The 71,610-nt window shown below is 45.0% G+C and overlaps 1 protein-coding gene and 2 long non-coding RNA genes across 4 annotated transcripts; 1 reads left to right on the top strand and 2 right to left on the bottom strand.

The window, feature by feature from the left end:
- Positions 1-5,212: 5,212 nt before the first annotated feature.
- On the bottom strand, positions 5,213-10,515 carry LOC125394531 (uncharacterized). Its single transcript, XR_007230251.3, has 3 exons — positions 10,260-10,515; positions 9,880-9,973; positions 5,213-5,794 (listed from the first exon to the last, which is right to left on the bottom strand). It is a non-coding gene; the product is annotated as an uncharacterized LOC125394531 (long non-coding RNA).
- Positions 10,516-29,370: 18,855 nt separating this feature from the next.
- Positions 29,371-34,303, bottom strand: LOC146895895 (uncharacterized). 2 transcript variants are annotated; one of them, XR_015002368.2, is made up of 2 exons: positions 34,097-34,303; positions 29,371-31,190 (listed from the first exon to the last, which is right to left on the bottom strand). It is a non-coding gene; the product is annotated as an uncharacterized LOC146895895 (long non-coding RNA). The 2 variants fall into 2 exon arrangements; XR_015002365.2 differs by lacking the exon at positions 34,097-34,303 and adding an exon at positions 32,967-33,115.
- Cd24 (CD24 molecule) lies at positions 33,168-38,083 on the top strand. Its single transcript, XM_048425313.3, has 2 exons — positions 33,168-33,333; positions 36,436-38,083. The coding sequence occupies exons 1-2, from the start codon at positions 33,265-33,267 to the stop codon at positions 36,595-36,597; spliced, it is 231 nt and encodes a 76-aa protein (XP_048281270.1). The 5' UTR covers positions 33,168-33,264; the 3' UTR covers positions 36,598-38,083.
- The last annotated feature ends 33,527 nt before the right edge of the window (positions 38,084-71,610 follow it).

Genomic DNA, 71,610 nt, shown 5'->3' with positions numbered 1-71,610 from the left:
GCTGCAGTTGGTAGTTCTCCGCACACCGTGCTTTTAGCTGAAGGTCAGTCCGCTGTCAACATTTGTACTTGATCAAGGATCCCAACACTTTTACCATTCCCATGGGTCTGAAATGTTGGGGTCCTTGATGTGGCAATGCTTACGTCAACAATATACATTCACTGACGACTTCATCTGCTTCCCACAGAGTGTTGTGGTGTACACCTATAACCTGTGATCCCACAGCTTGGGAAGCAGAAGCAGGAGGATAGGAGGTTCAAGGTCATCCTAGTAAAAAGAGAGTTCCAGGCAGTCAGGCTACGTGAGACTCTCTTCTAAAAATGACTAAACAGGACAGGAGGTATGCTTTAGCAGTGAAGACCACATACTACTCTTGCAGAGGACTGGAGTTTGGCTCCCATCATACATGTAGGGCAGCTCACAACTGTAACTCCAGCTCCAAGGGATCCGACTGGCCTCTGCGGGCACTGCACACACACACACACACACACACACACACACACATGCACACACATACACCATACATACATCCTTAAGATATGGTGTGAAGCTGGGCAGTGGTGGCGCACGACTTTAATCCCAGCACTCAAAGGCAGAGTCAGGCAGATCTCTGTGAGTTCAAGGCCAACTTGGTCTACAAGAGCTAGTTCCAGGACAGGCCCCAAAGCTACAGAGAACCTTTGTCTCGAGAAACAAAACAAAACGACAGCAACAAAAAAGATATGGGGTGAGTGAGGACCTTGGCAGGTCGAGTGAGTGTTAGGAATATTTCTTAAATATTAGCTCCCTGCCGACGCAAAAATTCTCAATCAAGCCAAATTAAGAAATATCCAGGTTTAATGGGAGATCTGTGCTCTCGGGTAGCTCCGAGGGGAAACCGGGAAGCCGCAATAAACGTGACCCCCAGGAGGAAGAAAGGGAGACCACGTGTTCCTCTTTTTGGGGGGATCATTTAAATACCCTGGGGGGGGAGTAGTCCTGACCCCACCCCCAGGGAGGAGTCAGGGCCTGGCCTGCTGGGATTTGGAGTCCAGACCAGGCCTGGGGACTGGGATAGATGCAAGGGGCAAGGGCCTATGCTCCCAACTTGACAGTGAGGACTACAGCGGGTGACAGAATACGCCATGCAGCGAGAGCTTGAATATGGAGTTTCTCTGAGATAAAGGGAATGAGAAGGGAAGAGAACACGGGAGAGACAGAGAGAGAAAGGGAAGGAGGAGAGGAAGAGAGAAGCCAAACACTTGCCTTGGTGGGAACAGAGAGATCATGAGTGGGTGGAGCTTGTCTCTTAAGGTACCTTTGCACCTGTGTATAAATTAGGACTTACTTGCCATACACAGAGGGGGGACTGTGCCAGGTTCTCAAGGGGCACCAAGATACTAATATACATAGTTTTGGGCTTTTTACTTTTGATTTTGTGTGTGTGTGTGTGTGTGTGTGTGTGTGTTTTCAAAACAGCACTTCTTTGCATAGAATTGGCTGTCCTTAGACCAGGCTGGCATTTATCTCATAGAGATCTATCTGCTTCTACCTCACAAGTGCTGATATCAAAGGCTTGGGCCACCACTGCCTATTGTAGCCACACATTGGGGCAACAGCTGCTGGGGTCCAGCCTAGCCGGGTTTGTACTTCCAGGGTAGAGGCGTGTGGATTAGAAATGCTAGGTAGAATAAACAAAGAAACAAAAGAAATAGAGAGACATAGGATAGTACCGGGAGGGCAATCCAGTGAAGGCTGAATAAGCCTGTGTTTACTTCTTAGGACCTTAAAAAACCCGCAATCCAAAAAGGGGGAAGAAAGCAAAAGATTTTTTTTGTCCTGTTACAAGGAACAAAGTGATTACCATCTTAATACTTAAAACACCAAGTAACCACACCCTAGGTCAAGATACCCTGTTAGTAGCCACACCTTAAGTCAAGCCTCTTGTCAGAGCCCTGAAGGATGGAGAATAAGGCTTTAAACTCTGCTATCTTCAGTCAAGGTGGCGCTGACCCACTTCTGTGGACCCCCACAACCAGGCTATTTACATAGTTTTTAAATAAATCTTTTAAAATGAATAAATACCTTTCTGTGTCAATATCATTCCCTTGAACATGGTAAATGCTCCCAAGACCCACCAGACTTTATGCAAGAAATGTGTCAAGCGCCAGCCCTACGAAGTGGCACAGTACAGGACAAGGATTCTTTGTATGTCCAGGTAAAAAGGCCTTCTGACAGGAAACAGTCCTGTGCTGGGCAGACTAAGTCTGTTTTCCCAAAAAGGCTAAAAGTACAACAAAGGCTGTGTGGAGACTCGAGCCTGGTGAGCCCCGCTGCGGCTCAGAGAAGGCTGCCTAGCCAGACGTGAGAGCATTGAAGATGATTTTGTTATGAAGACAATAGTCATGAGCTTGTACTTAAAAAGAAATAAATAGACATGAAAATAAATACAAACAAATTGAAATTTCTTAGTATATGTCTTTCAGAAAGTTATTTTCCTTCTAATTCTATTCAAAATTCAAAATTATTACTGAGGATTGGGGATGTAGTAGAGTGCCTGTAATGGGTTAAGTAAAAGTATGTAATGGATTAAGTGAGAATGCTGTGGATCCCCGAGGGGCTCCGTGGCAGAAATGCTGCAGGTCCCCAAGTGGCAGCAGTGGGCAGCGGGTCCCGAGAGCAGCCAGTCCCAGGCAGGGATGACACAGTTCCCAAGTGGCTGCAGTAGGCCACAAGGGGTCCCACGAGAAGAGACAGACAGATGGGCAAGCTACGAGACCATGCTGCAGGTCTCCAAAGGTGGCTGGTCCCAGGCAGGGAGAGACAGAGACATGGATAGGCACACCATGCAGAGTGAGGTTGGATATTTATTTAGTGGGTTATGGAGGGGAAAGGGGGAAGGGAGAAAAGCAGAGAGAGAGAGAGAGAGAGAGAGAGAGAGAGAGAGAGAGAGAGAAACTGAAGGGGGAAGGGGAGAAGTGGGGAGAGACAGAAGCTGCCTCTTCAACAGGGAGATGGAAAAGAGAGACTCAGGCTGCAAGCAGGAAGGAAGATCTTCCTGCCTCAGTGGATGGGGAGGGGGAGGGGTGAGGCTTGTCTCTTAAAGGGACAGGACAGATCATTATAGTGCTTGCTTAGTGTGCAAGAGACCCTGTGTTCATACTCTAGGATCCCCCTCCCTGAGAAAGTCAAGTGTGGTGGTGCTTGCCTTTAGCTCCAGCACTGGGGAGGCAAGACAGTAGATGTCTGGGGATCAAGGCCAGGCTATATAGAGAGTTTCAGACTAAGACCCTGTCTAAAACTAAAAGAAAAATCTATTAAATTAGAAAGTAAAGCTGGGACATAGCCCAGTGACTAAGAACTTACTGTATTTGTGGTAGGCCCTGAGTTTGAACCCTGGGGGGTGTGATATGTATATAAATGTATGTGGTGTGTGTGTGTGTGCGTGTGTGTGTGTGTATGTGTGTGTGTGTGTGTGTGTGTGTGAGAGAGAGAGAGAGAGAGAGAGAGAGAGAGAGAGAGAATATCAATATTTTAGATTAAAAAAAATTTGTTGTTGTTTTTCAAGACAGGATTTCTCTGTGTATCTTTGGAGCCTGTACTATAACTTGCTCTGTAGACCTGGCATGTCTCAAACTCACAGAGATCAGCCTGCCTCTGCCTCCCAAGTGCTGGGATTAAAGGCATGCACCACAACTGCCTGGCTATATCAAAATTCTTTAAAAAATTCCCCTCCCTACTTATTGAGACAGAGTCTTGTTGAGAGCTTGACTGCTCTCAAATTTCTGGGCTCAAATGATCTTCCTTTTCAGCCTTCTTAGTGCTGGGGGACAATAGGCAGGTAGTGTGGTTTGGGTTATTTATTAACTTATTTTAGTGCATGTGTTTTTTTAAAAATACCTATTTATTTTTTTATTTATTATATATACAGTATTCTCAGTATTCTGTCTGCATGTATGCCTGCAGGCCAGAAGAGGGCACCAGATCTCACTACAGATGGCTGTGAGCCATTATGTGGTTGCTGGGAATTGAACTCAGGACGTTTGGAAGAGCAAGCAGTGCTCTTAACCACTGTGTGTCTTTCTGCATGTATGTCTTTGTCTAAATAGGGTGTCAGAGCCCCTGGAACTGCAGTTATAGATGGTTGTGAGTCACCATGTGGGTGCTGGGAATTGAACCCAGGTCCTCTGGAAGAGCAGCCAGTGCTCTTAAACACTGGGCCATCTCTCTAGCCCCAGTTTAGATTTTTAATGTGTCTCAAAGGCCTATTGTTGTGCCTGAGTCCAAAGACCGCCAAGAAGACCACCTGGAACCACACTTTCAGATGCAAAAGCAAGGTTTTGTTTATTAAGTATGCATGGGTCCTCTGCCTCACAGTCTGACACAGCAGAAGGACCCCATTTACTATTGTAAGGGGTTTATAGAGACAAAAACCGCAAAGCAATCACAAAGTTACAGTCTCAAAATACAAAATTACTTATCCTGTATCACCATTGGCTAAAGATGAGGTAAAGGTCAGCTGTTAGTTCCTGATAGGCTGTTAGTATCTAAGGGGGACAGCAACAGCCCCCCCCCCCCAGTTACATCCTCCAGACTTCTGCTGACCCTGTGCTAACCCCAGGGGCTGCTTAAAATATCACCCAGCTGATAGGGGAAGTTGGGTGGGAGAAATGGGCTGCAGGCAGTAACTTTATGTAATTTAGGTTTCTCCATTAGCTAATACTTCCCCTAAAGAGGGGTCCTTTGGCCTTCATCTTATCCTGGAGGCTGGGGTGGAGGTTGGTCTTCAGCTCCTCTGCAGCCTCCAGCTTATCCTGGGGGCTGGGGTTTAGTCCAAGGTCCCAAAAGAGCACAGCACAGAAATGGAATCTTTTCTGGCCTTTCATTCCCCACTAGGAGTTCTTTGTTTGTTTGTTTGTTTTTGTTTGTTTTGTGTTGTCCCCCTCCCCACAGGGTTTCTCTGTAGCTTTCGAGCCTGGTCCTGGAACTAGCTCTTGTAGATCAGGCTGGCCTCAAACTCACAGAGCTCCGCCTGCCTCTGCCTCCGGAGTGCTGGGATTAAAGGTGTGCGCCACCACCACTGGCTCCCCCTAGGAGTTCTAAGTGGACTTCAATACTGAACTCTAGTTCCTCAAGCTGATGAGAATAACTTGCAAATTCTATTTCATCTTCATTGGGAATGGAATAATAGGCAGAACAATATACATTAGCATTAGTATGCTTAACCAAAAGCTGAATGGTATTAAGCCTTTATTTTACAAAGTGTGCCAGTCTGTCGATTATACGTGGGCCAACAGTCAAAATAAGCAACAAAACCAATAAGGGTTCCATAATAGCAAAAATATGGGTAGTTAACCAAGGAGAGCCATTAAACCAGGATTCAAACCATCATTGTAAAAAGTCTAATTCTTTTTTCTGCTTCGTCGATCCTTCTCTAACTTTGGCCAAATTGCCTCTTACAGTTCCTGAATGGTTAGTGTAAAAACAGAATTTCTCTCCTAAAACTGTAGAGTCTTCCTATGTAAGAGTTTTCTTTTGATTTAGCATCTCAAAAAGGGATTATAGGACAATATATTCTTTTAACTGCTTCCAGCTTTGTCAAGAGCTAACAGGTGAAATGCTAGTCAGAAACAAAGAGGAAATTCAGGCAATGGGGTGTTTATCAGGAGCATCTGGTTTGTGAACTCTGTTGAAGAGCCAGGGAGCATTCACATTGGCTAGACTGGTCCATATCAGTTTTTAGCAAGTCCAGGGTCCATAGTCATTTGGTAGTCAGCAATTGATGCTTGGTTGTGTCTGTCAACCGAGGGGAAACCTGTTGAGACAAGTGTCAGACTGTGAGGCGGAGGACCCGTGCTAGCCCCTATTTAATACATGAAACCCTGCTTTTGCATTCGGAAGTGTGGCTCTGTGGTGGTCTTCTTGGGGGTCCTTGGGCTCAGGCACAACATTATGAATGAAAGGCTTGGTGGTATTGGAAGTTTGAGGAACCTTTGGAAGTTAAAGCCAGAGGCCATAGATATAGCTCAGTGATAAAACATATTCAGTCTGTACAAAGCCCTGGGTACACATATGCATACACACCTTTTTTTTTTTTTTTTTTCAAGACAGGGTTTCTCTGTGTTGCTTTGGAGCCTGTCCTGGAACTAGCTCTTATAGATCAGACTGGCCTCAAACTCACAGAGATCCATCTGCGTCTGCCTCCCGAGTGCTGGGATTAAAGGCGTGCGCCACCACTGCCAGGGCGATCAGCCAGCTTTTAAAGTTAAATTTCGAAGCAGGCCTGTAGTCCCAGCAATTGAGAGGTACAGGAAGGTCAGGAGGTTTTTTTTTCTTTGTTTTGTAAAGATTCATTTATTTATTATATATAGTGTTCTGCCTGCAGGCCAGAAGAGGGCACCAGATCTCATTACTGATAGCTGTGAGCCACCATGTGGTTGCTGGGAATTGAACTCAGGACCTTTGGAACAGCAAACAGTGCTCTTAATCGCTGAGCCAACTCTCCAGCCCCAAGGGACAGGAGTTTAAGGTCATCTTTTGGTACATATCAAGTTTGAGACCATCTTGGTTTATATAGGCCATGTCTCAAGAAAGAAATAAGGGCTGGTAAAATGTCTCAGTGAGTAAAGGTGCAAACCTGAAGACCTGAGCTCAATTCCCTGGGCCCCACCTAAAGGTGGACAGGGAAAACTGACCCCACGAAGTATTCTAGTCACCACACATAAAATAACCCCCACATAAAATAATAAATAAAATTTAAATTTTGAAAGAATCAGTTGTAGTTTGAAAATTTAATTAACACCCATCCCCTTTTGTTGGAAGGTGTCCTGTTCCATGATTTTTCTGCCTTATTTCCTTGAGACAAAGTCTCTGGACTGTGGAGCCTTGTCAACTGAGCCACAACCTTGGCCCCTAATTAGATATTAGTGCGCAGTTTCATGTAAGCAAAGTGACTTCATTCTGGCATTGGAAGCATATATTGCTTCCAGTGAGAAGAACTGGGATCAGGTTTCAGGAATGACACAATAGATTGGAAGACTGTCAGCAGCAAGGGGCAGGTGTGCAGACCGCCTCCCTGAGTCTCGACAACTTCCAGAGTCCTCCAGTAGAAACAAAGTGAAGGAAGAAAACAGTGAATGACTCAATGGGGAGCTGGAATCCCTAACAGGAGAAGCAGTCAACTTCATTTCCCTTTTCTCTCTGTCACCTTTAGCCTTGCCACAATCTCAAGCTATGTCCATCTTTGACTGTGGCATTGGTACAACAACTGTGCCAATCTCCCCAATATTTGTCGTCAGGGGCTATTATCTTAAGGGCATGGAGCAAGGGCTACGGAAAAAAGCTTCCCTGAGTAGTGTCAGTCACAAAATGGGGCCTCAGAACCCCCAAGACATGGTGTCAGGCTCGGGGCAGAGCCACACTTGCCTGAGACTGACGGCAGCCTGGATTGACCTATTGACATCTGGAAGTTGTCTTGTTACAAAGGTGTGACCTCAGAGCAGGTGAAATCTTTGCCTCAAGAGTATTTGTCAAGTCCGGTGGTGGTGTGGTGCTGCACACCTTTAATCCTAGCACTTGGGAGGCAGAGACAGGCGGATAGCTGTGAGTTCAAGGCCAGCCAGATCTACAGAGCTAGTTCCAGGATAGCCAAGAAGCCCTGTCTCCTGGTGGGTGGGGGATGGCCAAGAGGCAAAAGATTAGCAATTAGAGTCTCCCCCCGCCAATTACCTACTTGTCACAGAACACCATGTGAGCACCAGCATTTTTCCTTCCTAGCCTTCTTCCTCCTTGTGAGTACATATATATGTATGCATGTTTGTGGGTGTGGTACATGTGTGTGGTGGATGTACATGTGTGTACAGGTATATACACCTGTACATGTATGCAGTGGCCAGAGGAGGTCACTTCCTTCTTCCTCTGACATAGGGTCTCTCAATGAGCCTGGAGCTAAGTTGGAGGCCAACAAGTCCCTCCTGTACCCTCCTCACCCTCCTTGCCCCACCAGTACTGGGATTACAAGTGCACTTGATCACGCTTTGCTTTTGCTTTTTACATGGTTTCTGGAGATTTGAACTGAGGTCTTCATACATGTACAGCAAGTGCGCTCATCTGTTGAGCCAGCTTCCTAGCCTTTTTTCCAGTTTTTCGAGCCAGGGTCTCTCTCTATAACAACTCTGACTGTCCTGGAACTTGCTTCCTAGATCAGGCTGGCCTCCAACTCACAAAGATCCACCTGCTTCTGCCTCCCGAGTGCTGGGATTAAAGGCATGTGCCACCACCGCCCAGCATTCAGCTACCTTTTAAAAATTTTATTTTTAATTATGTATATATAAGTAGGTGGGTATGTGCACTTGAGTGCAAATTTCTTCAGAGGTCAAAGGAGCCATATCCCCCAAAGCTGGAGTTATAGTGAGCCATCCAATGTGGATTCTGTGAAGTGAGTTTTGTGTGCAGGCCAAAGTTATATTTTAGGTTTTAATCAATGTGCCTGTCCTGGCTGGTTTTGTGTGTCAACTTGACACAAGCTGAATCATCACAAAGGAAGGAAACTCAGTTGAAAAAAATTCCTTCTTGAGATCCAGTTTGTAAGGCATTTTCTCATTTAGTGATCAGTGTGGGAGGGCCCAGCCCATGGCAGGTGGTGCCATCCTTGGGCTGGTGGTCCTGGTTCCAAAATAAGGTGGGCTGAGCAAGCCATGAGAAGTAAACAGTAAGCAGCTCCTGTCCATGGCATCTGCATCAGTTCCAGCCTCCGGGATTCTGTCCTGTTTTGAATTTCTGTCCTGACTTTCTTCAGTGCTGTGGAATATTCCTTTACACTATGTGAATATATGTCACTGTGATTGGTTTACTAAACAAGCTGCCTGGCCAATAGCTGAACAGGATAAAGTTAAGTGGGAAAGTCAAACTAAGAATGATGGGGAGAAGGGCAGAGTCAAGGGAGCCTTCATCCAGTCACTGAGCAAGGAAGTGTAGAAAATGAGGTAACGAGCCATGAGCCATGTATCAAAACATAAATAGAAATATGGGTTAATTTTTTTCTTTTTTTTTGAGACAGAGTTTCTCTGTGACTTTGGAGAATGTCCTGGAACCAGCTCCTGTAGACCAGACTGGCCCCAAACTCACAGAGATCCGCCTGCCTATGGGTTAATTTAAATATGGGTTAATTTAAATGTAAGAGTTAGCTAGTAATACGCCTGAGCTATTTGACTGAGCATGTATAAATAATATTAAGTCTCTATGTGGTAATTTGGAAGCAGCTGCCAGGATGGGGAGTGGGTGGTCAGTACAGGAAAACTGCGTCCTACCCTTTAGTGATGAACAGCAATGCTGAAGTATACGCCCAATAATCCCTTTCCTCCCCAACTTGCTTTTTGGTCATGGTGTTTCATCAAAGCAGTAGAAACCCTAAGACAGTGCCTAACAAGTCCATAAAACAAAAATGTCTCTAACCTGTAAGCCTCTTGAAGTGCTTATGGAAGCCACATCTTTTCCCTCCCCTAAAAAAGCGTTTGACCCAGATACACTGGATGTGCGTAATCACATGTAGGAAGAAGGTACATAGGCAGGAAATACATCAGGATGTATGCTTGCCCCTGATTGGATGTAGGCGGGAGGCATGCAGGTAGGAAGTATATATGGATATAAGCCTGCCCCTGATTGGACCCGGTAGAAAAGGCATAGCCCAAGCCTCTGTAAAATTTGATTCTTATCATTTTTCTGGGAATCCCAGAAGGGACCTGACCAGAGTCCATCATCCTGGTCAGTATTTAATTAAAGCTTTCTTCAAATTTGACTCAAACATTATGCAGCTGGTTGTCTTAGGGTTTCTTTTGCTGTGAAGAGACACCACGACCACAGCAACTTTTATAAAGGAAAACATTCAATTGGCTGGCTTACAGTTTCAGAGGTTTAGTCCACTATCATCATGGCAGGACATGGTGGCGTGCAGGCAGACATGGTGCTGGAGTAGCTGAGAGTTCTACATCTTGGTCTACAAACAGCAGAAAGAGTATGCATGCTGAGCATAGTTTGAGCATATATGATACCTCGAAGACACCCTTCCTTCAACAACAAGGCCACACCTCCTCGTAGTGCTAGTCCCTATCAAATACACGAGTCCAAGGGGCCTTACCTATTCAAACCACCACTCTGGTCTTTCTCTTGTGATTTTCAGAATTAACATGCTGGTACTTTGGAAGTGTAGTACATGCTCTTAACTGCTGAGCCATCTCTCCAGGTCCCTAGAAATCTTTCTTATATATCCCAGGCTCACTTACCTAGGGATGGAGTCATCTACAGTGGGCTGTGAAGAGTTCAGGAATAGCATATGGAAATAAGGTGTCCGGTCCAGGAATGAAGAAATATAAAGTTGTAAGCCCAAACACATTTTGCGAGGAAAAAGAAAATAAAGCTGGCAACCATTAACCTTTTACAAACACTTTGTGCCTTAAGAGCAGACATCCTGGCAGCCACTGTGTACAGAGGTAAACTTTTAACAGTTGTCTCCTGCCTCCCAGCTTCCCAGCTAGGCAGGTACAGCGGACAAAGTTTAGCTCCTAACTAGTGCTCTATGGGTCCCTCTGTTTGTATTCCCTTAATTTTTAACTGTTCCCTTGTGTGACTCTACGCTCTGCCTTGCATTCTTTCAGGGACGGTGGAAAGTGACTGTGTCAGCCACAGGCTTTCGCAAACACTCCTAAAGTTTATATCCTAATGTCCTATAACCAAAAGCTGTAAAACTTAAAATGTAATGTGGCTTTAAGCCTGACTTCAAGGCTGTAAAAGCTCTTTTACCCACAGCTGGTGCTTTATTTTACTACAAGAGGAAGCCTCCCAACCAGCTCCCATTGTCACAGCTACAGAAGCCTGATCTTTGGCTGTGGTCACAGCCTTATGTGCCCACATGTTTTTTGTTTTTTGTTTTTTTCCCCCCAGAATAAAGTTTGCTTCTGGTTTAATAGACTTTGGTGGTCTTTCCCCCATCATTGCATGATGTCTGTACCCAACAGGATGGGCCCTCCTATTTCCTATATCAATTATCAATCAAGAAATTGCCCCCACAGATATGCCCACAGGCCAATCTGATGGAGATAATCCCTAATTGAGGTTCCCTGTTCCCATGTGATCAGTCATTACACATAATGGTTGGTGTCTTAGTTACTGTTCTATTGCTGTGAAGATCAAGGTAACGTTCTTTTATTATTATTATTATTATTATTATGTATTCAGTGTTCTGTCTGTATGTAGTCCTGCAGGCCAGGAGGGCACCAGATCTCATTACAGATGGTTGTGAGCCACCAAGTGGTTGCTGGGAATTAAACTCAGCACCTCTGGAAGAGAGCTATCCGTGCTCTTAACCACTGAGCCATCCCTCCAGCCCTGACCAAGGCAATTTGGTTGGGTACTTGCTTACAGTTTCAGAGGGTTAATCTGTGGTCATCATAGTGGGAAGCAAGACAGCAGGAAGGCAGGAGAAGTAGCTGAGAATTTACATCTTTTTTGTTGTTGTTGGTTAGTTGGTTGGTTTTGTTTTATTTTTGTTTTTCAAGACAGAGTTTTTCTGTGTAGCCCTGGCTGTCCTAGAGCTCAGAGATTTGCCTGCTTCTGCTTCTGGAGTTCTGGGATTGCCACGACTGCTGGGTAGGTGCTTACCTCTTATAAAAATTGGAGGTGGAGAAACTGGGCTTCCTATGGGCATTTGACACCTTCCAAGCCTTGTTGAACCCTGGAGTCCAATCACCAGGGTGGAGTTGCCCCGAGAGTCCACTCACACCTCAGTTGATGCAATAGTAAGAGGAATTTTTATTCTGACTCCAGAGGTCCTTCAGCAGGTGAAGGACCTCGAAGAATTATTACAGACTTCTTTTAAAGAGAAAAACCACAGAACTAACAAAAAAAGGGAGTGCAGAATCCAAAGGAAGTGCAGTTGTTTGTCGACTCTTGTGACTAGCTCAATGGTCAGCTAACTATGATGGGTCGTTGCTATGGCGATTGCTGGGTTGGTTGAACAAGGAAAAACATCTGCAGGTCATTTTACCCCAGTTCCAGGGCCTAAGTCTATTGAGGAAAAACTACAAAAGGGATAGAAGATTCGGGGAGAAAGTACCCAAAGCTTCTAGTGCATGCATGGGTGATTATCAGGTTTCTGGTTCCTGGAAGCGGGGGGAGGGGGCAGTTTAGCTGACGTGTCCCAGCCAGAGTCTTTCAGCCTACCCTCTCCTCCAACAAGGTCACACCTTCTCCTACAAGACCACACTTATGACAATAAAGTCACACCTCGGGCTGGAGAGATGGCTCAGAGGTTAAGAGCACTGACTGTTCTTCCAGAGGTCCTGAGTTCAATCCCCAGCAGCCACATGGTGGCTCGCAGCCATCTATAATAAGATTTGGTGCCCTCTTATGGCATGCAAGCATACATGGAAGGAATGTTGTATACATAATAAATAAATTAATCTTTAAAAAAAATAAAGTCACACCTCCTAATCCTTCTTAAAGAGTTCCACCAATTAGGGCCAAGCCCATGAGGGCCATTTTCACTCAAACTACCACAGCGGGGGGGGGGGGGGAACAGACAGCTTGTCACATTGTGCTCATTGTCATGGAAGCCCCTTCCACTGGGGAGTTGCCTTGGTCTGGACTCCACCTCCATGAAAGCCTGCCAAGCACTGATCCCCTTCTCAGGGAGGGTCAGGTCCACTCCCACAGGCTATTTAGGCTGCTGCCCAAAAAAGGAACATGTGGCCTCAGTTTTTGTGTGGTCTCCCCCTTTCTCTCTTTTCCTTGCCATGCTCCTGGCCACCTGGGAGCACTGCATTAAACATGGACTCCTTTTATTTGGTCTGACTGGAATTATTTGCCTTGGCAGAGAGGCTCATCTTAGGAATTATATATACCTAATATATGGAGGTCTTCACCAAGGGGGAGGGTCTGTTTCTCCCAGCTACATATTGGAAAGCTCCCTTCCTGCATGCTCTCCACCAGGCTAAGATGGGCTTTGACTCAGTGAGTCCCCTTTTGGAGTACATGGCCAGTAGGGCTAGAGGACCCACTCACACTTATTCTTTGTTGATTTTTGGACTTTTTGACAAAGTTGCGGCTGCACCGAAAACCCGACCCATGTGGCTAAGCCAAGCTTAGCTGAGATGAGATCTGGGTGTTTGGAGATGTCTGCCACTCATTTCTCATGCACCCTGTTTTAACTCAAGAGTTGTCCCAGTGGACACACTATGATAGACTTGAGTACCAATAGGCATGGGCTTCTAGATGTGTCTTTGAAATTCCAAGCCAATTAGTCAAATGCCCTTGGGCAGCCTTTTACAAAAATTCTTTTAAATTGGGGCTATCTAACATCTAACATGAAGCAAACAAGGCTCTGTAGCCCACAGCTTCTAGATGAGTGCTGCTGCCCCCCTGCCTCCCTGCTCCCCTCCCTGCTTCTCGCTCCCCTCCCCGCTCCCCCTTTCTGTGTCTCTAGCTGTTGTCTCACTCTAGCCCCTGGCCCCCCCACCCCCGTCCTTCCACTCTCCCGGCTTCTGCCACCTAACTACACCAGGATTTTTAAATTGGTCAGCTGACACAAGTTTCTAAAAGTATTTTGTCTGTCTGTTAGGATAATGTGGCCACAGTATGTCTGTGTAAGTATATGGATTTATGTTTCTGTGTGCATGTGCGCTCATTTTAAGATAACTCCAGACTAAAACAGGCCTGGAAAAATACAGACACATGGGTAACCACCATTTTGACCCCACCACTGTCTTGGATAAGACTACTAACATGTGCTACTATTCTTTGAATTATTAAAATATCCCTTTTTAATCTTTCTACAGTTACTAGCATTGGTAAGCTGTAACTAATTGGATAAAACATACCTCTAAATTTAGCTCATATGCCCAGTTTAAAATAACGGGTTATGATATCAAATCCTCAAGTGCCTTTACAGATCTGAGAATATGGTATTTAACAAAAGATCTTCTAACACAAAGACGGTGCCAGCTTCTGCAGCACCCTTCAACTCCTCCAAGAAGATACAGGGTTGCTAAGGACATTTTGCCTCCAGGCTTGCCTTTGGGTTTGGCAAAGCCACCCACACAGCATAAAGCAGTCTTTCACCTCTTAAGTTTTCTGTATACCACCCAGGGAATTGATCTTCTTATCCTGCTGAGATAGGTAGACTAAATCTTTCCCCCCTCACAGAAAAATCTTTGGGCCTCTTACACTCAGCAGCTAACGGCAAGCACTGCTTCTAAGGCTGGTGTTCTCCAAGAACTGGGAAGACACTTGGGATTGCCTGCGTAGCTAAAAAAGCTGTCTCATTTTGACTCATTTATCCCTCCCAAATCTGTCTAATGGCATTTGATGGCTTAAGGTACTGGTAGCTCATTGCTTCATTTGTTAAGTCTCCTGCAAAAATACAAACAGGTGTGTCTCTTTAACAGGCTTCATAGTCCAGGATTAACAGGTTTTAGGTATATCTTAAAAAATCCAAAGTTCCCAACTCGCTTTAATTGTCTGTCTAGTGGCATTTGATAACTAAAGGTACTGGTAGCTCATTACTTTATTTGTTAAGTTTCCTGCCAAAATACAGAGAGGTGTGCCTCTTTAACAGGCTTCATAGTCCAGTACTAACAGGTTTCAGGTATATCCTAAAAATCTAGAGTTTCCAATTCCCTTTAATTGTCTTTTAAATCCTTTCCAGTTCTCTTATAGATACCTACAAGTTTCTGGAAAAATTCTGCTGCTGTATCAAAAATCAGGTCTGATTTAAAAAAAACTAACGGTCTACAGAGCATGTTTTAACCTCTCCCATTTTCAAGCATATTTTACAGGTCACTCCTGCTGTCTAGGCTGAGACCAACTTACAAAGCGCTTTCCTGCCAACGCCAAACACCTGCACCAGCTCCTGGAACTTCACTATTGGTACCACCTATCCTGAATCAAGTATACCTACCAACTAAAATCTGGTTTTATCTGCTACTGTGTCCCAGTAACACCCGAGCCTCACCTGTACAACCAGGGCACTTCCCTGTCCCATTCTTTGTGGCAGTTAATGACTTCCCATGGCTAGCCCCATTTTATATGGCCAATAATAACAATATTTTTTTCTCCTAACCACCTTCTCATCTCCCTCAAAAGGCAACTGCCAGAGGACTCCATGATGACAGTAAACTGGATGCCGCTCCAGCCACACCTCTCACTGAGTGTGAGCCCACCAACTTCCATCTCTCCCCTCCCCCACGTCGCCTCATGCCCACAGGTAGCAGCCAGACTTGAACCAACACCCCTTTATCCAAAGAGAGCCTAAAATGTTGATCATAAGCATTACCTCAGCTCCCAGTTACCCCTTATACAAAGAGTCTGGAATGTAATACCCAGCATTCATCTTAGGAAGCCCCCTCCCCCTGGGAGTTGCCTTGGTCTGAACTCCACCTCCAGGAAAGCCTGCCAAGCAATGACTCCTCCCCAGGGAGGGTCAGGACCATTCCCACAGGCTATTTAGGCTGCCACCCAAAAAAGAAACATGTGATCTCGGGTTTTGCGTGACCCCCCTCCCACTTTTCCTTGCCGTTGGTTCTAATGGAGCTTTGATCATTTGAGTGCCTGCTGTGATCCTCTACTGGTGCTGGTGTCTCAAGAACATCAGGAGATCATCCTTTATCGACAGTGGGCAAACAACTGCAATTGTTGCTGTTATTGCTGTCGCTGTCACTATGGCTACGGTTGCTGGAGTTGTCATTTCACAGACAGCTGTGACTACAGAGACTGTGAATCAGCTGTCTGGAAGGGTTAGCGAGTCCCTGTAGACTCGGTGTGCTCCAGACTCTCATATTGGACTTGGACTTTTAAATTTAAATCAACAAACTGTGCTTTTGCAAGAACAGGTAGAGTCCCTTTGACTCCTGCAACAAGTGTCTTGTATGTTCCACCTGCTAATGTTGTAAATGCTTCTGATGTGGTTGAACAGTTCCTCTGCAGTTCCTCATCTGTGGAGAGGTTGACTCCTGTTGTCTTACCAAGGGCCTTTGGACTTCACCTGGAATGGAGACTCCTACTTTTCACATCCTGTTCAGCCCAGGGGGATGAGGGCCGTTATTTTCCTTTAAAGGCTCAGAGGACAAGCATACTCTGTAGGAAGTGGCACTAGGCTCTGAGTAGCCAGCCTCTTAGGTTCCAGGTGAGATAAAATGATATAGTGCCCCATCTGAATAGTTTTAATTTGCAATTCTCATAAGTGCTTAGGATGTTGAACACTGCTGTGGGACAAGGATCTTGTATCCTGTCACTTATATTGTTTTAATAAAACACTGATTGGCTAGTAGCCAGACAGGAAGTATAGGTGGGGCAACCAGGCAGGAAGTAGAGGTGGGGCGATGAGAACAGGAGAATTCTGGGAAGAGGAAAGGGTCAGTCTGCAGTCATTACCCAGACCAAGAGGAAGCAAGTTGAGAATGCCTCACTGATAAAAGGTAGCAAACCACGTGGCTAACACAGACAAGAATTATGGGTTAATGTAAGTTATAAGAGTTAATAAGAAGCCTGAGTTAATAGAGCAACCAGCTTATAATTAACGTAGACCTCTGTGTTTTTCTTTGGGACTAGACGGCTGCAGGACTGGGTAGGACAGAAACTGCTGCCAACAGAACACTTTCTGTTTGTTTGTTTTTTGAGACAGGATTTCTCTGAGTAGCCCTGGCTGTCCTGTAACTTGCTCAGTAGACCAGGCTAGCCTCTAAATCATGGAGATCCACCTGCCTCTGCCTCCTGAGTGTTGGGATTAAAGGTGTGCACCACTGCCGCCTGGCAATGTTGAACACTTTTGAAGATATTTCTTAGTTATTTTTATTTCTTCTTTTGAGGACTCTGTGTTCAGAATCATAACCCATTTTCTAAAATTGCTGTTTGTCTTATTGACTCTTTGTTTTTTGAGTTCTTTGTACATTCTGAATAAATAAAGACCTACTGAGAGTATCTGGGAGGCTCAGTCATATCATAATTTAAGAGTTACTTAAACATTTCCAAGATTGCTGCTTCCATTGGAATATACAGTTGCTTCTACTTTTTCAGTAGGTTAATACATTCTAGATAAAGTGAATAGTCAGAATTAGAAAAAATGATGGCCTTCACATGACTGGATTCTGGCAGTTTCTTGCAGTAATTAATTTATTGAGGCCTTTCTGTGTGCTAGTTAGTTTATAAGGCTCTGGGGATACAAAAATTAATAAAACACATTTCCTTCCTTAAAGGAGCGCAGGCTAGTGAGAAGACAGATGTTCATGTTACAGAATCACAGAGAAAAGTACAGGGACTTGGAGCTTATGAGGGGACATCTCGGGCAGTGGTGGCGCACGCCTTTAATCCCAGCACTCAGGAGGCAGAGGTAGGCAGATCTCTGTGAGTTCAAGGCCAGCCTGGGCTACAGAGCAAGTTCCAGGACAGGCTCCAAAGGTATACAGAGAAACCCTGTCTAGAAAAAAAAAACAACCCAACAACAACAACAAAATAATAGAGGGGTATCTCAGAACGACCCTAGGATAGGCTAGAGCATCAGGCAAGGCTTTCAAAAATACACTGCACAAAACCTGGGCTCTAAAGAATGCACAGTAGGCTGGCCGTGGTGAACACCTCTTATCCAAGCACCAGAGAGGCAAAGACAGCTGGATCTCTGTGAATTCGAGGCCAACTGAACTTGGAGAGTCCCAGAACAGCCAGGGCTACACAGAAAGATTCTGTCTCAAAAAATGCATAGGGATCATCCAAGTGTAAGAGGGAATCAAACTGAATTCATTTTGAATTAAACTTCCATCTTAAGTAGGGGTCAAATTGAAGGGAGTAGGCAAAAGTCTAGGTTTTGTTTAGTGTAAGACATGGTCCTGTCTTAAACTGGGTAACCCAAAAGGGGCTCAGCTTTTTGTTAATTCTCCTGCTTCTGCCTCCCAAGTGATAGGATTATAGGCCTGTGCCAGCATGCTGGAGATTGAACACATGATCTTGTGTATACTAAATTTACCACCAATTTACACTCCCATTGCTTCTCAAGATTTTAAATGACGAAATGCAAAGATCAGATTTGTATTTCAAAACCACTCATTGGATGCCGTCAAACAGAGGTAAAACTGAAGGCTAAAAGAACCGTTAATAGGCTGGGTGGTGGAGGTACATGCCTTAATCCCAGCAAAGGCAGCTGGGTCTTTGTGAGGTTTAGGTTATTCTGGTCTACAGAGTAAGTTCCAAGAAGGCTCCAATGCTACAGGTTTCATGTGTTGGCTAGGCTAGACTGTCAAGGTGACAGGGTCTAGAACCACTGAGGAGACACATCTCTGGACAGCCCTGGAAGGAGTTTCCAAACTGGGTTAACTGAATTGGGAATATGCACCCTAAATGTGAGTGGCACTATTCCATGGGCTACGATCCCCAACTGAATAAGAAGCAAAAAATGAGCCGGGCACTATTTCTCTCCCTGTGACCAGGAACCATCATGCCTTTCCTGCAAGATGAACCCTAGAATTGTGTGACAAAAATAAACCCCTCCTTCCTTCAACGGTAGGTCAAGTGTTTGTCACATCCATGAGGAGGGTCACCAGTGATTTTTGTAAGCACCGTTGTGGCTGGCTTAGAGGCACACTTCAGTGGTAGAGTACTTGTCTGGGTGTGTAAAGTCCTAGATTTGACCGCCATCATCCCAGAACTCAACAGGCTGAGGGGGAGGGATCAGTATGAATTCAAGGCCCGCCTGGACTTGCAATCCTCTGACCTCTACTCCACAGGCATGTGCCAGCACACCTGGCCAACAGCATGTTGTTAACCTTTTATATCTTCATACTTCCAATTCTTTTGGGGTTGAATTCTCTATCCATAAACACAGGCTCGTTTGTACCAGTGTTTGGGGATCTTGCAATTCCCAGAGCTCTAGACTTGGTGTTGTAGGATAGTGTACCTCAGTATTATAGCCACTAGCTAGAAGCCATTGAATTTACATTCAAGTGCATGTGGCTGGTCTGAGGAGATAGTTGTGAGAGTAAAATACACACTAGATCTCACAAGCAGATATGTGGGTGACAGGCTCAAAAAACACCTCTCAGCATTTTCTGCCTGGAGTGGGTGGGGCCTCTGTCTTGCTTCTGGGCAGAGACTATAACATGAATGTCACTTCCATGATCACATCATATAGAGCTGTAACTTGCACTTTGTCCCCTGATTTTTTTTTATTGACTGCCTTGCTTACTTTAATGAGCTACCCCAACATCTGGAAAGCCCACATGGCAAAGGACTTCGGAGTGACTTCCAGATGACAACCAGCAGGGAAGAAAGGACTGCAGTCTGCTGGTTCACAAAGATGAGTCTTGCCCAACAACCATCTGAACTTAGGAGCAAATTCTTCCTTTCCCAAGCACTAAATGAGGTCAGTTCAAAACTGCCTTAGTTGGTAATTGCACTGCCGTACATTACTGCAAACTAGTAAGATGACCATTTTTTTTTCTCTCCCCCCCCAAGATGACCATTTTTTAAGTTTTATGCTCATGAGTGTTTTTCCTGTATGCACATCTGTGCACCACGTGCCTGCCTGATGCCCTCAGAGGCCGAAAGGAGGCATCAGATCCACTGGAGCTGGAGTTTCAGATGATTGTGAGCCACTGTGTGGGTGCTGGCAACTGAATCCAGGTCATCTACTAGAGCAAGTACTTAACCACTGAGCATCTCTCCAGCCCCTAATTTACTGCCTTTAAATTAGGTATATATCTGTGTAATGGTATGTACAAAGACTTATGCCTGTGTCCTCAAAGTCTAGAAGATGACATTGGAGCCCCTAGAGCTGGGATTATAGGCAGTTGTGAGCTGCCTGGTGTGGGTGCTTGCTGGGGAGTATGCTCATTGTAATAATAAAGCTGACTGGCAGATAGCAGGGCAGAAAGAGATTGGGCAAGACAGCCTGACACAGAGAGAATGCTGGGAGAGAAGGGCTAAGTCAGGGCAGTTGTGGGAGATACCAGCCAATGCTCATGTAAAAAATGAGGTAACAAGCCATGAGTCACTTGGCTGAGCATAAATAGAAATATAGATAAATTTAAATATAAGAGCTAGTTAATAATAAGCCTGAACTATTGGCTGAGCATTTATAATTAATATAAACCTCTGTGTGGTAATTTGGGAAGTGACTGCTGGGTATCTGGGAACAGGCAGTTGGGACAGGAAATGTCTGTTTACAGGTGTTGGGAACAGAACTTGGGTTCTCTGCAAGAGCAGTGTGCTCTTAAGTGTTGAGGCCACAGTCAGATTAGAATTCTCAATATCTCATAAGGAGATAACAGTTCAACAAATGACACATAAGGAACACACTAAAATAATACTCAACCACAGAAAGTACCAAAGAAGAATGTCAGATGCTGTAGGAAGTCTTACTGCCAGTGGTTACCCGCACACTGGGGCGTGGTCTCTTATACTATATATGCTGATGTAGAACATGTGTCTGGCCTCTCTTTTCTGGCCCTGGGATTTGGTTTCTGATCTCCATTTCAGTAGAGGACTGTGATTTCTGAGTCTACCCCTAAATAAATAACCATCTATTTCTCTCAATTCTGGGCTAGTGTGGGATTTCTTTTAAGCATCTTTCTTCAGTCAGATGTCTCATAAGCAATACTTGAATATTGATGAAATGATAAAATAATGATATTTTGGCTACATCAGGTGTTTCCACATCAGCCATGTTTGTGGATTGGTACTTTGCTAGCAGAAGAGGATTTAAATAACTCAGAGTTCTGGCCAGCTTTTGCTTAGCCCTCTGAGAAACCTCATGAAAGGCGAATGATGGTAGGGGTATGTGGTGAAAAAGGAAATGAGATCGAGCTGAGAAAGCTAGACAGTTGTTTTCCACTGTGTTGAGGTGCTAAAGATTGAAGCCAGAGCCTCAAGGATGCTACTGAGCTTAACTCTAATACCCGATTGCTTTGCGCTGTGGTGGTTCACACTTGTAACCCCAGCCCTCAGAACACAGACACAGGGGTCCTTGGGTTTCAAGGCAATCTAGACTACACAGGAAGGCTTTCAGATGCCTGGGAGCTGGGATAGAGCTCAGCTGGTGGAGTGCTTGTCTAACAACACCCCAGGTTTGATCCAAAGCACCACATAAAACTGCATGACACCGCACACTTGTAATTCCAGCACTTGAGAACTGAAGGCAGGAAGATCAAGAGTTCAAGACCACTGTTGGCTACGTAACAAGTTAGAGGCCTGCCTGGGTTACATGAGACTTGTCTTAAAAAGAAAAAAAAAATCTTAACCCGTTCAGTGAGACCGAGCCACTCTCTATGAGGTACCATTTCGGTGCCACTGCACTGGGACCAAGTTCCCAGCATGTGGATCTCCGAGGGACAAATTACATCTAAACCATGCCACTATGTTAAATTCAATAGCTATCACCATTATTTTTACCTATGTGCCTAATAGAGAAATTTGAATTTAAAAATAGTGGTTTACATTAGATTGCTGTTAGTCTCCAAGCATTTCATGTGGCTTATGCTGTCCAGTGTACTCAGCTGGACACCATGTCCTTAGTGCCACACTTATTGTTGAGCCGGTTGGCTTAAAAAAAAATTAGCCTGTGTGCTTGAGTGTGTGAGTGTGTGTGTGTGTGTGTGCACATGTTACACAGTGTCTGCTCAGTACTCGCAGAGGCCAGAAGAGGGCATTGGATTCCCCAGGACTGAACAACCAGAGCAGCCAGTGCTCTTAACCCCTGAGCCATCACTTCAGTCCCAAGGTTGTACCTTAATCAGTACAGAGACCTTTATATAACAGTGGTAGTTTGTTTGTTCTTGTTTTTAAGACAAGCCTTGACCCTGTAAGTAGGTATCATGAGCTCTGTCTGGAAAAGGCGAAACTGCTATAGAAATTGAGGGCTGAAGGACTAGTCCATGAAAAATTCAAACAAGCAAGCAAACAAGCAACAACAAAATGCTTCTGGATAAGAGGTGGGATTAGAGAACACACTGTCGGGCGGCCTCTAAGGAAACCATAAAAGACAGATACTACTTCAGAATGAAAAGATGGAAAAAGATATTCTAAGTAAATGGAGCCAGGAAAAAACACAAAACAACTACCACTGTTTAAGTACCTGGCAAAAGAGGCATCAAGCCAAAAGTAGTTAGAAATAATAAAGGTCTCTGTACTGATTAAGGTACAACCTTATATAAAGGTCTATGTACTGATAAAGGTACAACCTTGTGACTGAACTGATGGCTCAGAGATTAAGAGCACTGGCTGCTCTGGTTGTTCAGGCCTGGGGAATCCAATGCCCTCTTCTGGCCTCTGTGAGTACTGCATGCATGCTGTGCACAGTCATGATGTAAACAAAGAGTACACGTAAAATGACAAATAAATAAATCTAAAAAAGTAAAAACCAAATAACCCCTCCACACTATTGTATAATAAATGTGTCGTTGAAGAAATTAGAAAAGAGAATTAAAAATTCCTAAAATTAAGGCTGGATGTAGTGGTACAAGCCTTTAAATCTAGCATTTGAGAGGCCGAGGCAGGATGAGTTCTGAGAGTTAAAGACCAGCCAGAATTGCAGAGAAAAACCTTGTCTAGAAAAACAAAAAAAGAACGCCAGGCAGTAGTGGTGCATGCCTTTAATTCCAGCACTCGGGAGGCAGAGACATACAGATCTCTGTGAGTTTGAGGTCTGGTCTACAAGAACTAGTTCCAGGACAGGCTCCAAAGCTACACAGAGAAACCCTGTCTTGCAAACAAAAACCAAAACAGGGGCTGGAGAGATGGCTCAGAGGTTAAGAGCACTGGCTGCTCTTCCAGAGGTCCTGAGTTCAATTCCCAGCAACCACATGGTGGCTCACAACCATCCATAATGAAACCTGGTACCCTCTTCTGGCCTACAGGCATACATGCAGACATGCAGACAGAATACTGTATACACAATAAATAAATAAATCAAAAAAGAAAAAAAAAACAAAAACAAAAAGAAAGAAGAAAGGAAAGAAAGGAAAGAAAGAAAGAAAGAAAGAAAGAAAGATGCTCACATTCCTCATAAATAACCCCTGACCATGTTCTTGTAAGCAATCCTCCACCATGAGGGTCCCTGGCAATGAACTTAGGCTGTTAGGCTTGACAACAAGCGACTTTGCTGGTTGAACCATCTCACCATCTCTGTTTTGTTTTGTTTCTGAGATAGTGTCCCACTGTAGCCCTGGCTGATTCTGAATCCACTACAACCTCATGCTGCAGCTTCCTAACTCTCGGATAAGAGGCTTGTGCTGGCATGCCTGGTGTTTTAGAGGGGTTTTTAAGATGAGGGTGTTTATACTATGAAAAAAATGTTCAACTGGAAAGATTTTTGTACAGTCATCATAATGTTTTTGAAAAAAATATACAATGACAATACAATAAATTGTAATAGGACCCTTTTCTGAAGTAATGTAAATCCAAGGCTGATGCCACCAACACTCCTCAGGTGTGCTGAAGTCCTTACATACTTCCTTCATTTTTCTTTGAGACAAGGTCTTGCTTAGTAGCTCAGGCAGGCCTGGAACTTGTTATGTAGCCCAGGCTGTCTCAATCCAACTTATAATTCTCCTGCGTAAGCCTCTGAAGTGCTGGTACTGTCAATGCATGCTGCCATGCCTGGTTTCCAGTTCATATCTTCCCAGTGGGGAAGTGTAGAAAGAACAAGACATGGAAGGAAAAACAGATATCTTCTCTTGGAAGAGGGAAAGAGTTTGCTTCATGTTCCCTGACTCCAGGAGATCCCAGGAGTTGCTGCTGATGCCCTGAAGTCCTACTGTCCTCAGCCAAGGGTCGGCCTCATCTGAAGTCATACTGTCCTCAGCCAAAGGTCGGCCTCATTGGTGCCAGTGGCCTGGCACCCAGCTGGAAGCAGGGCCTGGCTGGTTTTGGGTTGTGTGTCATTTGTGGCTGATCAACTGCACCAGTTACCTTAGTTATTTCATGAATCTCCCAGAAATAGGGCAACCCATTTGTGACCAGAACATTGTCATTGTTTTCTGTTGAGTGAAAAGCAGGGAGGCAGAAGTCGTGTCCACAGTGGCTTCCAAGCCCGAACTGTGTGACCTCCCTCTCAATTCTTCGGCTCTCTTTCTACACACACACAGTTTTTCAGTGTTCTTCTATCACATTTATTTATTTATTTATTTATGTGTGTGGGTCACACACCAGCTTGTTCCACAGGATACAGGTGGAAGACAGCAAGTTACCATGGGGACTGGGGAGATCAGACTCAGGTCACCAAGCTTGGCAGCAAACCCCTTTAACACTGAGCCATTTCACTGGCCCCTAAATATATATATATATCCTTTTCAGATGTTAGGTGTTGGGAGCCGTGCAGCCTAGTCTCTCCCGTGGAAACGAACTCTCACTTGGCAAGGACAGTGTACGAATCTGCAAAATTCGTGGGGTTTGCAGGCTCCCTTCTCTCTCACTATATTGGTGATTCTTTGGGCAGTTTTTAGTGTTACTTTGTCAGTCACACATGCAATAGCTGTAATTTCCCCTGGAAATTCTGTTCCTTTTCAAACATTTCCCCTTAAGATTCAAAAGGGGCTAATGTTTCTCAAACCTCTTCTGGAATGACTAGCTACAACTCCTAATCCTGGGAGAGATAGGTACCTATGAGAAAATAACACTTGGAATATTAACCATGTCTTGTAGTTGAAGGCTGATCGTTCATTCCCAGCTGCTCTGACCTGAAATAATCACTTAGAAGCTATATTAATTAAATCACTGCTTGGCCAATCACTTAAGACTATTGCTAGCTAGCTCTTATATCTTAAATTAACCCATTTCAATTATTTTATAGTTTATCATAAGGTTCATGGCCTACCAGAAAGGTTTCAGCTGGCAGCTTGTGTCTTTCTCCTCTGGCAGCTACATCGCATCTCTTCGACTTTGCCTATTCTCCCTCTACACCTCTGTTCGGATTTCCTGCCTGGCTTTACTCTATTAAGCCATTGGCTGAAAGCAGCTTCTTTATAAACCAATGGCAATATTTACAGCATACAGAGGGGAATCCCACATCAATGTCTCACAGTTCTGAAGAGGACAGTAGGGCATGCACACACAGAATAGAAAAAATACCTCAGGAATACACACAGTGCCAACTGTTGAGAGTAAGTTCCCTGGGCACCAATCATATAGAATCAATGATAAGATCTAGTATATTCTGATGGGAATAATGCTGTGTAAAATATGGCATGGACAGATCCATATTTACCACACACAGGAGCTTATATTGGTGGAAGAAGCATGGTATCGTGAGATGGGAAAAGAGTGTTTTGTCAAGGTCTGCCTTTTACAAAGAGATGGAGACATGAGATCCTCTTATAGAAAAGGGAATTTATAAAAATATGTCTTACAGACATAAAATAATTGTCTGGGTTTGAATATTGCTGGCCTTAAAGCATTGTGCCCATATCTACTACTTTTAACTTTGTAACTGCAAGTAGTTACCAGTATTACAGGAGCAGGGTGTGTCTGGCTCAATATTTAGCTAAGCCTGCAACAATGCTAAACTCTTTGTCTAGAATAAGGTTATGCAGCAGGTAGGAAGGTGTATTGGGGAAGCATAAAGGGAACAATGGGGGCTTTCATAATGATCACAGTATATTCCTTAAATTATAATGTATTTCTTAAAGTCAAAAATAGAAGCCAGTAATTGCTGTGGGACAATGATCTTGTACTTTGCAAATATTTGTTACTTGTATTGTTTTAATAAAATGCTGATTGGCCAGTAGCTAGGCAGGAAGTATAGGTGGGGTGACCAGGCAGGAAGTATAGGCAGGGCAATGGGAATAGGAGAATTCTGGGAAGAGGAAAGTCTCAGACTGCAGTCATCACCCAGACACAGAGGAATCAAGATGAGAACGCCTTACTGATAAAAGATACCAAGCCACGTGGCTAACACAGACAAGAATTATGGGTTAAATTGTAAGAATTAATTAATAAGAAGCCTGAGCTAATAGGCCAACCAGCTTATAATTAATGTAAACCTCTGTGTATTTCTTTGGGACTGTGTGTTTCTTTGGGACTGAATGGCTGTGGGACAGGGTAGGACAGAAAAACCTCTGGCAATAAGTAATAAAGCTGTTCATATAACTCTGGTAAGAAAAAAAATTGTTTAAGCATAAATAAAAAATGGCCTGAGCTATTCCGTGCCACTTGAGTGCAATCCACTTGGTGGTTAAAGTCTTCCTTGTGCTGACACCTCTTTCCTGCCTCAGGACCTGAACCTGAGCCAAGGCTAGACCTGGCAGTTAGGGATTGAACTCTGGGTCTTGTCATAGTAATTTATCTAACTATTACTTATTTATTCTGAGACAAGCTCTTTCTATAGCCCTGGATGACCTGGAACCTTTTATGTAGGATCTGGCTGTCCTTGAACTTGTAGAGATCCAACAGCCTCTGCCGCCCAAGTGCTGAGATTAAAGGTGTGCACTACTATGTCTGGCATTTTATTTTATGTGTATGACTGGTTTGTCTGCATAAATGCTTATAATCCCTTGTGTGTCTAGTACCCAAGGATGTCAGAAAAAGGTTTTGAATCCCCTGGGACTAGAATTACAGACAGTTGAGAGTTTCAAGTGGGTGCTGGGACATTAATCCAGGCCCTCTCCAAGTGAACCTAACTGCTGAGCCATCTCTCAAGCCCCCGCATCACTTTTACCTGCAAAGAAATGTTTAAATGAGTATTGAGAAGAATCTTCATTTTTAAACCAGAGTTCTATTGATTTTAACCCAGGCACCCTTCTTCAACAGAGACAGTTAAGTCCCTCTGGCCCTCTTTGAATGGACGAGAAGAACAAATGCTTTTTCCTTAGAGTGACATCCTAACACTGTATTGAACAAGATGTAAGTCCACATCTGCTTTCCATATGCTGGGTGTGAACCTGGAAGAGCCCTGTTAACAGATTTAGAACAGATTTTACCAAGATGGGAAATGTCCTGTTTCAGGTAGCATTTCCTTTGATATTCCATTGTTCTTTTGAGTTGTAAAAATATTTTATCCAACTTTCCAGTCTACTTAAAACCTCACTAATCTCTCACAACATAAGAGTCCCTGTAGCTTTAGCCCTAACAAAATGTAAAATCTGAGAACGAGCTTGGGGTATAGCTCAGTGGCAAGTCACATATGTTAAATGCACCCAGCACCAACCCCGAAACAAGAGCCTCCAACCTCACCAAACCAGAAGGACACAGAAGTGGGACTAAGTCATGCAAGTGTTAATATGCATAGAATCTTGCACTCTTCCAATTTCACTGCTCCGGAGCAGAGGATCATGGGACTCAGCCTGCCAGTGGCACATGGTGCACACTCCAGCGGTCCAGACTTCTTTTGTGAGGGGAAAGTGGGATTTCGTTTCTTCTAGAACTTAATTATCCCCATTAGTTCCGGGCTCTGCCTCCTGTCCCCGGGTGGGCAGGAGCCTTTTTACCAGAAAGAGGCCACCCAGCTCAGGCCTCCCCAGGAGACTAAGCCTGTCCCCTGAAGCTTTTCTCCCTCCACAGGCCCCATAATTCCAGGAACTGGGGAGAGTAGCGTGCGGCAACTGACGTTTTCTGAGTGAGCTCTTTTTCTGTAGCACACTATTTTTTCTTCATTTTTGCTATAAACCGTGGTGTGTGTGTGTGTGTGTATGTGTGTGTGTGTGTGTGTGTGTGTGTCCGTGACGCACATGTATGTACCACCTGGACTTGAACAAATGTAGTCTTACAGTTGTCACAGGAGGACGAAGTGAGGAAAATCTAGAATTTCTGACCAAGAACCCATGAGTGATGAACCAAGAACTCCCAAGGCAGGCCGCGAAAGCAATTCTGAGGCCATGGGGCACGGAAAGTCAGCTCCCTGTAAACATACTTTGTGTGTGTTGGGAAGGTCAAGGCCGCAGAATACTCTGCTTGCTAATTTATCCGAATTATTTTGTGTTGTGTGAATATGTAATAGTCCAGCTGGTTTACAAGGAAATGTCATTGCTGCGCCCTGGCCTCAAACTCTCCTCAGTGGCAAAGATTACCAGTGTCATGTACGTCCCTTTGGAAAGAGTTTTTCTTTGACTTTAGAACAAAACAAAACAACAAACCATAGTATACTCAATGTATTGGATCGTTTCACAGAGAAACCCTGCCCAAAAAAGAATTTATCATAGAGATTTCTTCATATAATACATATACAGACACATAACATATATACATGTTGCATATGTATGTACACACATTAATACATACACTATATAAAAGAATTTATTGTTCTTTTGCAGCCTTAAATGACTGTAATATTTTATAGTATAAATAAATTATGATTTCTTTAGCCAGGCCTCAATTTCTGGAAAATTAAGTGATTTTTTTCAGTCTGTTACCACGTGGCAACTAATTATTGCACATTAATCCTTCATCCTACAAGTTGGTTCTCCCCCTCCTCCAGAGAGAGTTTCTCTGTGTAGCTATGGATGTCTTGGAACTCACTTTGTAGACCAGGCTGGCCTTAAACTCCCTGAGATCTGCCTTCCTCTTACTCCTGAGTGCTGGGATTAAAGGTGTGTGCCACCACCACCCAGCTGTACAAGTTTATCTTTGGACTAAATTTCACATTATTATCAACATTATTAACATTGAAGACTCAGTTGCCAGAGGCGGACATGCAATATTAACACTAACAAATGTATACTTTCCTACGGGACCTAAGCACTTTTCTCACATCCTTGCTAATACAATAATTCGTAAAATTATGAACTTAAATTTTGGCTAAAGACATTAAGAGCTTCTTCTTTACTTTTAATTCCCTTAAACAAAAGCAATAGCAATACACTAGGGGCTTTCGGCCTGGGTCACTTTACTTCATTTCCATGTAAAAGTAGTTCATTTGCATGTAAAAGTAGCCCGGACTGTTTCTTTTTTACAGTTGTTTTCTTGTTGGGTGAAGCTGAAGATGTGGAAGAATTTGAAACAGTCTAGAGGGAAAAAAAAATGACCTAACTGCAAAAGAAACTCGCAGTGGTTATTAGCTTCCTGAGTATCAAAAATTCAGGCTTTTTTATTAGCACAAAAGATTTTTCATTTCTTTGTTTGTTGACAGTGAGCGCTGATAATCCCTGTGGCCAGCAGAGGGCAGCACACCCCCACAGAGTGTCTGAGAGAAGCCACCGGCTGATTCTACCGCTTCAGCAGGGACTTCAGGCCACGCCAGCCACTCTGTCACTTCCCCTGCCTGAGCTTAGAACTGGCGAGAGTGAGGGACAAAGCTTGCCTAAAGGACCAAGATAAACTGAAGAATCGAATGCCAGCTAAGTGCAGGGCAGCATAGAATTAAGAAAGAGTATCGTGAGCACAAACACCCTTGAGTAGAAGGGAATTTTAATTAAATACCGGGCACTGTTTGTATGGTAAAGTACAGAAAGCATACTTTATTGCATTAACACCTTATTTCACATCCATTTTGCTAAAAACTGACAAACACATCAAGTAATTTAGCTCTGTATTTAATCTTGGTTTTCTCTAGAGATAAGACTTACTGTTTTAAATCAAAATGCAAACGAACCTTTCTTAATATTCGCCCATTTATCCAATATTGAGTGCTCGGTGTAGAAGCTGCACCCTTGGCCCCACTCCCAGGTCCTGGAATTGAATCTAGGGCCTTGCTGCATGCTCAGCTAATGGTCAACACTAAGCTCTATCCCTAGTCCTTTTATTTCTACTTTGAGACAGGGTCTTGTTAAGTTTCCAGGCTAGCATTGGGCTCACAATCCTCCTGTCGTAGCCCCGTGTCTCTCTCTCTCTCTCTCTCTCTCTCTCTCTCTCTCTCTCTCTCTCTCTCTTAGTTGGCAAGAGCAGGGACTGAACCGGGGGCCTTGTACATTCTGGGTGAGTTCTACCACTCAGCTACACCATCTGCCCAGGTCCCTGTTCTTTGCAGCAAAGCAGAAGTAATTTGGAACTTCGTAACTTTGGCGGTGGCATCATAACTGACTCGGTGACTGTGGCCAAGTTTCTTAACATCTCTGTGCCTCAGAGTAAAAATGACACCCATGTCATTTGTGCTGCTGACCTCACTGATACACAAATAAAAGGCCACACGAGGGCTGGTCAGATGACTCGGTGGGAAAAGGTGCTTTCTATGGAGCCCGACAACTCGAGTTTGAATCCTAAAACTTGCATGGTAGAAAGAGAACTGACTTCTGCGTGTCCTCCTCTGTCCTTCACATGTGTGCTGTGGCACATATAGCCCCCCCCAACACAAAATACACTAAACATGAAGGAAAAAAGACAAAGAAACACCACATACAAAGATACTTGGAGGGTGGTGGTGAGGAGATCGAAGGATTTCAAAAGCCACAGAATAATGCCCACAGCAACGGCAGAGGCAGCTTGGTGCATTCTTGTGTAAGCAAGCACCCTGCTAAATGTCAGAATTCGTCCAGTTAGGGCTGTGTCCCCTGTCCATAGGTGCAGTCACAGGTGCAGCCCGCAGAGGTGCTGGAAGGCAGGCAGGCTCCTGGGAACTGGTGGAGCAGGATGTAAACCTGGGCTGGACTCTCCTGAGCGCCGCAATCAGTCTAGTTGGTCAGCATTCCTTTCGGCGGTGCCTGCAGGAAGTGTAGGTCTTACCTGTACAATTTTACCCAGAATGTCAGGCTACAGAGCTGTAGTCCCCGGCATTCCGGAGGCTGAGACAGAAGGATTTAGAGTTTGAGGTCAGCCAGAGATACACGGTGACTGTCAAACAGCCACAAGAAAGAGGGTCAGAGACAGTTTCAGGAAAACTGATCTTAGTTCTGACTTTTTCCACACACGTATTAATACGCTAATAAGTTTCAAAATCACTCCAGGCAGTATTTTCTCCATGAAATGTAAATTGGACATGGGCAGTGGTGTGAGCTATCAGTGGCTAAGAGAGAAACCAACTGTGGCAAGCCGGAAAAGCAGGAAGAACAGACTCACAAACAAGAAGCTCAAAGCAGAACTCTTCTTCTGGCTTTAAGAGCAGTAGGTCAGGAGCAGCACGAAGCCTGTTCCTTTCTGGGCTATGCTTCTGGGCCCAGTGAAGTTCCACGAGAGCTTCTGGGGAGATGGGCAAAGGGGGCCGCTGGGAATTCTGCATGTCTCCCGCTGTGGAGGAGGTGGGTTCAGGTGGAGGTCCTGCACACCTCACCGATTGTGGGCACTGTCTTAGTCCCTTGTTCTTTTGAATCACGGAGCTAGAAGGAAGATAAACACTTTTTGTTTACAGATAGCTCCAGGCAGGGAGCAAACGTCAAGAGAGAGCGAGCCCTCAACCTCATACACAGCACTCTTTTGTTGTTTTGTTTATGAGTCAGGGGTCTTACTATGTAGCCCAGGTCTCCTGGAACTTGTAGACCAGGCTGGCCTCGCAGTGCCTTGTGCTTCCTGCCTGTGCTTTCTGAGAACTCCAATTCCAGGCAGTCGCTTCAACACCTGATACACAATAATTGCTTAATAATCCATCAATTATAGTACATTTTACGAAGGAAGACGCTGCCTTCTGCCCCAAGTACCAATGTCTCACAGCATTTGAGCCCCGACAGCCCGGCTCCAGAGGCCATATTGTTAAGCAGGGCCCCAGCACATTTCCTTAAGTTAAAACCAAAGGATGAGTAGCGCCGGTAGTAAGTAGTTCCACAGGCCTGTCCTGGGGAACCTCTGAAGAAAGGGCGCTTGGGATTAGGAGCTATTGAGTCAGTCGTTCTGGAAGAGGAGTGTTGGGGCTCTGCACAGAACAGCATTTCTCTACAGTGTGGTAACTGTTAAACAGGAAAGTCCACTGGAGCTAGACAAAAATTCCTGTGTTCCCAAGCACATCCACACGTGGAAAGTTACTGAGAGGATGTGGCTGGCCGGTGAGGCTCAGGCTAAGGCAGTCACAAACCAACAACTATGGATTCCATTGTTTAGTTTGCTCCCATAAAACTAACCTTGTTTTTATGAGGCTGTTCTGCAAAAATTGAAATTTAAACAAATTTCCATCGTTGCTAGGTTTGGTCTGTTTTGTTTTACGGTCTGTAAAACACGTGGGCTAAACTTGAAATCGAAAGGTCTAAGTCCTGTGATTAAAAATTAAAAAGTCTACCATTAAATTATTTTAAAATTTGCTTTAAAGTTTTCACAATAGAAGGGCTGAAAGATTCCATTAAAATGTGCAGACAGATGACTAAATTTTTTCCCACCGGCTTATCATATTACTAAACGGCAACTATGGAAAAGAACTGGCTTGATCCTGAAAGCGTTCGCTCTTTAAACGAATCATGAGCAAGTGCTGTCCCACAGAGCCACAACAAGCGCGTCCCCAGGAATCCCGAGTTCTGGTGGGACCCGCGGCCGCGACAGTTGGGGGAGGGGTGTCCTCAGGGTGGGAGATCTCCTTGAGTCCTGGTCCCTAAGCCCAGACCGGCTGGAGAGCACTGGGACCGACTCCCAGCCCCTCATGGTGTCACGCCCCGTGACCGTGAGCAGCTGGCTGCTCCCAGGTCGGGGTGGATGCCGCCGGGGTAGCCGGGGTGCACTCTGCTGGATACAGGACTAGAGGAGCTCAAAACACAAAGCCAGCAGTTGCAGGGGCAGCCACCCAGCGGAGCATACTCACGGCTGGGGCTAGGGGTCCCTGCGATCCCTGCCGTGCAGCCGCCCAGGGCCAGCGCAAGACGGCGCCGGGTCTCCTTGCCAACCCCGCGTGCCAAGGCCCAGGGTCCTGCTAATGCTGCTCAGTTCCCCCTTTGCCACCGACCCTTGAGAAAACCCAGCCCGGAGCTCCGCGTAGCCCGCTCAGCGCCCGCGGCTCCGACTTTTCGTGTTGGGGGGGTAAGATGGCAGGGCCCGGGAAACAAAGGAAACTTGGGCCGGGCGGCGTGTGTGGCTCGCGTGCTCGCCCCGGGTCCCATGTGGGAGTCGCCTGCGCCTGTGCACGCAGCCCGCCTCGGGGAACCCTAGCCCAGCCAGAACCCGCCGCGCCCGCCCACCTGCCGCGTTGGACGCCCCGGGACATCCCAAGTGGCTCGGGACTGAGTGCAGGCGGCGGGGGAGGGGGCGCGAGAGCTGCGCGCTGGTGGGGGGTGGTGGTGGCGGGGCGGGGAGGCGGCCGGGGAGGAGGAGAGCTCGGGTGGGCGGGCGCCGCACGTCACTGCTATTGTGGCTGTCCCGGTATATAAGGTCTCGCCGGCCCGCCGCGCTCCCCACCTTGCCTGAGCCCGCGCGAGCCCAGCAGATCTCCACGCAGCGAGCATCCACAGAGTCGCGCCGCGCGCCGACGGAGCGGACATGGGCAGAGCGATGGTGGCTAGACTGGGACTGGGGTTGCTGCTTCTGGCACTGCTCCTACCCACGCAGGTGAGGCCCAGCGCTTGGTGTGGCACTGGGACCGCGCCCTGGGGGTGTGTGCGTGTGTAGGAAGGGTGAAGTCCCTACCTCCGGCCACGCACTGGGGTAGGGAGAGAATTTTGTGTGACTGACTTGAGGAACCCACGATGTGGACTCCCTCGAGAGAGCGCGCCCTCCCCTCCCACTGAGGGTCTTCGCGCTCCCAGCGAAACACACAAAGAGAGGAGAGAGGGGACGGTCCCCCTCGGGGAGCGTGGCACACGCCCATCCTCCATCGTCCAAACTGGTTTGGGGATTGCCCAGGAAGCCCTGGTTGAGGTTCTACCTCCCACCTTAATCCTCTGTCCTGAAGCTTAGCTAGGGGCCTCCTAATGCTACAAACTCCCACGGTGCGACCTCACACCTCCATCCCTGACCACCTTAGGGGCTCCAACTCCGTCTTGATCCGCTAGCTCCAAGGAGGCGGAGCGGCAGGACTTTAGTGTTCCGAGTCTCCATCAGGCTTTGTCCTAACCACCACCGCTTTTTCTTTAGATCTGTCCCGGGTACAGATCTCACCCGCAACACCGAGGGTGGCGCTGCTCTGGTTGCGTTGGTGGGAGGCTGAAGGCGCCGCGCCCAGGATAAGACCTGAGCCTGGGAAATCAGGGAGGGACTCGGAGGCAGGCTTTCCACTGCCTTCGATTCGCTCAGGAGTGTCTCTGGAGCTTCGCCCCTGAAAAGTTGGGCGCTCCGAGTCGTTGGTCTCTAGACAAATAGGCTCCGGGCTCACCTGGGAGATCACCTGGGAGAGCAGCCCAAGAGCTTGGAGCGCGCTTCGTCTTCTCCACCGTGGGCAGGGTTACTGTACCCCATTGTCTTCTTGTGGGTTGGCTGTGCCCGGGAGCCTTCCTCAGTCCCCCACCGCGCCACCCATGGAGGAGGGGCTCGGCCTCAAGAAACCCGCTGGTTTCACTCACCCAGATTTCCTTCTCCTCAGTCTCCCACCCCCATCGAAATGTTAAGAGGGAGGTTTTGGTTAAGCAAATCAAGGGAGCTTGATGGAGGAAACTGTTTAATGCCAATTTAATAATCAAGATTTAAAAATTGTTAATAGTGTTGGAGAGGACCCCTAGACTTTCAGATTGGTGCACTAGTTTTTTTTCTTTTCTTTAATTTTTTTTGTCACCTGCTGTACTAAAAGCTCTTCGTATAAAGAAAGAACAGTTGTTTTCGGGTGCCCCAGACAGGCTCCGTGTTTTAAACAATTCAGCATATTAATGTTCTTTTCGTGGGAATGCCACTTCCTGATAGGACAGGCTCTGTCTTACACACAGTAGGCGCCCAGTAAGTGTAATTGACCGGACCAGGATTTTGTTGTGGGCAGTCTACTTTGGATACAATTTGTACATTTCTTTAGTCAATATTTGCTTAATGGCTTTACGTGTGTAGAACAAAAGGAGCTGGCGCTGAGAGGGTTTATCTTCGGATCAAGGGGCTGCCGAATGTACGGGTGGCTAGACTCGTTACTTGGTGCCACGTCGTCCACCCTGTTGCCTGTAATCGGAAGCTCTTGCAAGCCCTGGCAAACCCTCCCTTTCAGTGAGGGCTGAAAACTCGGATCAGCCTTTGTTCCATGACAAAGGAGAGTATCACGTGCCTCGCTGGACTGTGCATTTCGTGGCTCGCAAAAGCCGCGGTGACTCTGTCACTAGGATGCTGGAACACAAGGGGAAGCCTTGGTTCCTGGCCACAGCGCTGAGCTAGTGTCCAGGCGGCAAGACAGTGAGATTTAACTTCAAACCCTGCCTTTTGTGAAGGTAGGATGCTTTAACTGAGTCCTTCTGCCTTTAGAGCAAGGACTCGTCAGCATTTCCGAAATTTAGATGAGAGTAAGCACTGTTTTTATTAACCTCCGGTGCTTGTGATCAAATCCAAGGGCCTGCAGATGCCAGCAAGTGGTCTACCAATGTTATCCATCCCTAGGTGGTTAGCTCCCATTTTTCAATTTAAGATAAATATTGTGGCCAGTTTTGGGCAGGGTTATAATTTCAAGATTTCAAAGGAGCAGATAGGATACCCCATGTGCTTTTTTTTTTTTTAAGTTTTAAACGTTAAGGTATTTCCTTGAGGTAATTGTTGCCAGGCTGTGTGAAACTAGACTCAACACACCAGGATGGACCATGACCCAACAGACTAGTACCACAGACCTCAATCATCTCACAAGTGTGAGCACACATCCCCCAGATCCCCCACACTACACACAAGCTTTTTGTTTGTTTTTGAGATAAGTCCTATTGAATAACCCTAACTGGCCTGGAATTTGATCTTTAGACCCAGGCAGGTCTTGAACTTAGAGAGACCTGCCTGCCTCTGCCTCCTTCTAAGTGCCAGGATTCAAAGTGTGGCCACAACTCTTGGCCACACACAAGCTTTGTTTTTGTTTTTTTGTTTTTTTTTTTTTTTTTGACAGAGGCTAGCTGTAAAATCCAGGCTGGTCTTAAGTTCTAGATCTCTCTGTTTCAAATTCTCTGGTGCTAGGGTTACAGATTTAAGCCACAACCTGGCCCAACTTAAAAATGTCCCCTTGTCTAGGGAAACAGGAAACCTTGATGCAATGCTAGCAAATCCATATAATACCAGAAACCAGACTACTCAGATCTTTTATTCCATTATGCAGTCCTGCTCTTGGCACTTATGTAGTCTGGAGATCTCTTTGTTTTTTGAAACAGGGTCTCATGTAGCCAAGGCTGGCCTTGAACTCCTGATCTTCTGCCTCTGCCTCCCAAATGCTAAGATGGTGCACAACCACACCTGGCTTGAAGAACTTTTATTTTTATTTATATTCTCTAGGTGTCTATATAGGTGGTTTTAAAATCTGGATAGGTAAGATCAAGTGAACTCGAAATTTAAAGTTGTGGCTAAGAGAACAACGGGGAAGAACAAACTTCAGGGGACTCAGGGACTGGAGGTGTAGATCAGGGGTGGAGCTACCCCCCAAACCTTGTACTTGATTTCTTCCACGGCAGCAACAATGACTATTATCTGCTTGAGTGTTATTACTGAGTGTAAATGGAACTAGCTATGAATGATTCTGAAAATTCATCTGTGATTTTTTTAAATCTATTTTAGATTTATTGCAACCAAACATCTGTTGAACCGTTTTCAAGTAACCAGAATATCTCTGCTGCCCCAAACCCAACTAATGCCACCACCAGAGGAGGTGGCAGTGCCCTGCAGTCAACAGCTGGTCTCCTCGCTGTCTCACTTTCTCTTCTACATCTTTACTGTTAGAGACTCAGGCCAAGGAACGTCTCTACTTCCCCATCTCCTAGACCCACCCCCGATGATAACCACAAGTCCAGTGTGACCCAGAAGAAACAGGTCCACATCAAAGTTGCTATCACCACACCTCAACAGAAAACACTGAGAATTCATGTGAAGGGTTTGACAGTTGGTGAATGCCAGTGTTGAATCTGCTGGAGTTTTATGATCATGGCGAAGATAACAGCCAGAGTGGACATGATTTCCTTGGATGTGGCTTAAGAAACATGGACACTTATAACTCTAACTTGAAATCAATGTAGGCTTTATGTAGAGATAATGATGGGATGTGGGACGGAGATCCAGTTCTCATTGGCTCATTCAACCTAGAAGGCCATAACACGGTTAGGTGACCTTAAGAAGCTTCTCTGATGCTATTTATGTATATGTTGGAAGGAACTACCAGGTGTTACTTTAAATCCTCATTGTATTGTTTCCTTACTACTAATTTAATATGCTAAGTTCTAGGTAAAGTTCTCCATTGTTGAGCTGTTCTCTTTGGAATTGAACAATTTTTCCCACTTGAGTGACTTTAGGTTTGACCTTATATTTGACCTTTATTAGTAATTGACGTGTGCCAGGCAACAACGGATTGGAATCTACCCCCAAATCCAGCCATCATTAAATGCATCTTATTTCAAAAGTCAAATAGTAGGCATTTTCCATCATCTTTTTTTCACAAAATGTGCCAGAGTCCCTTTCGTGAACTGGTTCCAGAGAGCAGAATTATGTTGACCTCAGCCAATTTCAAAATGCTGTTTTTTATTTCTGCATATGTTGAGGGGTTTTCATAACTCAAAGTGTGGTCTGTTAGGAAGGCAAAATTATGAATCTTGAAATTCTAAAGGCAAATATGCAAAGGAGCCAAAACCATAAACCTAACATTTGAGATGTGAAGCCTAGAAGCTAACTTGCATTGAATTCACAAAGTCTTTTATACAATTTCTGTAAATACTTTTTTTTTAAAGCAGAGAAACAAAACAATGGATCAGAATAGCCACATTTGGAATACTTTGGTTATCAGTTCACATTTTTAGATAGTTTGCCATTGGTCCTGTGCCTAGAAGGGAGCTTGGCTTTACCGTGAGTTTTCCCAATGCCTTGATACACACATCCCTTCTAAAACATAGACATTCCTTGAAAAAAAAATCTTTCGTTCGCATGGTCACACACTGATGCTTACACATTCTGGGATCTAATATGGCCGCAGTAGTCTTGAGAACCAGTCATTTTCTCCACCTTTAGAAACTTGCCTGGGAGCAAGGAGATCTCCCAGACCCAAAGCTACTGTGTGTGTGAATGAACACTCCCTCTCATCTCGTACCTGAATGCTGTACATCTATTTGATTGTATATTGTGTTTGTGTATTTATGCTTTGATTCATAGTAACTTCTCATGTTATGGAATTGATTTGCATTGAACACAAACTGTAAATAAAGGAAAGAAATGGCTGAAAGGGTAGACTGTTGGTTTTTTTTTTTTTCTGTTCTCTCTTGTTTTTTGAGACAGGGTTTCTTCTGTGTAGCCCTGACTGTCCTGAAACTTGCTTTGTAAACCAAGCTAGCCTTGAACTCACAGATATCCTCCTGCCTCTCTGCCTACCAAGTGCTGGGATTGAAGGTGTGCACCACCACTGCCTGCCTGTGTCTGTTGAAATTTTGAGTGTTTCTTGTACAATAAGCATAAGTGATCATGGCTGTTAAGTAAGCCATTGAGGCTTCATCTTAACTGAAATATTGCATGTTTGAAAGGCCAGCTAGCAGCAGGTTTGGCCACAGGATTTCATCGACCTGCCTTTGTCTCCAGAGTGCAGGGTTCCAAGTTGGCGTCTTTAAGCCTTTCATGAGGCACGCCTACTTACTCAACAGCTGTTTGAGTGCCAGCTGTGTGTCAAGGTACCCGTGACCGATGAGCATGGGTGCCTTTGAGAGGAGGAAGTCTCTATGTGATGATAGCAAGATACATGTTGTCACTCTGAGAACAACAGCAGCAGGGCTGGGCTCAGGGACTGTGGACTGAGAAACCGTGATGGCCTTGAACATTGGGTTTGATGTCTGAGTGATGGGAGGTTGTGGGGGAACATCTAGTGGGTTGAAGATGAAGTCAGGACCACTTTTCTCCACCTGCCTGGGTACTACAGATCCCTCTGGTTTTCTAAGCTGGGTTCCCGAACTCCTAACATCTTTTACTGTGGTTCTGGGACCATGCCGCAAGGGTAGGCTGGAAACTGCTGTCCTCAGGTGGACTTCCATGAGCAACATTTGGCTTAGATGATCTAGAACACTTTTTAGTTTTATCTCTAGATTACGCCATGTAACACAGAGCATACCAGGCTAGTGTTGGAGTAACGGACTAGGTTAATGTTGGAGCAACTGTGGCCTATTTTGTCAAGACATCCCAACAGCAGTTTCCCACCCCTCTCCTCTGCCTCCCAGTATCTGCCCCCCACCCCATCCATTCCTCCATTTCCCTTCAGAAAAGAGCAGGCCTCTCAGGGATATCAGCTGAATAGGGCATCACAAAATACAATAAGATTAAGCATAAACCCTCTATCAGGGCTAGATGTAGCAACCCAGCAGGAGGGAAAGGGTCCCAAGCACGGGTAAAAGAGTCAGAAATCCCTCCTCCCATTGTTAGTTCACACACACACACACACACACACACGCACACACACACACACGCACACACACACTCACACCTCAATCATCACAGTCATCTCGTCACAGATCACTGAAGCAAGCTTTGTCTCCGGATGAAGAATAGCCTTTGTGCCTAACCTAGAAGTATTTTGCTCACAGACGGAAACATCCCAGAGGAAGACACATAGTCTTGACTGTGTTAATTCTCACCCGACTTTGGTTTTAGTGTTTGCTTTTGTTTTGGAGACTGTCTCATTCTATATGTAACCTAAGTTGGTCTCAAACTTAGGGTGACCTTGCCTCAGTCTCCTGAGCCCTAGAAAGGTAGTCAGGTGCCATCACACACATTTCCTTTGTTGTTGTTGTTTGCTATGTGACTTGGGCTGGCCTTGAACTCATGAGCATCTGCCTCTGCTTCCTGAGTGCTAGAGTTCCAGATGTGTGTCACCATGCCTGGCTTGTGTTCACTCTCAGTGCCCTGTAACTTACAATGCCAGCCATTACTACAAATTATTAGTACATCTTAAGTCAACTGAAGATACAAGGGAGGAGTGTAACTGGGGGCCATGTGGCTGTGTCTAGTATTGATAGCTGCCTTCTTCCTTCCCAAGCCAATACCTCCTTTCTGTCAGTGTGCATTTCATCTGGTTGTGGTTCTTAGACTGGCAGAGTGACCTATGCAGTCACTTGAAGTTTGTCGTAGGTTTCTACTGATTTTAATCCCAGGACAAGGTAGCACTAAGAGAGAAGCCCTAAGGTCAGCCCTCCCTCCCTCTTTCTTCCCTCCCCCTCCCTCCTTCTTCCCTTCCTTCACTTCCCAGGCTAGCAGGAACTCAGGGCACTCTTCTGGCCTCAGCTCCCCAGGCGGGAGGATTAAAGGTGTGTGCAACCACGCTGGGCTTAGAGGTGTGTTTTCCAAGCTCATTTCCCCTTCACTTCTGTTGTAGAGTAGCAACCTAATTCCTCCTTGGTGAGCAGGATCAATGATGATTAGATTAAGTCCTGTATTCGTACTTTGATACAGTCCCTAAGTAACTGGTGGCTATTTCAACTTCTAGTTCAATGGGATCATTGTCTCCTGGTGGAAGCTTCCTCCTCCTCTTCCTCCTCCTCCTCCTCCTTCTCCTCTTCCTCCTTTTCCTCTTCCTGCTCCTCCTCCTCCTTCTTTTCCTCTTCCTGCTCCTCCTCCTCCTTTTTTGTTTATTGTCACTTGCATGGCTGGGGACAGAACCTAGGGTCTCACAGATGCTGAGAAAATGTTGGGTCACTGAGCTATGCCCCTCGTTTTGTTTGAATTACTCTTTTTTAATTTTTTTTTCAAGACAGGGTTTCTCTGTAGCTTTGGAGCCTTTCCTGGAACTAGCTCTTGTAGATCAGGCTGGTCTCGAACCCAGAGCTCTGCCTGCCTCTGCCTCCCGAGTGCTGGGATTAAAGGCATATGCCACCGCCTGGCCAATTTTTTTTTTTTATTAAAGAATCAAGACCTCTAGATGAGTAGAGCAAAAGGTCTTAGATGGAAGTAAGAATTTCAGGAATGAATCACTAGGAGCAATAGTGGTGCCTATTCCATTTTCAGTTTGACTCACGGTTCCGTGAGGCCTGTTGGAGAAACAGCATCATACCCAAGGCATGGATGGTTCACTCCCCGGAGGATGCAACCCCAGACCTGAAAGCTCCAGCCTTTTGCTGGCATGTGACAAATTTTCAAATTTTTTTTTCTCTGTCAGGCCAGCTGCTTCAGGATTATAGGGAAGATGGCAAAATCAATTAATTCTTGATCATGAACCCACTGCCACACATCCACGGCAGTGAAGTGAGCTCTTTGATCAGAAGCACTGCTGTGGACAAGGATGGATGAGAGTTTGGTCAGAGCATTGCCTGAAGGCAAGCCACATCTGGAAGAAGTCTATGTAGTCAAGTATGAACAAGATGCCGTTGCCCCTTCTGTGATGGAAGTGGCTAGACTTATTTAAACTTCCTCAGGTGATGGGCTGGGCAGCCTGCAGGACAGTGTCCATTAGGGACTGAGTGTTGGCTTTTGTTGCAACAGAATGGGCACCCAACTATGGCTCTGGCCAGGGTAGACATACAAGACCATGTTTCTGAGCTCCTGACACTTTGGCTACTTTGGTTATGAGCTCATCAGTCGATGCCAGGGATGGGTGATATAAGAAGCTGTCTGGGCTACACAACTGGGCCATTCTGCTTTCTTGGTTGTTTATGTATTTCTGAGGGCACCTTTTGGTGAGCATCCGCACAGGACAAAAACATCATCACATTCTTCTTGTATCTCTAGCTCTGTTGTAAAAGGAGCGATGGGCTGCGTTCTGCTACCCAGCTCCTGGCTAGTTTACACCTGAAATAATTACATGGAAACTGTATTCATTTAAACACTGCCTGGCCCATTATATCTAGCCTCTTCTTGGCTAACTCTCACATCTTAATTAACCCATTCCTAATAATCTGTATATCATCACGTGACTGTGGCTTACTGGGATGAGTCTAACCCACATCTGCCTCAGAGAGGAGAGCCATGGCGTCTGCCTGACTCTGCTTCTTTCTCCCAGCATTCTGTTCGGTCTACTCTGCCTATCTAAACTGCTGTCCTATCAAAAGGCCAAGGTAGTTTCTTTATTTGACCAATGAAAGTAACATATAGACAGAAGGCCCTCCTATTCCATAGCTCCTTCTCAGAACTTTTTGTCACTGTTTTTTTCTACTCATGTTCCTTCCAAGTCTATCCAGTCAAGTATTTGCCACAGTCCACAAATCAATGCGACTTGATATTTCTGGTCATCACTCTTTCCCAAACCAAAATGAACCGTAGGTCCTTTGCCTGTAATTCTGTTGGGGGGTGGAGTTCAATCACCAGTGACCATCAGGAATGTCTTAGAGACATTTGTAAAACTGTCTCTGTCCATGCTTGAGTAATGTCAGCATATTGCACAGAGCCAGGTCCAAGTCTTCTGTCTTGGTCATCTGATTGTGAGGCTGTTGGTTCAGGCTTGGAAAGAGGAGGCGATACAACTGGAGGAGGGGCCATGGACGTGTCTTGGCTCTTTCTTCACATAAGTTATTTGTGCCTCCAGGGCCTTCTGTGTACAGCTTGACAGCTGAAGGCTGCTACAGCCCACAGCTGACTTCACTACCTAGAGGGTTAGACAACTGTGTGGCTAATCTTCCATCGTCAACTCGACTAGATTGGAAATCATCATGGACACATACTTCTGGGTGTGCCTATGAGACTGTTTCTTGAAAGGTTTAGCTGAGGAGGGAAAATTTCCTTTGAACTGGGTAATACTAGCCCATGGGGCTGGATCTCGGACTGCATACAATGGAGAAAGCGAGGAGCTGCATTTGTCTTTTCTCGGCTTCCTCACTGTGGATACAAAGTAGTCACCTCAAGGTTGGATAGCAAGTCTTCCCAGCAGTGGTAGACTGAACTCTCAAACTGTCAGGCAAAATGTACCCTTGCTTAAGTTGTTTGACAAAGTGTCAAGCACTTTGTCACAGCAGCAAACAAAATAATGAATTCAGGAAGTTGATACGGAGAGCAGCCCTGTTGCCGAGGTTAGCCTGACCATGTGGTCACAGGTCTTCAGAGCTGGTTTGCAGAATAAGGAAGATGTTGGAACTAGAAAAGCCCCAGAATACTATAGATGGCCCTTTGTGGGCTCTTCTGGGGAGAGTTTGGAAAGCCAGGATGCTAAAGAAAACCCTGTTCACGTTCTGCCTGTGTTCTGAGAACATGAGGGAGACAGAACTGAAGAGTAATTTGCTTAGTGCAGGATCTCAGGACAGGCTAGCATTCAGTCTGTGTGTTTCTGTTCACTATTGTTATGTGGTGAGATAGGGAAACCAATGGGGCAGGAAGGTAGGAAAATGTGCTGTTTGGCTAAGAAAGCTGCTTAGGGCTGTAGACAGGGCAGGTTTGCAGACAGCTGTAATGGTTAAAGAGATTAGCGCTTTGAAAAAGAAGCCTGGTACTGTGTACTGGGACGACAGGGCGAAAGCCCACTCACCGAAAGAAAGCTGCAATTTAAGAAAACGCAAATTCATCCGAAAGGAAAGAGACTGAATTATGAAGGAAGCGAAAGGGGTTCCAGATCAAAAATAACCCCCAGGGAAGTACTTCCCTAGGGTCAGTACCCAGAAATCCCTGTGGTTGTGCTTCAAGGGCTCCGGTGCCACAGCTCAAGCTGGCGACAGAACCGGGCAGTGCGTCTTACGCAGGCGCGAGAGATACAGGAGTAATGAAAGCTTGGGCCAAGGTTTCAGGAAGCAACTGAAGGGAAGTGATGTGTGGCAGGGTCAGATTTCCTACAAACAGGCCCAGAGAGGCCCCTGTGTGGCGCTTATGTTGCAGACTCAGGAGGCAGAGATAGGAGGATCTCTGTGAATTCGAGGCCAGCCTGGTCTACAGAGCAAGCTCCAGGACAGTTGGGGCTGTTATACAGAGAAACCCGTCTCAAAAAACAAAAACAAAAATTACCCCCCCCCCCCCCCCCCCCCCCCCCGCCAAAAGAGCTCTTGCTGCTCTTTCAGATGACTAGATTCCCAGCATTCCCAGTTCATAATCACTCATAATTCCAATTTCAGGGGATCCAGTGTCCTCTTCTGGCCTCCATAGACACCCCACCATGAGTTTGCATGTCTGGACACATGCACACACGCACACACACTCTTTTATAAAAGTAATGATCAGTAGTTGGAGAACTAATTTTTGAAAGCTGTTTTAAACTACCCTGGGCTGTTCTATTTCATGGCTACAGTATACGTATTCACACTAAAATCTCAGTCATATAACTTACAGCTAAGTCGAGTAATGAATGACCATTACGTGAGTGTTTCTTTGATCAAGTTTACTTGGAGATAAAATCAGACTACAAAGGCAAGACGGGAGTTGAGACAATGTGTCATGAAGATGCAAAAGATGCATTTACAACTAAACACATGCTAACTCACACCTAGGTCCACTGCGGTCCTGAAAATGCAACCTAAACCATTTAAGTGGCTGAAAAATGCGTGCGTATCATTTTCTATAGACCTCACTTGGGGTTGGGTTATCCTAATTCTGGAACGATGATCAAAAGTCACCATCCCAGAGTGCCTCTCAGAGTTTCTTTAGGTGACAACTCAATTCTCAAATCAGCACGTTTCTAAGAAACTTGAGGAAGTTTCCATATTTATGACTTCTGAAGAGAAATATCTCCAAGAACCAGAAGGGTCGGAAGCGGCTTAACTGTCATGCCTCTTGGCAATTGGCAGAGAGGACGGTTTGTGAAACTGCACACATGCAGAACGGGGCTCATTACCTCCTCTCCACAGACCTCGCTTTTCCAGTCAGGCGGCCACCTGCCAAGCGTCTCTCATTATAGACCAGCACTGCCTTTCTCCTGTGGCTCAGTCTTCAATCACTGAAAAACCTGTCACTTTTAAATCAGAGGCATCTAGGCATTTTCTCACTCTCTCTGTCCCTATTCACTGCCCTTAGCTGCCATGATAGTCAGCTATTCTCGCCCTTTCCTCTAAAATGTTTTTCCTCAGTTTAAAACCATAGCTGCCCTTTGCCTACAAGAGGTGAAAAACGGAGATGTCCACTTCTCGTACTTAAGGCGCTTTCCAGCCTGACCCTGGTCCCAAGTTCCAGCCCCCTTTCCAGCTTCACGGGACCATTAATTGTCCTTCAATACCTTCATGTTGTACTTGTGTGACTCTTGAGTTTCTTTTCTTTCTGGTGTGTGTGTGTGTGTGTGTGTGCAAATGCATGTGAGGCATGTGTGTGTGCTTGTGGAGGCTGGAATACAACCTTAGGCACTATTCACCTGCCAAGTAGGTTAATCTGGGCTGGCCAATATTCCCTAGAGATTCACCTGTGTGCACCTTCCTGGCATTGGGAATACAAACACGGTGGGTTATGAACTACCGTAAACAGGGTTTGTTGCTTTTTTTTAATCATTTTTTTTTTTCTTTTTTGGGTTTTGGAGACAGGGTTTCTCTGTGTAACCAACCTCGCTGTCCTGGAACTCACTTTGTAGACCAGGCTGGCCTTAAACTCACAGAGATCTGCCTGCCTCTGCCTCCCAAGTGCTGGAATGAAAGGCGTGCACCACCACCACCCTGCTTAAAATTTTTTAAATGTGGATTCTGAGGACCAAATTCAGGTCCTCCTGCCTGCAAGGCAGGCACCCTACTGCCTGGACCACCTCACTCCTCAGTGCACCCCATTTTTTTTTTTTTGGAGACAGGTTTTCACCATCCCAAAGCTGTCCTGAAACTCAGCATGGAGTCCACATTGGCCTTGAGCTCAGATAGACACCACAGCTGGCTGCATTTCTGTGATACTTCAGTCCATGCATTCAGTGAGACCAGGTGAGGGTGGTAGGGACGAGACAGGCCTCCTCAGTTGTCTCGCAGCTTGTTGTACCAAATACTGAAGGATTTTAGCCAAAGGGCACCAAGTTTCTGTTACGCTGGAGTCTTGTATGCCAGATGACTGGGTAGTAATGTGACCTGTTTCCTACGGTGGGCAGAGGACGGAGCGAGTTAGTCCACAGGGTCTCGGCACAGACTCGGGTCCATTGTAGGGACTGGATAAACACTGGCAGCATTATTTCCTGTTAGGGCAGAAAAAACAGTTTTGACTTTTCTGTCAACATTCCTGCTCCCTGGAAGAATGTGTCTTATTCATTTCTGAGTTCCTGGGCTGTGACGGAGGGTAGGTGAGCAATGAATGCTGAATGCTGTAGACTACAGGAGTGCTTTATCACAAGGGTTACTGCGGAGGAGGAAGGGTAGACCTCTGCTAACCTACTCGGTCTGAAGAGATGTTGGGACTGTTTCGAAATGGCTGGTCTCTCAGCACCTCTTCCTTTGAATTAGAGAGTAGCCTCTTCTTTTTTTTTGGTTTTTATTGTTTTTTTATTAGCTATACATTTTTCTCTGCTCCCCCACTTCTTCCCTTTTCCCCTTCTGCCTTCTCCCTGAGATCCCCATGCTCCCAATTTACTCAGGAGATCTCCTTCTTTTTCTTCTTCCTATGTATGTCTCTCTTAGGGTCCTCTTTGATGTCTAGGTTCTCTGTGGTTGTGGACTATATATCGGCTGTCTTTTCTTTGCATTAATGTCTAAAAGCCATTTATGAGTGAGTACGTAATATATTTGTCTTTCTGGGTTTGGGTTACCTCACTCAATATGGTTTTTTTCTAGATCCATCCATTTGCCTGCAAATTTCAAGATGTCATTTTTTTTTTTCCTCTGAGTAGTATTCCATTGCAAAAGTGGGCCACATTTTCTTTATCTATTTTTTGGTTGAGGGGCATCTAGATTGTTTCCAGGTGCTGGCTATTATGAATAATGCTACTGTGAACACAGCTGTGTACATATCCCTATGGTATGAACGTGCATCCTTTATATACCCAAAAGTAGTCGTGGTGGGTCTTGAGGTAGATTGTTTCCTAATTTTCTGAGAAACCACCCTACAAATTTCCAAAGTGGCTGCACAAGTTTGCACTCCCACCAGCAATGGGGGCATTCCCCTTACTCCACACGAGAGGAGCCTCTTCTATCCAGAGCAGTATGTTCAATGTCGGCACATAGCAGGACCACTTGAGGAACTTTTTAAAACATGCCTACTTCTCTCAACCCAGGAGACTGTGATAAACTGGTTTGGGTGGAGCTCAGGCCTTGGGAGCTTCGAGGAACTAACTACTCTTATGACGAAAGCACAGCTAAGTTGAGACAGGCAGCTTCCGGACTGGGTGTGTGCAACTCTGCCGACAGACCAAGTGCTGACAGGGTCAGATCTTTGTGCCCAGCAAAGCACTTCTCACCAGGGGTTGCATAGATGTAAGCAGAGTGGCCACCTTCTCCTAGCCCATCGTTTGATTTCTGCCCAATGGGCACCCCAGTGCCTTGGCTCCATTTCGTGTGCAGGAGTGTCTTCCCCAAAGGCATGAAGATTCATGGGGGGCTACGCTGTCTGGAATTGATGACTAAAGAAAACCCAAGGGCGTTCTTTAACTGAAAGATGAGCTAGAGGGGACCTCCGAATGGGAAACATGGTCCTACTCCAGTAGGACTTGTGTGGGGGTTGTATGGGTTGTGGCAGTCATCCACGTTCAGTGCTGGAGACATCCTATTCAGCAGATCCTCATTGCAGTCCCACATTGCTCAACTTGGTGCACGGCCCTTGAAAGCAGCTCTGGGCTTCTGGGAGATTGCACTTGACCAGGTACTTCCCAGTTACTAAGAAGAATCCATTCTTAGAAATTTTATGGTTCAGAAAATGGTGTTTCCTTCTTCTGAGCTTATCTGAACTCACTCTCCAACTCACAAAAGAACTGGGCTTAGAGCTCCAAAGCTGAGCCCACAAACATCAATATAAGCTCAGTTTTTATTGCTCCTGGGGACACCATCATATTTACTTGGTGGCATGTTTCACATCGTCCTCCATTTAGTGAGGACTTGAGAAACATTTCTTCTTCTGATGAGTTAGCACACTTGACTGTCTAAGTAGTAGCTGCTGTCCTCCTAGACACAGTAAAATGACTGTAGATTGGTGGAGCTTATGAAAGACAGCCAGTGTCTCAACGCTTCTTGCAACATGGGTGTAAATGCAATCAGGAAGCAAAGCTGCCCTGTACAGGCTCGAAGCTACTACCGTGTTTATCAGTATGTATTTGGTTTTTTATCTACTTACTACAGGTTATTTATCCCTTATCTGAAATGCTTTGGGGTTGCGTTTTATATTTTGGAATATTTGAATACACTTAGATATCTTGGTGATTGAGTCAATGTCTACACATAAAATTAATTTATTTTTCATACATGCATTTTATGTACTGCCTTAAAGTAATTTTATTTATTTATATTTATTAATTTATTGATACAGAATCTCAGGTGCATAGACTGAGTTCAGACTTGCTGTCTAGCCAAGACTGGCCTGGAGTGTTTGAGCCATTTGCCTCCACTCTTGGAATGATGGGATTCTAGATGTGCACTATCACATCTGGCTGAAGGTAATTTAATGTAGTATTTTCAGTATACCTGTGCTGTGACTGACATGTGTCGCATGAGGTCAGCCATGAAGTTTCCATCTGTGGCATGGCATTATGCCACTGCTCAGAAAGCTTGGCGTTTTGAAGCATTTTAGATTTGGGATTTTTGAATTAGGGATACTCAAATTACGATGGCTTATTTTCTTATTTATTTTTGTCTCGTTTTTAAAAACTGAAGCTTTGAGTCGCCACGATCCCAGCTTCAGCTCTCATGGGCTAGAAGGGTTGGTGTTGGTGACATGTCATGGAGGGTTGGTGTTGGGGACATGTCATAGAAGGGTTGGGGACATGTCATAGAAGGGTTGGTGTTGGGGACATGTCATAGAGTGTTGGTGTTGGGGACATGCCATAGAAGGGTTGGTGTAGGTGACATGATCATAGAAGGGTTGGTGTTGGGGACATGTCATAGAAGGGTTGGTGTTGGGGACATGTCATAGAAGGGTTGATGTCAGGGACATGATCATAGAAGGGTTGGTGTAGGTGACATGATCATAGAAGGGTTGGTGTTGGGGACATGTCATAGAAGGGTTGGTGTTCGGGACATGATCACATCTTCATTTTGGAAGAATGGCCTGCTTGCAGTTGAGAATTTGTGAGTTGTGGCCAGAGTAAATCTAGAGATCAGATTTGGAATTCTACTCCCAAAGTAGATGACAAGTAGAGAGGTGGATTGGCTTGAGGGATGTTTAGGGAGTAAACTCTCCATTCCTCATAGCGGGTTAGGGTTTTGGATGAGGGGAAAGGAACCAAAACTGTTTAGTGATCAAATACTTATTGAATACTTGCTCTATGCTAAGTATTTCTTCCGATGCTGAGTACTGCAGTCTGTTGCTAAGTACTCCTTCTTCCAATGCTGAGGCTGTAGCTTGTTGCTCAGTCCCCAAATGGGTAGCTAGCAATCTCTGAATGGGAAGTCTTTGAAAAGGATCAGATTTTAAAAACAAACAATAGCCCTCCCCAAAAGGCTGCTTTCAAAACCTAGTTCTAAAATTCTATTTAGTGCTTTTATTGTTGTTATTTATTTGTTTTGGTGGCTCCAGGATCAAATCAGGACCATGGGCATGCTGACATGTATCCACCACTGAGCTACATCCCATCTTCAGTACCATGGGCATGCTGACATGTATCCACCATTGAGCTACATCCCATGTTCAGGACCATGGGCATGCTGACATGTATCCACCACTGAGCTACATCCCATCTTCAGTACCATGGGCATGCCGGATATGTATCCACCCCCCCATCAAAACAAAACAAAATTTAAAAGTAAAACCAATGATCAAACATAACAAACAAGCAAACCAAAACATAAAAAATGAGAAGAATCTTGTTGTGGAAGCCGTAGTGTGACCCTTTGAGCCACACTGTTTACCTTTTAGTCCATTCATCTTTACTTGCAAGTGTTCATTATCAGGAGTCATTGGTTTGGCTTGAGGCCTCTGGTTTCTGCTACACCACCAATGATGGGCTCTCACTAGGGCTCCTCTCGGATATCCTGTAGTTGCTCTGTGTCACGGAGACTCTGTTCTTCTGGATCTGTAGGTTCGTCCCTTCACATGCTCTAAGAGTTCACAGATTCAGTGGCTGCTGGGGTGGGCCAACTCTTAGCATTGGTTCTGGGCCTGGGTGGTAGCTGGATTGGTCAGCTCCATAGCTTTCCCTCGTCATCACACCCAGGCAAGCTGTCCAGCAGTGCCTCAGCATGCTCAACCAATGCAGCCTGCAGCAAGGAGCTGGGCCAATTCTCCTGCTCTCAGGTCTACGTATCTGGCTCTCCCACTCACATCACCAGGGTCAACTCTATTGTTTATCCCAGGTGAGGTGCAGGGCCCGCTCTCCAGATTGCTGTAGGGGCTATACAAGGGAGGAGTGGGGTAGGATTAGCTCTCTTGCTCTTGTACCCTCAGGGTTGGCTCACTTGTACTCCAGACAGCAGGATCAGCTCTAGTGTGTTTCCCAGGTGAGGTACAAGTCTATGGTGATGGATGGGACAACCCCAAGCCTGGGGCTCAACTCTCTTCTGAGGATCAGGTCCAGCTCTCCTGCTGCAGGATCCAGTGAGGGGCAGGGCCAGCTTACTCAGGGCCAGTGAAGGGCAGGGCTGGATCAGCGCAGTATGGTTCCAGTGACCTCCCAGGCTAACTCATTACATGGACATCATGACAGATCCCAACTGCAGCAGGACCATTGACTTAGACACGGTCCTTAGCAACAGCTAGGGCCAGATGTCACCATGGCCCTGGTGTCAGCATGGGCCATCCAGATCACTATGGCCCTGGTGGCAACATGGCCCTCAGACACCAATATGATCTCAGGTGGTGGACCAGATCCCTGGGCATCTGCAAAGCCCTCAGGAGTGACAAGAGCCATGGATACCACACCAGACCCTGGCTGCTGCAGGGTCATGGACCCAGATATCTCCATGGCCCCAGGCAGCAGCATAGGTCACCTGGATCAGTATGGTCTGGCAGCAGCATGATCCTCAAACACCGACATGTCTGACCTGACCTTGGTCATCTGCAAAACCGTTGAGGGTAACAGAGGCTATGGATATCAAGTCAAACCCTGGCTACTGTAGGGCCATGGACCAAGACATCACCCACTGCAGAAGCTCTGGCGTGGATGACACCATGGCTTTTGGACACCCTCAAGGCTGCAGCCTAGACCTTGGACATCTGTGTGGTTTTTGGTGGCAATGTGGGCCACAAACATCAGTACAGACCCCAGCTGTGGCAGGACCATGGACTCAGACATTGTCCTCAGCAGCAGCCAGGCCCAGATGTCACCATGGTCCCAGGTGGCAGCACAGGCCACTCAGATCAGCAAGGCCCCTGTGGCTTTGTGGCCCTTGCATACCAATGTGGCCCCAGGTGGCAGTCTAGACTGGCCTCTGCATGGCCCTCAGTGGTGAAAGGAGCCACAGATATCAACACAGACCCCCTCAGCTGCTCCAGGGCCTCAGACCAAGACCTTTCCCATTTTCTGTTTACAAATATCATCTCACAGTTTCTGGGTGCAGGGAATCTGGGCCTGACTTCCTTCCACAGGCTATTGTGGAGATTCCTGGTGTCTGCTGAGGCCACCGCCTCCGCTCCAGGTGGGCTTCAAAAGGTGTTGCCTTCAGTTTAGCAGGGAGAGTCCGGGGGCAGTTATTCCCAGGGGATGGTTGTACAGAGGGTAGCGGCTCCTGCCTCGTCACTGGCTGGAGACTGACCTCAGCTCAGCTCCTCGCTGCCTGTGCCTCCCCAGCACAACATGCTGGGGTTCTGAGGGGTGTTTAAGGGTTTTTTTTTAATGCATTAAAATGTGTGTGTGTGTGTATGTGAATATTCCTCTGTGTCTGCGAGAAAGCTCATACCCATTCCTAATCCCCTTAGTGTGCCCCAATTTTTGCTTAGAAACCTTGTCAGGCAGGTGCTATCACCATTTCTAATCTACCAGGGCGCACAGTCAACGGCGCGCTCAGCTTTACAGTTTCCCTCACAGCGCACCGTTAGAGCTAAGGTTATGTCATTTTTTTCCCGTAAACAGGCAAGACGAACTGTTCTCTATCTACATTAATTAACACTTATAAAACACAGAGTTGAGGTTTTAGGATATTCTCTCTTCAGACGCCTTCTCTACCACTTGTATGTTTTGGCTATGAAACGACGCTATCGGCATTTGGGTAGCATTCTCTTCCTGTTTTCCCGGGGAAGATGTATTTATTCACTACCGGGCACACAAGACCCATTCTCCACTTTTCTCTGCCCTGTTCTATGTCCTGCCTTGCTGACTGCATCTCCCGGATTCCTGACATCTAACTACTGACTTGGTCAGTTAATGGGGGGACTGGCAACAGATAGGAGGGTTTTAGGGAAAGGGTTAGGCTATCACCCCGCAAAGAACTGAGCTTCAAATGAACCAGGGTTGTCTCTGTGTGCCCAGCTTCCTGTGGGAGGCCCTTCCTGCACAGTTTGGCTCTCTCTGGATGTCAGCATTGCCCTGGCAACTGCTGCTTCTTCGTCTAGAGACCCAGGTTTCCCCTAATTCTTTCCTCCCAGCCTTCATGAAGTCTTCAGTGTGCAATCCATTTCTAGCCTGTTATAGGAGGTATGTATTTGGCTCATTTTGAAAACCAGAGTTAAACCCAAGAGGTGGAGACCACCACAAGCACCTCAGTAGATCTTTGCACAGCGTTGGATCTCATCTCTGGGTCTCTGGAATGTCTGCAGTGCGTCCTTTGGGGTTAGACTCCCAGTGAACCTCAGGATCCCATATTGAGTCCCCGGGGCCTAATGCAACTGCAGCTGGTTCCTGCCCAGTTTGGTCTGGGAGTGCTATAGGCCAAAAGGAATTCTGTCTAAGGTCTCCTTGATATATGTGCACAAGCTGCGGTCCCTAGCAGACCTGTCTAAACTGCACAAGCTTTAAATCTGGACCTGAGAAGCCAGGTTACCAATTCGTCATGGAGTTTGAGTTTAATTAACTTAAAAGAAAAACAGCTTTTATGTAAATTTGATTTATTATCCGAAAAAAGTTTTTCAAGGTAATTATAGCATAAATTTATACCATGACTTCTTAAATCAATTTCTCAAAAAACAATGAAATAAACAAAAAGTCAAGTTATCGAGAGCAGTTGCCAGGGATTTTTAAGTTGAATCCTTAAGTAACTGTGTTTGTACTGAAGGATATTTTTTTAAACAGAGTCTTGCTATGCAGCACAGGCTGAATTCATAACTTTTCTGTTTTAGCCTCTGAGTTCTGGGATTAGAGGCAGGTACCACAGCACCTCACAGAGCGATTTTTACTTATTTATTTTGAAATTCATTATTATTGTTGTTCTTTCCCATTTCTGTTTCCCTTTTCCTTTCTTTCTTCTTCTTCTTCTTCTTTTTTTTTTTTCGGTTTTAGGATTGTAACCCATGCTGGCCTGGAACTCCTCATGTAGTAGCTGTAAGCTAGCCTTGAATATGTGATTGTCTTTCCTATTTCCCTTAAGGGCTGGGATTTAAAGACAAATTCATCACTCCCAGGGCTGAGGAGTTTTAAAAACAAGATTTGTTGTTTCCAGGGGAGATGAACAATTTGGAAAAACAAAGCTGAGATTTAATGCTGGGTTGTTTCTGGAGAGGAGAGGAGGAAGTAAATCCAGGAAGGCACAGCGGCTGGTAGACTGTCTTAGGTTTGCATAATCAGAGTAAAGGTATCAGCACCTTGCAACCTTTGCTCCAGACCAGTGTGTCGCTAGGAGCATTCCACAGGCTTCTCCCTGGTCTTTCTCATCTTTCTGTCCCGAGAAGCAGTTGTCAGAGAAACTGTTCTAGGCTGGTAGTATTTATCTGTTTGGAGGGCTCTACTCTCTAATTACACAGCAATTTGGGGTCTCATTTCTCGCTGACAGGCTTTTGGGTTTTTTCCAGTCCTGTTGCCATGATGCTTGTAGCCCATCTTACTGTGTCTCTGTTTTTCAGTTTCTACTTCGACAAATCACGGGAGCCAGCTCATTTGCAGCTATCCTAGCTGGCAAGAACGGATTGCATTAGTCAGCTGATTTATTGCCATTGCCTTCCTGGAGCTTCCAGATTGGAATGGTCTTCTGTTGGATGGTCTTCTTAGTGAGGACTGGAATTTATTAGGCTCAGTGTGGCTCTTTATTCCTGCGTCCATGATAGGCTTGGACTGCAGTGAATAATGCAGAGTCACCTGCAGGGAGACGAGGCTGACCTTTGCTAAGATTTTTCCAATGTGATATGTCTGTGCAGGATTTGAAAGCAAAAACCTTCACAAATGTATGTATTGCAAATGAATGTATCGCGGTCTTTTAATTTATTCAAGAATTCTCTCACTAAATGTCACAGTAAAACAGCACTTCCATGCACTTTTGGCATGAGATCGTCACACTTAGTCTAAACAACCTCCCCAAGCAGATGGCACAAAGGCTTTTAAGAAGGACTCTGTAGTAGGGCAGAAGCATGCGTGGCCAGAAAGCCAGCAGCCCTGAGTGTTTTCATTGCTAAGAACCTTCCCGTTCTTTAGGTGATGTGTTTGAACAACTTCACTGAGTCTGGCTGTAAATGGGGACCTTTGTCAAAGTCAGCTAGTTCCCTAGGTCATTCACAATGGCACCTTTGTGTCCGTAAACCCCAAGTACATATTTAAACAGACAAGAGGGGAGGCCGTTTCCTGCTTTCCGATAGCTCAGTATTGATAGGTTTGGAGCTGCTTTCCCTCTGTGTTCGTCATGTTCTAGGTCAGGCATTGTACTGGAGAACATTTCAAAATAAAGTATTCGCTCTATGCCCAATGCTAGTTAAGATTTTTAAAAAAAGATCCCGCAGCATTTTTTTCAGGACCACACTGAAAGATAATCTAAACTACTAATTCATAATGATGCTTGCATTTTCATTTCTTTCTTTCTTTTTCAGTGCTAGTGACTGAACCGAGGGCTTTAAACACTCGAGGGAAGTGCCGCCGAACCACTTCTGCAGCCCTCTGTAAAAGAAAAGGAGACTGAGCAAGGAGGATCATGCTTCTAATCCCAGCACACGAGAGGCTGAGGCAGGAGGATTGTCGTGAGCTGAGGCCAGCCTGCGGCAGGAGGCTTGTCATGAGCCGAGGCCAGCCTGGTCTACATGTGTTCCAGGCCAGCCTGCACTATAGAATAAGACCTCGTTTTAGAAAATAAATGAGCAAATAAAAGCAAAAAGAAAAGAATGGGATTTGATGTGGGGCAATGGATCCTATTTGAACGGGAATATTTTTACTATTCTAAGTCTTGAGGAACAATTGGAGTACCTCTGAGGGGAGTGAGTGCTTGACCAAGCGAGTCCTCTCTGATTCTGGTTCCTGGCATGCATGGATGGCCACTAGCTTCTTTAGGAGGAGTTTCTGGGGCCAGGGAGATGGAACTTCTGAGCAAATGGAATAAAATTCTAATACGAAAAGTTATATCATCAGAAGTGACTTGTAATTTATAATATGATGTCACCACCTGACTCCTTGTAATTGTGTCTGTGACTGACCTTATATTACATTTGATATTCGTAAGGACTCAGCTTTCCCTCTTTTACTTTATAGGCAAGAACTTCAGATAAAAATATCTTCCAGGCGTGGTAGCAGGAGACTTCAGGATGTATTTAATCAGACCACGGAGGTAGACCCTTCAGAGTGAGACTAGACACTAGGTCAGCCAGGCACCTTGTCCTGGAACTTTCAGCCAATTGTTTATTTTCTTTTATTGATGATTATATCTCATGGTACACCAGGGATTCCAGGTTTAGGGAAAATAAAGCTTTTAAATTAAGGCTGGAGACAAGTGTCGAGGAGAGAGTGCATGTCAGTGACATTGATTTGCAGCCAGACTTTTGAAAACTCAATGATACACACATCTCTGCGCACGCACGCACACACACACACACACACACACAGAGCAAGGATTGTGTGTTTATTGTGTGTTTATTTCTACTGGAGCTTCCACTACCCTGGTTTAGAAAACCCAGCTGATGGACTGAGAAGCAGCCATCAGACGGAAGCCACAGAAGATGGAAGCTTGACCTTCTGTTGATCAAATGCCCAGGTAGCAAGGAAGGTGAGCTGGCACCCCTGCTCTCCACAAGCTCTTGCTCTCAGCGCCCACGCTAGAGTTGAGATGTTTGCTTAAGGTCAGTCAGCTGTTTCTCCCCAGAGCCAATGCTGTAAACAGTCCTCTGGCCGCTTGAATATATGACTCATTTTAATATTTTGTTTTGCAAATGCAGTCCTGACCTTCTAGCACAATTGAAACTTTGAAGCTCACTTCTGTTCTGCTTAGAGGGGGAAAAAGGCTGAGTAATACTGGCATGGCCTTACCTGACTGCACCTCTGGCATCCAGCTCCATTGCTCTTACTTTTTGATCTTCTGGAAGCATCTCCCCAGGAGAGAATGGAGCTCCTGCCAGGGGATATGTTCCTTAGGCCCAGAGAGAACTGGCTCCAGTTTCCTCAGGGGGATAGGCCCTAACCTCAGGCCGTGCAGTCTCCTAGACTACTAGGATTCTGGATGTTTCATTTAACTTCTATTAACAAATGCAGGTCGTTATGTATATATTTATGCATCATTAATTCAATCATTCAAAGTCATACTCATGACTAGCAATTTAAACTACTGACCTTAGAGCAATCCCATAAAAATTCAGACTATTTCTGAAGTTTGCAATTAAAATGAAGCAGAGCAAAGCACATAGATCGCCAAGCAGCAGCGCTTCCCTTCTAGAGAATGAAGCAAGGGACGATGTTTGATGAACCAACCCCTTCGGGATACACATGGGGGCCAAAAAGGCGGAAAATGGCTCTGGGCCCAGCACGGTGGCAGGAACTTAGCGCAAGCTTTGCTAATGCTCGTGGTGGACTGGACAGAGAAAACTTTAAGAGGCTCTGCCAGTAACAAGGTTGGAACCAACTGAATCAGTAGCGGTGTCCACTTTGTCTGTATTCATGAGTTTGTCTTTTCATTGCACCCCTTAATAAATTATTAAATAGACTTTTGTGGGTTCTCACTTCAGGTGCACCAGTTAACACAGGGCTTTGGCTATGCTCCAAGGGGAGCATTTTGGGTGATGCACACCAGATTTTCAGATGGTAGACATCATGGATCTCAGTAGATACTAAAGCCATGAATGCTAAGGAGGCTGCCTGGCCGCTCAGAGTCTTTCAGGACAGCTCCTTCACAGCCTCCTATGACGTAGCACTTCCTCAGCACCCGCATAGGGAGATTCCATACATCCACTAAGACTACTGTGCAAACCAGTGAGTTCATAGCACAAGAATAAACCTCCAGTCCCTAGACCACTTGTTCCTACCATAAAGAGGACTGGAGGCATGAATGACATTAGTTGTGTGATGAACAGAGGTTCAGAGAGTCAAAACACAGGGAAGGGACACAGATAAGCTCTCTTTGTTACACATGCGCACAGCCCGAAGGCCCCCCCCCCCCCATTTCATCTCTGGCTTTGGCACAGTACCAGTTTTACTGCTGATCCTTAAATTCCTACCTCACGGGCTCTGATCCTGTGGGGTAGATTCCTTTGTAGATAACATCCTTTTGTTAACCGCTTGGTTAGGTGAAGGCTGGATTTTGCAAAACCTTCAGAAACAGAGTCTGATTTCTGATGACAAAGGACAATAGCAATCATTACTTTCCTCTTAATTCTGAGACTTGACCCTTGTGCATGCTAGGCAAGCAGCTAACCACTGAGCTACACCACTATCCTGAGTATCGGCACTGGTTTATATTTAGGCCTGGTGAGGTGGCTCAGTCGGTAAAGCACTCACCGTGCAAGTCTGTTGGCCTGGGTTTGATCCCCAGAACCCACCTTGTAAAGGTAGAAGGAGAAGTTGCTTCCACAAAGTTGTCCTCTGACATCTACACATGAGCAATACCATGTATGTGTGCATGTGTGCACAGACACACATCATACACTAACACAGTAACGCTACATTTTAAAATGTTACCGAAAAATAAAAACTTTTTAAATTGGAAAACACAAATATATGTGTACACACACAGACACACACACACACACACACACACACACACTCACATTGAATAGCTTGCTAGGTTTTATTACAAAGATAAAGTGGTCTCTTCTTTCCCCCTGTTTACTTCTAAGATTAAAAGGCAAACAACCCTGGTTGGAGCTTATGGTGATTTGAATGAGAATGTCTCTATTAGGCTTCCCAAATGTTGTTGTTTGGCTAAGTTTAGGGGGTGTGGTCTTGCTGAAGGAAGTGTGTCACTGGGGGTGGGCTTTGAGATTTCAGAATTTGTATGTTTTTCTGTTTTCGGCTTTCTGCTTTTGGATCAAAATGTGAGCTCTCAGCTGTTCTTGCCATCTGCAGCCACACTTCCTGCCGTGATGGACTCTTCTTCCTCTGGAATCATAAGCCCAAAGAATTTCTTTCTTCTCTGAGTTGCCTCCCTCATGGGGTTTTATCACAACACTAGGAAAGAGACAAATAACCCTAGCATGGCATAAATTGGTCATGGGATTACTCAGGAGAGAGGTAGGAGGACCAGAAATTCAAGGTAATCCTTGGCTAATAACTAGTGGGTGTGAGGGCAGCCTTGAGCACACAAGACTGTCTGAGAAAAAGGCAATCATTTTTAATATTTGAGGTTGCTGAGTTTTGCTATTGTCCTCTAGATTCTCAAATGATGCTGGATTTTGCTAGTTTGCTTTGTGTTTGAGACAGAGTCTCACTGTGTATCCCTAGCAGACTTGGAACTCACTATGCAGATTAGGTTTGCCTCTAACTCACAGAGGTCTGTCTGCCTCTGGCTCCCAAATGCTGGAGTTAATGGTGTGAGCCATCCTGCCAGGATGCTTCCTGATATTTGAATCCTAGGTCTATAGAAGATGGTGTCCTAGCTCTATGCTCCTTAGTTACTTTTCTATGGCTGTGTAAAACACAACAATCAAGACAACTCATAAAAGGGATTATTTGGAGCTTACAGCTTCAGAGGGTTAGAGTCCATGACCTTCATGGTGGGGACACGGCAGCAGGCAGGCAGACATGAGGTTGGGGCAGTAGCTGAGAGTTTCCATGTGGGCCCCCAAGCAGGAGACAGGAAGTGCATACTAGAAATGGCTGGACTATTTTGAAACCTCAAAGCCCATTCCAAGTGATATACACCTTCTCCAGCAAGATCACACATCACCTAATTCCCAAATAGCTTCACTAACTGGGGACCAAGGAGTCAACTATATGAAATTATGGGGGAGGGTGTTCTTATTCAGGCCACCACAGTATGTGTGGTGCATGTACGGGAGGGGTGGGAGCAGAGGGTGAGAGCCGTGGTGTGCCTATGGTCAAGGAAAACTCTGTGGAGTCAGTTCTTTCCATTTACTTTTAGGTGGGTTCTGGGGAGTGAATTCAGGTCACTAGGCTTGCATGGCAAGTGTTTTGCTTTCTTTGAGGGCCATTTACCCCTCAAAAGCACTTATTTTTTCTTTAGAAGCTTTCAGGATTGGCTCTTTATCGTTGGACATACATGGGCCACGTGTGAACATTTTGAACAGGTTACTCATTGGAGTGAAAATCGTCCTCTAAACTCCTGTTCTCTAGACAGTTAGTTCCCTTCTCAGGGGCAGTTGGTGTTTGCTATCTCTGCATTTTAAAGGAGTTCTATGTATAAAAGCCACACACACACACACACACACACACACACATCCAAATCATAACCTACACGGTTAGTACTTTTCAAAGATAGCCACCATGATATATTCTACCCCATCTATTGTGATTATTATTTTAATAGCTTTCCCAATAAGCAATGAGGCTTACACACCTTCCTCTTGTACAGAGGGACTGCCTCAGCCAATAGGATGTGGTGGTGGCAACCCTTTGCCAGTTTCCTGTCTCATTGGACACTTGATCTTAACACCCAGCTGTCATGCTCTGGGAATGCCCAGGACACACAGCCAAAGATATAATGGGTGAGTTGATTGACAGGTCCAGCTACGGTCTTAGCTAGAATTAACTGCTAGATGTGTGAAGACTTCAGATAGAGGCAGTCTCTAGGTGTCAAGTCAGCTCAGTCTTTTCAGTTGAAGACTCACACATAACAGAACAAACTGCCCACCGTGCCTTTTCTGAAAACCCTGCCCTGCAGAATTTGAGGGCAGAATAAAATGGATGTCTATTTTGCTTGGGGAATGGTTTATTGCATAGAAGTAGGTAACCAAAACATATGTTACAAATTCTGTTCTTTGTATTTTTTTCTCAAACTTGTATATTTTTCATTTCAGTTCATACACAAGCTCTCTCTTTCCCTTCTCCTCCCTTCTTCTCTCATACTCCTTCCCTCCCTCCTCTCCCCTCCATTCCCTTCCCTTCCCTTCTCTTTCCTTCCACCTTCTCCTCTGTTTCCTCCCTCTCCCATTTTGAGACAGGATCATGCTATATAGCCCTGGCTAGCCTTGAGGTTGCAATCTTCCTGCCTCAGTCTCCCAAGTCCCGGGTTTGCAGTATGTGCCACATATGCCTGGATACTCTTTCTTTTCGTTCTTATAAAACGCAGCAGTTTGTTCACATTCTATGATTAATTTAACCTGCTTTATAATAGGCTGTTTGACATTTTAATCTATTAAAGCAATATTGCCGTGACAATCATACAAAAACATATCTAAAGGGACAATATTTAGAAGTGAAGCTTATGACTAGGAAGTATCTTCATTTGTATTTCCATATCAATTTATACTCCTTTATGAGAGTACCTATGTCTTCATACGTTCATAGAATTTGTTAGTCTTAGAGGTGAGGGTGTGGCTATGTGATTTTATTTCTTTTGTATTTTTGTATGTTTATTTTTGTTCTAAGTGAAGGGGATCACTTTCTGAGGACTACTCAAAGTTCCTTTTTGTGGACGGAGATATGGTTCAGCTGGTAAACAGCTTGGATAAATAAGAATACAATGCTATAAAAACCAATTCAAAAACAAAGAGTTGCTTAGAATTTAAAATATGATTACTACATTAAGAAGGTATTAACTTGGGCTGATGAGATGGCCCAGCAGGGGAAGGGGTGTGTGTGTGTGTGTGTGGTCTGTCTGTCTATACATGTGGCACAGTATGTGTGGAGGCCGGAGGATGACTTGGCGGGAGTTAGTCTTTCCTTCCACTGTGTGCAGTGCACAGATCAAACTCAGGTCAGGCTTGGTAGTGAGTGTCTTGACACATGGAACTATCTTGCTGGCCCCAAAGCCAGAGCCTTTATATCTCAACCCTGTAGAGATAAAGCCTTTCACTTTTTAACACGGAACAGCTATTTCTTAGCTTGGCTGGGCAGGAAGGAGACTATTCTGGGAATCAAGCTACTCATTATGGTTGCTTGGCTCCCCTCCCCCTTTTTTTCTAGTCTGCTCAAACTCTTGCCTTCAAAGGTAATTTCTTCTTCCTTGCCCTCAGGAATCCTTTCCATCCAGTGCAGGAGTCATCCTTTCTTATCCTATGATCTCACAGTCTGTCTGTCCATCTCCTTCCTTTAAAGCCTTGGCCTTTGGAATTCAGAGGCCAAGAGCTGAGATGTAGCTCAGCAATAGGGTGCTTGTTTAGGATGTCTGACGCTTTGGTTTTGATCCCCAAAATAGTGTGGCATATTCTACCAGACATCTGCTTCCAGTGTGCGGTAGAAAGGCCCAGATGCAGGGTGGAGCAGAGATATTTGGGATTTGGACGGGGCTGAGATTAGCTGAGAGGCATGGCTAGTTTTGTCCCTTAGGTGTGCTTCCTGAAGCTTCTCTGTAGTCAAGGCATGAAGGAATTATTATAGGCTAGAGGTTATAGAATTATCATTATCTGACATGGGAAGAATGATTGTAAGTTTAAAAACGGTCCTGTAAGTAATATTAGTCAAGAAGCGGTGAACCACCCTTGTTGTGCAGAAATTCCCTGCTTTCTGAGATCAACCTTCCTTTTGGAGGGAAGCATATTAAGACACAGGGTGTTAAAGGGGAGGTGAGACAGAAAGATGCTCTAGTGGAGGCAAAACATTCCTTCCTGCAGGGAAGCTAGTTAATCTCAAGAAATACAAACTCAATAGTTTCAGGAAGTTCCTGAAACTGACCAGATTCACTAGGCCTCTCCCTTCCACATTCACAGAGCCATTCTCCGAGAAGCCAAGCTTCTTGGAAGAGACACTGTCCAACTCAGCCAGCTGCCTGTAAGTTGTAGAGTGAGTGTCAAGTCTCCAGCTTTCATGAACTATCGCCAATGCTCAGCTAAGCATTGTAATGAGTGACCAGCATGGGCCACCATATCTCAAGCAAGACCACAACAATGAAAGGAGCAATCCAGCTGAAGAGTCCTCATGAGAGCCAGACAAGCGAAGGCCTTGGCCTGTCTGCTGCTTCCCCTCATGTCTTCCTGGTGGCTCTCATTGGCTGAATTAATCCAGACTCTCAAGGGTTCTGTTGGTGCTTGTTGTCTTTCTGGGGTACAGAAACAATAAAGGAAGGACACAATAGTGCTGTCTCATAGAGAGGACGTATACTGGCTGGTTTTGTGTATTAACTTGACATAAGCTAGAGTCATCAGAGAGGAAGGAGCCTCAGTTGAGGAAATGCCTTCATGAGACTGAACCATAAGATATTTTCTCATTTAGTGCTCAATGAGGTAGGGACTTGCCCATGGTAAGTGGTGCCATTTCTGGGCAGGTAGTCCTGGGTTCTATAAGAAGGTGGGCTGAGCAGGCCAGGAGAAGCAAGCCAGTATGCAGCTTCCCTCCATGGCCTCTGTATCAGTTCCTCCTTCTGGAATCCTGCCTTGTTTTGAGTTCCTGTTCCAACATTCTTCAGTGATGAACAGCAATGCTGAAGTGTAAGCCTAACATACGTTTTCCTCCCCAACTTGCTCCTTGGTCATGGTAGTTCATTGTAGCATTAGAAACTCTAACTCAGACAGGATTATTGGAAAAATTGGAAAACGTTGTGAAGTTCACCACTCCCTCAGGTCTGATAAGCTTTGGTAGAGCAGAAAGGGACATGTTGTCTTGTCTTTGCCACCCATGCTTTGGCAGAGAGGATCACAACAGTGGCATTGGAAATAATTATGTATTGCCTGCATATTAGGAAAGACAAAGGGAAACCGCAATCTGGAAGAGAGAACAGTATGAATGCCCTTAAATAGTTTTTCTAAAATGGACTGGAGATTGGAGATGAATCAAGGTGGAGGCTTGGAGAAGAACTTACATACGGTTCCCAAGCCTGGAATATCAGATGAGTTATGAGTCAGCACTTATGTGCAGAATCAGATGACCCCCAGGGAGAATGAGCTTTCTCCAGAGGCTGTGGGGAAATTTCGCCCCATGAGGACACACTGAAGGGGGGTCCCTGAGGACTATATCTAGTGCCCTGCTATTGAATTCTGCTTTGACTGCTCATAGGCAAAACTCTTGGAGCCCACACAGCTTAAAAACATGTCTGTTCCTGTAGCAACAATAACTGTTACCATAGTCATGCAAGCAAAACCAACTCTATTGCCGGTGAAGTCATTCAAAAGACTGGAAAATGTATTCTAGCATTTGCGGAATATCTGTCCCAGTCCTCAACATTGCTTGCTCTTTCCAATTTGAAACCTGCCATTTTAAAAATGAATACGAAACCAAGCACCAACAAGTAAAAATGAGCATGTTTTATATTTGAATCTTGTATAAGTCAAAATGTCTCTTTTTTGTAGTGAAATATAACAATTTTCAAACATAATCATACGAGTGAAAAGGAGATTGTTCAATTCCAGTGTGGCACTGAGGCACGAATGGATTTATTGGGTTTGCATTCTGCACTATACTTCTATGCTGGGCAGGGAAATAAATGACAGGTGGAGAGAAAGTTGTTAACATCTCATTTTGATTAAAACAACACTTGAAGGCAACTGACTTTGGAGAAGATAAAATGATCAGAATAACCTGTGATGTGACTTTAGCTTAAATCCAGGGTGTCCCGGAGCTCAGAGCGAAAGAGCAAGAACAGGATGAATGTTTTCATTGAAGTTCTAACTTCAAATGCCACGAGGGTCTCAAGAGGTTACCCAGCCTACTCCCAGCCTTTGGCAGGATTACAGAGAAACCAGCTCAGGCCGATGGCAATCCATCCTGCTTCTGAAATTGCCTGCTCAAGAAATTTGATACAACCCTTTCCACAGCCCCTTTCAATAGCTTCACTTTTCTTTAGGTCCTCATGGGACTCATTCATGCAGAATCAAAGAGCACAGGACAACATGCCTATGCTCCCCATGCTTAGCATGGAGGTGGAAAATTATCTTTTACTATCTGACAATGTGTAAACAATACCACATCATACACCAATCCCTCCCCTTTACCATTGGATCTTATGTCTTTCTAAATAGTGTCCCCCCCCTGGGATTGGGTGGATTTTGCCTCTTTCATTCTCCTTATTTTCTCTGGTACATAATCCCTGAGATGTTAATGTATAGTTTGTTTTATGCACCCAGGAATTGGAAAAACAATTATGCCTCAGTCAGTGGGGCTGTTGTCAGCACCATGGACAGTGGCTCATTGGGGTCAAAGTTAGTGTTTGGTGAGGATACAAGTTGCCAAGAGGTGCTGAGGACCTGACTACTTGGAAGGTCTTCATTAAGCTCCTTTTGCTCCTCTGTTTTCTCAGTTGAGACTCCCTTCTCTCAGAGGTCTATAGCTCATGTCAAGTAGGCATAAAACTAGTCAGCTCAATTGACCCCTTGTCGACTGGACATAAAAGCACATCACTATTAAGCCACAATCTTTCCTTTCTTGTTCACCCCCAATACCACATACTAATAAAGACATCACAACTGAAAACATTTTATAAACTTAAAAAGTCCCACAGTCGTACAAGTTCAAACACTTTAAAAGTTGTCTCTTTTAAATTATTTAGCCTCTTTTAAAATCCAAAGTCTCTGTAAAACTCCAAAATCTTAAAAAAAAATGTTTAAAGTCTACTGTGGGCTCCTATAAAATAAAAAATTAAATGAAGTATACTTTCTTACTTCAAAAGGGAAAACCGAGGGCACAGTCACAATCTGAACAAAACAAAACCGAACTCCAACAGTATAAATAGCTCAATGTCACATAGCTGGAGCCACTCGCAATCTTCTGAGCTCCTCCAGGGGCTTGAGCCCCTTCTCTGGTCCTGCCCTCTGCAGCACACACAGCTCACCTTCTAGGATGGACCAGGGTCCACTCCGCTACCATTCTTGTTCTTGGTGGCCATCCCAGGATTCTGGAATCTACAAAATGCCAGGGTCTCCTGCTCCACCTGGGTTGAACTTTCACCAATAGCTTCTTCTGAATTCCCTTCATAGTGCCAACTATCAACTTCTCGGCACGATTTCTCCCATCCCAGGTCTTTAAGTGCCACTGAGGCTGCACCTTCCTCAATAAACTCTCCTGGTCTCTCACAGTGCCAAGCCTCAGCTGCTTTTCACAACCTCTCATGCCTTCAAAACCAGTACCCAGGTGATTCTCACACATTACCAAGTTTGACTGCCAGTGCAAGATACAACCTTGGCCCCCTCTGAACACAGCTTGCATGCGCTGACTCCAAGGAAACATTTTTCAGAAGATTTCACCTCACTGATGCTGGTCTCTTCCTTTTTTTTTTTTTTTCTTTTCAAGACAGGGTCTCTCTGTATAGTTCTGGCTATCTTGTAACTTGCTCTGTAGACCAGACCGGTTTCAAATTTAGAAACCTGACTGCCTTTGCCTCTTAAGTGCCACCACCACTAGGCTAGCTCTTATTAATCTCTCTCTTTTTTAAATTTTTCGAGACAATGCTTGATGTGGAATCCCCCTCTGTATGCTGCAAGCCATTTGTTAATAAAGAAGCTGCTTTGGACCTATTGCAGTGTAGAATATAACAAGGCAGAAATTCCAGGCAGAGATAGAGGAGAAAAGAAGGTGAAGTCAGGGAGATGCCATGTAGCTGCCGAAGGAGACAGACTCCAGAGAACCTTACTGGTAAATCATGGGTCTTGTGGTAAATACAAAATAATAGGAATGAGTTAATATAGGATGTAAGAGTTAGTTAGAAATATGCATGAAGCAAATTGATCAAGCAATGTTATAATTAATACAGTTTCTGTGTGATTATTTCAGGGCTTGGGGCTGGGAATGAATGAGCGGCCATCCAACAAGGGTTTTTTCTGTGTAACAATCCTAACTCCTGGAACTCACTTTGTAGACAAGACTGGCCTTGCAATCACAGAGATCCACCTGCCTCTGCCTCCAAAATGCAGGTATTAAGGGTGTGCACCACCACCTCCTGGCTCTTCATTCCTTCTTAATTACTACTTAATCTTAGTTCCAGTTGATCAGCATCAATTGTCACAGTAACAAAAAGGTTTTCCTTCAGTAGTTCTGGTTTCTTGTTAATCATGGCTGATTCCTCAGCCCCAGCATTCCATAACCACAGAATCTTAATTTAAAACAATAAATGGCCCTGATAGAGTCTTTAAATTTCCCCCTGAAACTTCACAAGCCAGGCCTCCATCATCTGCGTTTCTTTCAACATTAGTATCTTCCATTTTCCCACAGAACACTGAGCTCTCAGGACTCAATGGCTTTTCTCACTCCAAGTTCCCAAATTCTTCCACAATCCTCCCCAAAACAACATGGTCAGGCCTGTCACAGCAACACCCCACTCTCCTGGTACCAATTTCTGTCTTAGTTGGGGTCATTAACGTTGCAGTGAAACACCGTGACTAAAACACAAGTTGGGGAGTCAAGGGTTAAAGTTCATCACTGAAGGAAGTCAAGGCAGGAAGCTGGAGGCAGGAGTTGATGCAGAGGTCATGGAGGAATTGCTTACTGGCTTGTTCCTTGTGGCTTGCTCAGCTGCATTATTATAGAACACAAGACTACCATCCAGGGGTGGCACCACCTGCTGTGGGAGTTCTTTCTGTTCCTTCAGCCAATAGCCTTTAAGATACCAGCTACTTGGGCATGGTCTCTTTTGCTTTAAAAAGCAGTGGTAGCCATGTGCTTGTTCTCTTACTTCTGGCTCCACTTCTGACTCTGCTTCCAGCTACTAGACTCCTTTCCTGGTTGTGCAGAGGGCTGTTGTCTAGGATGGTGATCTGTAAGTTTTACCCTTTAAATAAATAACCCTTTTATCAATCATAATTCCAAACAAAATATACAATATACTGGTGTGGGATTGTTTTGTGACTTACGCCTTCAACCACCCATAATGTGCTGCCCCCCCATCAATCATTAAGAAGATGCCCTACAGGCTTGCCTACAGCCTGATTTTATGGGGGGCATTTTCTCAACTGAGGTTCTTTCCTCAGATGTTTCTAGCTTATGCCAAGTTGATATGAACTAGCCAGTATGTTCTCTAACCTCCTATTTTTAAGTATATGGAATTAATTTCTTCAGCTTTTCAGTGCAGGCAGAAGAACCCAGATCTCAGTAACATAGACTTAGGTTGGCAGGATGTAAACCCATCCTGGCTGTAGAGCCATCGCTTGGCTCTCGGGCTCAGGGAACAAGGACAGGAAGCATGGAGGACAGAGTCAACAGGAACAATGACTTCTTTGTCTTCTTCTGGTGAATGCTTCAGTTATATTTTATAAATGATTGGTGGCTTCTGTAATGTACAGATACATCAATGTATGTACCTCCTGTTTTCTGCTTAAAAGATGTTCATTCTAAGTCTAGGTCATTTAAAAATTAACTGATCAGTTTGGTCTCAGTTATCTGAAAGCTCTGTCTTACTGTTTGGAGGAAAATTTATAATACTTGGGAACTTTTAAAATACATACATAGTTTGGACCCCATGTATGAGGTTTCTCATTAGAAAACATGATCAGGCTGGGTAGAGGTGGTACACACCTATAATCCCAGCACTTGGGAGGCAGAGGTGGGCAGATCTCTGAGTTCGAGAACAGGCTGCTCTACAGAGAGAGTTCTAGGGCAGCCAGGGCTACACAGAGAAATCCTGTCTCAAAAAAAAAAAAAAACCCAAAAAAACAAAATAAAACAAAAGTGTGTGAGAGAGAAAGAGTGTGTGTCCTTCTGAGTATAACAAAGATCCTGAGTTCAATCCCTTCCACTGAAAATGGCAATAATTGTTGTAAGAATTGTGATGATAACAGATCAAAATTTATCCATAAAGTGCTATGAAACCATATGTAACTGGAGGTTTCTCTCGCACCCATCATTTCTCAAACAACCACTCTGAGGTTTAATATTAGTTACAAAATTTTTGGCCTATTATCTCAGGCTTATTATTATCTAGCTCTTACAACTTAAATTAACCCATTTCTATTATTCTATATTTAATCAAGAGGCTTGTAGCTTGTTACCTCATATATTGCTTCTTGGTGACTGCTAGCTTCTCCCCGACTCTATCCTTTTTCTCCCTGTATCTCTGGATTTTCCACTTGGTTTTATTCTGCCTGGCTATTGGCCAAATCAGCTTCTTTATTAACCAATGGTAATAAAATATCTTCACAGCATACAGAAGGGCGTTTCCTATCAACCATAAGAAAGAAGAAATTTGTCAGATACCATTTGAAAGATCTCTTGGATACACCACTGAGAAAAACTTTCAATTCAAAATAATGAATACATAAATCTAATCTATTTTTGTAAAAAGAAGGACGGTCACATGTAGATCCATGTACTGGCCTACATACGGTATCTCCAACAGGATGTACTGAAAACAGGAAGGAAGTGCTGGGTGGGTCGGGGAGAGAGGTGGGGAGGGGTGTTGCCTATAGTCATGAGCTTTTCATGTGTGAATATTGAAAAATGTAAAGGACTCATCTATGTAAGAACTGAATAACTAAGAGGGGGTGTGGTCTCCTGCATAGCATAGGTGAGATCCTGGGTTTCATCTCTAGCACTGAAAAGAGGAGAATTAATGAATTTAAATAGGAATGAAAACAATTTTCTATGACTCCCCTTTTGTGCCGTCTTACCCATTTGACTGATGTGGGACTCGAACAAGACTCTGTGTGTAAAACTCCTTGGGGCAGTGTGACTGCTCTTCCCACACAGTGTTTTTCTGTTGTGTATGAGTGTTCTTGGGCTTTCCATGTACCTCATGAATTTGTCATGTAGGACCGAATGTTATGCTGAAATAATGAAAATACAAATAAATTAGATATCTGTGAAGTGGTTTTGAGTTTATAATATAGCTCAACTAGAAAGCGTTTCATCCCACATTTCCTATTGCCTCTCTCCCTTCACGAAGGTCTCCTAAGTTACCCCTTTAATATTCAGTATTTCATGGCTGCCTTGCAAGCTCGGAAAGCAGTCTCCGAATGGCAGCAATGGGCCTGATGAGAGTCATTAGTAATGTGGAGAAAATTGCAGCGTCTGAGAAACAAGTGCAAACAGCTGGAGCATTAGAAAGCTGGAGCAACCCGTGGACACCCTGGAGGAAATGCCTTTGTCTAATATTCTGGGGGAAAATCCTCAGGGTCCTGTTACAATGCATCGAAAAAGACCACAAATGCCAGTTTAGAAGGGCTCTTCTCAGTCCCAGGGGAAGGAAGGTGGTAGAACCCAGGATTCCAAAGGACTGGATTAAAACAAAGAACAGCAGCTCTCCACAGCTCAGGGCTCCCCAGAGATACTTCCACACCTCATTACTACCTGAACGAGTGGGAGACGCAAGGCTTCTGCCAACCTGGGAGGAAAGCGAAGAGAGAGCTGTGGTATTTAGGAAGGAGAACTAGCGTGATTAATATAAACATGAAGCACGCTACCCCAGCTCCTCCAGGGGAGAAGACTGTACTAAAGGAACAAACCCACCGTATTAGTCATATTTTCTTCTCTAACAAAGTTTTTTTTCTCTGCATAGTTTAAGAGAAATCAATGAATTTTTCTTTTCCTACATTAGGAGACAGCAAACTTTTTCTGTAAAAGGGCGGAAAGCTAAATGTGTTAGGGTTTGTGGGCCCAGCTGTCTTTGTTCTGCTCTGGTAGTGTAAAACATTCTCACACACGTGGAAACAGTGATGTTCCAAGAACTATATTTTTAAAACCAGCCCATGATGGTAAACGTGAAAGTAAGATTAATATATATACACATATGTCTGTCTTGGAACTTGCTCTGTAGACCAGGCTGACCTCAAACTCACACAGAGATCAACCTGCCTCTGCCTCCCAAGTGCTACCTACCACTGCCTGGGAAAAGTAAGTAATATTTTAGAAGTCTGCAAATCTCACACTTTTAAAGACTCAAAGATTGATGAAAAGAAAGCAATAATGACAACAGAAAAGATAATAGTGAATTTATTTGATCACTTCAAAATAGGATTGAAACTAACTAAACTTACGTGTTCTCTCTCTCTCTCTCTCTCTCGTGTGTGTGTGTGTGTGTGTGTGTGTGTGTGAGTGAGAGAGAGAGAGAGAGAGAGAGAGAGAGAGAGAGAGACACAAAGGACACCCTTGGGTGGTGTCCCCGCTAAGGAGCCATTCTCCTATTTTTTGAGACAGCGTCTCTCACTGGGGTCTGCAGCTTGCCAGTAGTTAGTCTACGTTGGTTCTCTGGTGAGCCCCAGGGATCTCCTGTCTCTGTGTCTTCAGCACAGGACTTAAGTGTGGCCCACCACGCTTTCACATGCGTGCAGGGTATCCGAGCTCAAGTCTTCATGCTGCGTGGCAAGTGCTTTACCTATGAAGTCATCACCTCAACACCTAACCTAACAAAAGTCAAACATTTGCACAGAACCTACTCTAACTGAATTTATAAAACAAATGACAAACAATAAGCTGTAAAAATATTTACCATTCATATAATAGACAATGAATTAACTTTGACATATTGATGAAAGGTATGCTAATGTTATCATGATCAGAGACCATAGGAAGAGTATACATAGTTATTAAATACTTTAAAAAAACTGTAAAATGATTTTACTAGCATATATCAATGTCTTAGTTACTGCTGTGAAGAGACACCATGTCCAGTGCAACTTATAAAAGAAATCTTTTAATTGGGGGCCTTCAGTTCCAGAGGGTTGGCGTCCATGAATGTGAACACATCAAGGAACATGGCAGCAGGCAGGCAAACATAGCAATGGAGCAGTAGCTGAGAGCTTCTGTCTCTAGCCACAAACAGGAAGCAGAGAGGGCACATACCTGCTCCAACAAGACCACATCTCCTAATCCTCAAAACAGTTCCACCAACTGGGGACCAAGTACTAAATACACATGCCTAGGGGCTCACTGTCATTCAATCCGCCACAATCAATTATACATAATCATGGATTTCATTATGACATTTTCATGCGTGTACATATATTTATTTATACATACATAAAGTAATTTGATCATGTTTACCACAGTAACTTTGATTGTCTCCCATGTAAGCTTTTAATTATATACATAACATTTGTACACACTGATGGAGTTGAACATGCTAACTCAATATGTGTATACTATGTGTAATGAGCAAAGCAGGGTGCACTGTCAACTTGACACAAATCTAGACATAGCTGAGCAGAGGGATCCTCAATTGAGAAAATACCTTCATAAAAGTCTGTGGGGGCACAGTCTTGATTAATAATTAATGTGGGAGGGCTTAGGCCAATGTGGGTGATGTCTCCTCTGGGTTGGTGGTCCTGGGTAATATAAAAAAGCACACAGAGCAAACTGTGGGGAGAAAACCAGGAAGCAACACTCTCCATGGCCTCTGCCTCGGTTCCAGCTTCAGTTCCTGCCTTGAGCTCCTGACCTAACTTCCCTTCATGAAGGGTTGTAAGCTGTCGGCTAAAATAAATTGCTTCCTCCCCAAGTTGCTTTTGGTCACGGTGTTT

Source organism: Myodes glareolus, chromosome 1, assembly GCF_982192425.1.
Source record: "Myodes glareolus chromosome 1, mMyoGla1.1, whole genome shotgun sequence".
In the NCBI taxonomy this organism is placed as follows: Eukaryota; Metazoa; Chordata; class Mammalia; order Rodentia; family Cricetidae; genus Myodes; species Myodes glareolus.
Note: the sequence above shows the minus strand (reverse complement) of the source record. Positions and strands in the feature narration are given on the sequence as shown.

Bases quoted from the DNA above. Each gene is read 5' to 3' on its own strand.
- Cd24 (XM_048425313.3), top strand. From the start codon at position 33,265: ATGGGCAGAGCGATGGTGGCTAGACTGGGACTGGGGTTGCTGCTTCTG. The intron at 33,334-36,435 runs GTGAGGCCCAGC...AATCTATTTTAG, and splicing joins CACTGCTCCTACCCACGCAG to ATTTATTGCAACCAAACATC.